This window comes from Silene latifolia, chromosome 2, assembly GCF_048544455.1.
Source record: "Silene latifolia isolate original U9 population chromosome 2, ASM4854445v1, whole genome shotgun sequence".
NCBI lineage: Eukaryota > Viridiplantae > Streptophyta > Magnoliopsida > Caryophyllales > Caryophyllaceae > Silene > Silene latifolia.
Window position 1 is genome coordinate 130899041 of NC_133527.1, and position 72089 is coordinate 130971129.

Sequence of the window (72089 nt, forward strand, 5' to 3'; positions counted from 1 at the left end):
ACACCAAGCCAAACGTTGAATGCCAATGTTTCCACCACGACGAACATTGACATCCAACATCTCTCTCTCTCAGTGCAACGCCAGAATTCAACATCTCAACCAAAATAAACGTTGAACTTAAACGTCTCTAGCCCCGTGCAACGTTGAAATTCAATGTTTCCCTCCCTCCTCATCAAACGTTGAACTCCGACGTTATAAGCCCAATGCAACCTTCCCCCAACGAACAACAACAATAAACCCTAACATCAACGATCAATGAGCAACAACAACAATAAAAACGAATTCGACAACAATATTAATTAAAATTATTCAATTGAATTTATACAAACTTTTTTCTAAACTAATTCAAATAACAAAAATAATAAACAAAACAAATGTATGTGTATTACTTTCTTATGAATGAAATTGAGAGAGGGGATAGATTTGTGGTGGTTCTACGGTGGTCGATGGTGGTGTTGCGGTATTATTCGTTGGTGGTGCTGCGTGGTGGTGATGTTGTGGGGTGGTGGTTGTTGGTTGAAGAGAAAGTGAGAGAGAGTAGAGTGAGTGAAAGAGAGGGTAAGAGGGAAAGAGAAGCGTAGTTAGCGGATGTGGCGGTGTGGTGCGATGGTCAGCGGCGGCAATGCTGTAGTTGTGGCAATGTTGGTGGGGTTGAACGTTGAAGGGGGAGAGTGAAAGAGAGATTAGAGTGAAAGAGAGAGTTCAAGGGAAGTAACGTCTTTTTTATGAAAAACGTCGACGATTCGTTATAAAACGCCGACGATGTTTCACAAGTCGATTATTTTAACATCACTATGTTTACAGTAGAGCACGGATCGGATATCTATATCCAAACCAAATATTTCGGATATCCAAAATAATCGGATCAAATGTGTATATCCATATTTGGAATTACTTTAAAGTTAAGTTTGAAACATGATCATATTCATCGTCTTACATGATGATTTTCTTAAGGGTGTGTTTGGATTGAGGGATTTTGAGGAAAAGAGAGGGGGGGAACTCGAAGGATGAGAAATCATTTATTTGGTTAGCAAAATGAAAGTAGAAGGATTTGGAGGGGAAGGAAATTGGATCCATCCATTTCCCTCTTATAAGACAAATTATTTCCTCACCAACAAATTATTCACGAATTAAATAAGGTAAAGTATTGTAATTGTGTTAGGTGATTGGAGAGAGGGAAGGTATTGTGGGGTATTATTGTGGGTGAGGTGATTAAAATAAGTATTGTTGTGTGGTAATGTGATTAAAATAAGTATTATTGTAGGGTGAGGTGGGGTATTGTTGTGTGGTGAGGCCGTGAGTTGATTAAAATCTCTATATATATATAAAAGAGAGTTTTTTCGAGCGATTTGAGAGCGTCCACATCATCAAAAATAAATTTAGGAAAGTATAATTTTTGATGTAAAAATAAAGTGGAGAATCTTTTAATTATTATAATATGTATATTTCCTAAATAATATTCAAGTGATATTTCCAATTCTTTTACATTTCATTTGTCAAAAAAATATCGTTAAAAAAATTATGAAAATAATATAATTAGCTTTGTGGTAAAAAAAGCTATCATTAGAGTATAAATTTCATATTATTTGGACATATTAAAGATGGTGTAGCTCTTAATATGTAAAATTGTGTACTTTTTAGTATGTTTTGTCCCACATTGGAAAATAAGTAGGTGTGGTGAATATACTACATATAAATAGTAGAATTGTCCCACATCGAAAGATTAGTATAAGGTGAATTATTCTATAATTATAAATAGGAGGCATACTTGGAACTTAGGCATCAACCCAAAATCTTTTGATTCTCTTAAGTATTGTCTTGGAGAGCTCTTAAAAGTTTATATCATTATATTTTCTACCTATAGATTTTATATGTCCCACATTGAAAAATAATGTAGGTGTGGTAAATATACTACGTTTAAATAATATAATTAGAATTGTGTTAAACAAAATTCTATCATTAGAGTATAGGTTAATATCATTTGCACATATTTTAATTATGATAAAAAAAAATAAAAAACAAACGTATGAATATTAATAGATAATATAGTATTTGCTTATTATTACATCGGGTTCGATGTCGAATTAGGTTCAAAAAATATGGTGTACTTTTAAATATGTTATTCGTCTCACATTGAAAAATAATGTAGATGTGATAAATATACACTATGTATAAATAGTTGAATTGTCCCACATCATAAGATTATCATAAGGTGGGGTGATCCCATGATTATAAATAAGATTTATCCTTGGAACTTAGGTATCACCCCAAATATATTGAATCTCTCAAAGTATACTTATTATATAAAAGACTTTAAACATAATCTTGAATTAAATGTTAAATTTTTAAAGTTGTAACATTTTTTTGTGGGGTAATATCCGTATAAGACCCTCTAAATTTAGGACTATAACGTAAATTTAACATGCGATTATCGTCATAAAACATAAATATAATAGAGAAACGATAAAGGTAAAGAATTAACCACGGGTCCTTTATAGTGCGGCGTAAAGAACAGAAATCAAACGAGATTCCCTCCTAATTGTTGCACCCAAGACTTGTCCGAGATATGCCCTTGTGCTAGATGGTGTTCTCCGATTGCCTTGCAATATTGGGAGAACTTGTTGTGAGGTTATCGAGATGTGAGATCTAGGTTTCAGAGAAAAAATGTCTCCAAAACCCTAGTTTTCTGTAAAATGAATTGTCTCGGTCAAAAGGAGAGGGAGTCTCTCCTTTTGTTAACCTCGGCCAGCCGTGGGTTTGCATGGGGAAGTGGGCTTCCACTTCCTCTTAATTTTACCTCGTGGACCGGCTCATAAATTGCTAAATGTATATGACGCGGTTTATTATAAATCGTCATCGGTTATCGGCTATTAAAACATCAACTAATAACACGGGTTAGTTGAAGTATTAATACATGTCCGACAAAGACGATATTGTATAATTAATTCAATATACATTAATTAAATATAAAACGCTTATATTTAATTTTACGAATTAACTGGTTAATTCGCCTTAGCCCATGATATCTAATCCGTATTAAATATAATATCTCAACATCACATTTTGACTAATTACTAGTCAAATAACTCGACTAACCGGTTAGTCGATTTGGCATCTACATGACTGTATTTTCATACCGTCACGTCTCTCAAACGTATCCTATAGGTGTGACTTTTAGGGACCAGTTGATCACCGCCATCTGTATGACAATAACGTCAAACTTATCTAGCAAGCCAACCGTTATTGATAAACGTGGATCAACTGATAATAATACCAAAAGTATGCCCTTTGATCCTTTTAGAGGTTTATAAGTCCTTGCACTAACTGTTAAGGACACCAACCCCAACAAGCTCCCACTTGTCCGTACAAGTGCATGTGCAATGACGTTATCCGCACTAACTGGAGGACACAAGCTCCAACAAACTCCCACTTGTCCGTACAAGTGTATGTGCGATAACCGATTCTCATATTCATTTAAAATTTCTCCCACTCAATGTAAAACAATTTGCAGATCCGGATCCACAAAGGTCGTATTTTACAATCGATCTGTATCTAGAGTGGTTTCCCCGACTAGAGAGTAACTCAACTGATAAAACGAATCCGTATCCGAGCATGGCCATGCATTTCGATTCTGACTCCTCGAGTGGCCCTGAGAAATATCGAGTACCTGATAAAGGCTGAATATTTCCTTCAACTCGACTCCTTCCGATCTAAGCACAGCATGAAATGACCCAGAAAAAATCTACTTGGCCCCCTGTTACGGATGACCGTGAGAAAGAAACCAAAGTCACCCAAAATCTGCCGTAGTCTCAAGAGACAGTCGATAGTCAAAAGAATCGACTCTTAGGATCACCATGGAGGTCCTATCCACGACCGGGCAACGAATGTTATAAAACATTTAGGACTCCACGTCGATGTCACAATAGTGTCCTACGAAATATCCGTATAAATCGCCTCTGTGATTGGTCAGTCAACCGGTTGACTTATGGCTCGTTGAACCCACCATCAACCAACGTCACAAAATAATTGCCAGAGTTATTAGCTCATGTGGGCAATTAAGGACTAAAAAGATATAATGTTCGTTCAGTTCACTTTGTGGTGTTCAAAATTTGTCGTACAAATCCACATGACAAACAAAATATATATATAAAATATCAAAACGATGATGTCGTATAGAGTACAAGAGAGAATGAATCTGATCCATAAAAGAGTACTACAACTTAGGAACACGTTTAATTCCCATGGAATTAACATGCCCTTCATGCTTATCTTGTCGTAATGCTTTAGTGAGAGGATCTGCTATGTTATCATCTGTAGCAATCTTTTCTATCACTACTTCCTTTTGCTCCACGTAATCCCGGATTAGATGAGCTTTCCGTTGTACATGTCTAGACTTGTTGCTAGACTTTGGCTCCTTAGCTTGGAAGATGGCACCACTATTGTCGCAATAGATGGTGATCGGGTCATTCGAACTAGGCACTACAGAGAGCCCATGTAAGAATTGACGCATCCATATCGCTTCCTTTGTAGCTTCGTAGCGCGGCATAGTACTCGGACTCGGTCGTAGAATCTGCTGTAACAGTTTGTTTCGAACTCTTCCAGTGACTACAAGCGCCATTAAGAGTAAAAACGAATCCAGACCGAGATTTCGAGTCATCTCGATCCGTTTGGAAGCTAGCATCTGCAGAATCCGGTTGCGATAGCTTTTGATCGCCTCCATAAGTCAATGCCCAATCTTTAGTCCTCCGGAGGTACTTAAGAATGTTCTTGACAACTAACCAATGTGATTCACCTGGATGTTGTTGGAATCGACTTGTCATACTCAATGCATATGCCACGTCCGGACGTGTGCATATCATGGCATACATGATTGATCCTATAGCCGAAGCATAAGGAATCCGTGTCATGCGCTCTTTCTCTTCCGGTGTCTCTGGTGCCCGAGACTTGCTCAAATGCACCCCTGGAGCCATAGGAAGGAACCCCTTCTTGGAGTTAGTCATGCTTTGAATCTCTCTAGGACTTTGTCTATGTAAGACTCTGACGAGAGATAACATCCGTCGTGATCTATCTCGATAGATACGGATGCCTAGAATTCTTTGTGCCTCTCCCAGATCTTTCATCTGGAAATGGTTTTTCAACCATACTTTCACCGAAGTTAAGAGAGGTATGTCATTCCCAATCAGGAGTATGTCGTCGACATACAATATTAGGAAGACAATCTTGCTCCCACTCGACTTGATATATAGACATGGTTCTTCGACAGATCGAGTAAATCCATTTTCTTTAATCACTTGGTCGAAGCGATGATTCCAACTCCGAGATGCTTGCTTAAGTCCATAAATGGAACGCTTAAGTTTGCATACTTTCTTAGGATGTTGTGGATCGATGAAACCTTCGGGTTGTACCATGTACAACTCTTCCTCCAAAAAGCCGTTTAAGAAGGCGGTTTTAACATCCATTTGCCAAATTTCATAGTCATGAAAAGCGGCGATCGCTAAGATAATCCGAATGGAACGCAAAGATGACTACGGGTGCAAAAATTTCATCGTAGTGCAAACCTGGCACTTGGGTGAAACCTTTAGCAACTAGTCGTGCTTTATAGATATCTTGTTGACCTTCCACAGAATGCTTTATCTTGTAAAGCCATTTGCATTGAAGGGGACGAACCTTAGCAGGTAAGTCAACAAGATCCCACACGTTGTTCTCATACATGGAGTCCATCTCGGATTGCATGGCCTCAAGCCATAGCTTTGAGTCAGAACTAGTCATGGCACCTTTATAGGTTGCGGGTTCACTACTCGTTAAGAGTAGAACGTCATCTATGTCATGTTCCTCGACCATACCAATGTATCTGTCTGGAGGAATAGAGACTCTTCCCGACCTCCTAGGTTCCTCAGGAATATTCACCGCAGCCGGGATTGAAGGAACAGGTTCCTCCAATGGTTGCTCGGTGTTTGGTTCTGGAATCTCCGACAGGTCGAAGGTTCTATCACTCTTTGCATTCTCGAGAAATTCCTTCTCTAAGAATGTCGCACTAGCCGCAACAAAAACACGTTGTTCGGTTGGCGAATAGAAGTAATGACCAGGTGTTCCTTTAGGATAACCTATAAAGTATGTCTTGACCGATCGCGGGCCGAGCTTATCCTCGTGTCTCCACTTGACATAAGCCTCGCAGCCCCAAACCCGTATAAAGGACAAGTTAGGACCGTTCCCTTCCATAGTTCATATGGAGTCTTGTCAACACTTTAGACGGACTTGGTTAAGTATTAGAGCAAATGACATAAGAGCATAACCCCATAACGAGTCAGGTAACACGGTGTGACTCATCATGGATCGAACCATATCAAGTAGTGTTCGATTTCTCCGTTCGGACACACCATTCAACCGAGGTGTTCCAGTGGAGTTAACGTAGGGCAATCCCACGATCCTTTAGGTGCTTGATCAAACTCGTGAGAAAGATACTCGCCACCACGATCCGAACGCAATGTTTTAATCTTCCTACCTAATAGGTTCTGCCCTATTCTCGGTATTCCTTGAATTTCTCAAAGGATTCACTTTTGTGCTTCATTAAGTAGACATAGCCATATCTACTTAAATCGTCCGTGAAAGTGATGAAATACCTATAGCCTTCTCGTGCGGTGATTGACATAGGACCACATACATCCGTGTGTATGAGCCCTAATAGGTCGCGGCGCGCATTCCAACACCTTTGAAGGAAATCCGAGTCATCTTACCGATGAGACATGATTCACACGTGCCAAATGATTGAAAATCAAAGGCCGAGATAGCTCCATGTTTGATGAGTGTTTTACGCGTTTCTCATTAATGTGTCCCATACGGCGATTACCATAGATACGTTTGATCTTTGTCACCAACCTTTAACTTTTTATTCATTACGTGTAATATTTCCGTGGTCCGATCTAAAACATAAATTCCGTTCATGGAGACGCCTTGTAGAATCATATCGTGTAATGAGAAAATGCAAGTATTATTTTCTATTACAAATGAAAAACCAAGTTTATCAAGTGCGGCTGAAATAATGTTTTTCGAAAGACTGGGTACATAATAGCAATCATATAATGATAACTCAAATCCGCTAGGAAGCTGGATCACATATGTCCCCTTTGAGATGGCAGCCACTCTTGCTCCATTCCCAACACGCAGGTCAACCTCACCCTTTACGAGAGGCTCGAGATTTCGGAGGCCCTGCACATGATTACACAGATGAGAACCACAACCAGTATCAAGTACCCAAGTTCCGTAACTTGCGTGGTTAATCTCAATCATATGAATAAAAGTAGAAGGAGAAGACATACCAACAGGTTTAACGCGACCTGCTTTTATGTCCTCATGATAAACAGGACATGTACGCCTCCAATGCCCAGTCTTGTGGCAATGATGGCATTCCATGTTTTCGGTCTTGCTCTTTGTCGCGCCTGATGAGTTACTTGCCTCACCAGGCCCACTCTTACCCGATCCCGACTTCTTAAACTTCGGTTTGCCTCTCTTTGCTAGGCCTGGCTGAACTTTGCCCTTACCCTTGCCCTTGTTTGACACAACGAGAACATCCTGTTTCATGCTCCCACCGAACTTCATGTCCTTCTCGGTGCGTACGAGGAGGGAGTGCCGTTCATGGGGAGTTTTCTTCAAATCATTCATATAGTAATTCGCTCTAAATTGCGAATAACCATCGTGGAGTGAGTGAAGTATGCGGTCAATAACAATGTTCTCGCCGATCTTACAATCAAAGGTCTCCGACTTCTCGACATTCTCAATCATGCGGAGAATGTGTGGGCTAACTGGTTGGCCCTTCTGGAGTCTCGCATCAAAGAAGCGAGTGGTAAGCTCATAGGTCACGATTCTCGGTGCTTTTGAGAATTCCCTAGTGAGTGTAGTGAAAATCTTGTTTGCACTTTGAGCTATGAAGCGTTTATGCAAATTGGATTCCATTGCAAAAATAAGTACGTTCTTTACCGCACCCGCTTCCATGGCGAAATCGTTATACTTGTCGATTTCGTTAATTTCACCCGTGGGGCCTGGGTTTGGTGGGATGGGCTCAATCGGATATTTGAGCTTCCCATCGGCAATGGCGGCATTCCGTAATGCCGCCTCCCGATCCGTGAAGTTTGATCCATCATTCTTCGATCGAGTAGATCGATTCATCCGATCCATGAAGATCCGAAGCCAGGACTCACGGTCCAATGTGACACTTGGCATTGGGTCGTCCTCACGGCCAGCCATTATGTTATTAGCAGTTTAAATGTTCGTGTTCTACACTGAAAAAGGAAGAAAAACAAAACGAAATAAGCAACTCATCGAGGTGATTTAAGTCTATTTAAAATTCATTTTAAACATGTAGACTCTCGCACTTGCATAATTGATCTCCCTCAAGAATGATACAAGTGATCCCAAGACTCAATTTCTGTAAATTGATAAGCCAACTGTTTAGCTAATTCTTCCGTAAGAACTCTTGGTCGATAGATTTCCGTAAATCCTATCTATAGTCCACCACAGTCACAGGATCGTACGAGTGACCATAGTGTTGAGATAAAATAGGTCAATCGGTTCCAACTTACCCGACGTAGAAGGGGTCATATTATGCCTACCGACGAAGAAGGGACTCATTGGAGTTTGACCTATAAAGACCGTTCTCAATTTTTGTTTATACGAGGAAGATCCCATCAACCTAATTATAATTCATTTTAAGTGAACGAATAACTAGCGTCTGCGTGAATGAATCAATTTGGGTGATGGCTTTAAAAACGTGTGACATGAGAATGTCAATGAAAACTAACTCGTGACCTCTATATGTGTCAGTTTTCATGCAATAATTAGGTGGTTTGGTTTTTAGGCGGAATATGATGCAATCTATCGTTACATGAAAATAAATAAATGAATGCAATACGTAAATAAAATTTCCTAGTGTGGCCTATCCTAATAAAAAGAACAAAATACAACTTTGGAATCCACCGTTGGACCCAAGAAGCTTGTCTTGTTGTTCCATCTTGATCCAGTTAGCGGGAGTGAGCATCTGGTCTCCGTCTTTGGTCTTCTCAAAAATTACAATTAAAATTACAAAATATAAACCTAATTACATTCTAATTAAAAACTGTAATTACAAGTGAAAAATCCAAAACGGAGATACGAGATCTCAAAATACAACCAAGACCGTGTTCCATCATTACGGTAACACGTTCTACTAAGGCCACACTAAGTTACAACTGATTGCAAAATAAATAAATACGTAATAAAAGGCATTCAAGGCATTCAACAAAACGATAAATAAAATGCATCAACTAAAAACAAATTCATTCGTGACATAATTCCGTAATTATGTGAAATTTATCCAAACCACCTTTTAATGATTAAAATTCATGTGATAAAACCGCTTCTATCAATTTAATTTTAATCTAATATAGTCCGTTACTTTAAATACGCTTTAAAATAACTTAATGGTACGTGGTGAACCGTTTCACAATCATAGCGAGTGTACAATATCCGTATAATGTACATATTAAAGGCCAAACGAAAATTTAAAACAAAAGAATAAATTTTCAAAGCCGCCAGAACAAAAATCCCTCGATCCAGGGACATAAGTGCTCGATCGAGGAACAAAAGGGCTCGATCGACTGAACTGCAAGTCGATCGAGAGGGTTGCCAAACAGAAAGTGCTCGATCGACTAAACTGGTGGTCGATCGAGTACCTTTATCAGCAAATCTGCTCGATCGAGTACGAGGACTTCTCGATCGAGCAGTAGGGTTTTAAACAGAGGTCGATCGAGTACTGCAAGGACTCGATCGAGTAAAACATGACAGAAAAACCACTCGATCGAGTAAAAACTTGCTCGATCGAGTACAAAATTTCTGGAAAACCTAAACCCTCGTGAAAACAGTTTGTCGAGACAAAATCAATTGCAATTTTGATCAAAACGCATCAAAACAAATTTAACAATTGACAAAACTTGACATATTGTTATAATCTCTGTATAAAACAACAATATGTAAAAGAACAAATCGAAAAACACACAAAACAACCGTGTAAAATCATGTCACGGTTTCAAAAAAAAATCAGCCGTGTATACATGGCACGGAATTCGAGACAAAACAAAACCGTTTCAAAATCGTCTTATGAAAAACACATAGAAAAATTTACGTGGCCTCGCTCTGATACCACTTGTGGGGTAATATCCGTATAAGACCCTCTAAATTTAGGACTATAACGTAAATTTAACATGCGATTATCGTCATAAAACATAAATATAATAGAGAAACGATAAAGGTAAAGAATTAACCACGGGTCCTTTATAGTGCGGCGTAAAGAACAGAAATCAAACGAGATTCCCTCCTAATTGTTGCACCCAAGACTTGTCCGAGATATGCCCTTGTGCTAGATGGTGTTCTCCGATTGCCTTGCAATATTGGGAGAACTTGTTGTGAGGTTATCGAGATGTGAGATCTAGGTTTCAGAGAAAAAATGTCTCCAAAACCCTAGTTTTACGTAAAATGAATTGTCTCGGTCAAAAGGAGAGGAGTCTCTCCTTTTGTTAACCTCGACCAGTGGGTTTGCATGGGGAAGTGGGCTTCCACTTCCTCTTAATTTTACCTCGTGGACCGGCTCATAAATTGCTAAATGTATATGACGCGGTTTATTATAAATCGTCATCGGTTATCGGCTATTAAAACATCAACTAATAACACGGGTTAGTTGAAGTATTAATACATGTCCGACAAAGACGATATTGTATAATTAATTCAATATACATTAATTAAATATAAAACGCTTATATTTAATTTTACGAATTAATCGTTAATTAGCCTTAGCCATGATATCTAATCCGTATTAAATATAATATCTCAACATCACATTTTGACTAATTACTAGTCAAATAACTCGGACTAACCGGTTAGTCGATTTGGCATCTACATGACTGTATTTTCATACCGTCACGTCTCTCAAACGTATCCTATAGGTGTGACTTTTAGGGACCAGTTGATCACCGCCATCTGTATGACAATAACGTCAAACTTATCTAGCAAGCCAACCGTTATTGATAAACGTGGATCAACTGATAATAATACCAAAAGTATGCCCTTTGATCCTTTTAGAGGTTTATAAGTCCTTGCACTAACTGTTAAGGACACCAACCCCAACAAGCTCCCCAGTTAGTCCGAGTTATTTGACTAGTAATTAGTCAAAATGTGATGTTGAGATATTATATTTAATACGGATTAGATATCATGGGCTAAGGCGAATTAACCAGTTAATTCGTAAAATTAAATATAAGCGTTTTATATTTAATTAATGTATATTGAATTAATTATACAATATCGTCTTTGTCGGACATGTATTAATACTTCAACTAACCCGTGTTATTAGTTGATGTTTTAATAGCCGATAACCGATGACGATTTATAATAAACCGCGTCATATACATTTAGCAATTTATGAGCCGGTCCACGAGGTAAAATTAAGAGGAAGTGGAAGCCCACTTCCCCATGCAAACCCACGGCTGGCCGAGGTTAACAAAAGGAGAGACTCCCTCTCCTTTTGACCGAGACAATTCATTTTACAGAAAACTAGGGTTTTGGAGACATTTTTTCTCTGAAACCTAGATCTCACATCTCGATAACCTCACAACAAGTTCTCCCAATATTGCAAGGCAATCGGAGAACACCATCTAGCACAAGGGCATATCTCGGACAAGTCTTGGGTGCAACAATTAGGAGGGAATCTCGTTTGATTTCTGTTCTTTACGCCGCACTATAAAGGACCCGTGGTTAATTCTTTACCTTTATCGTTTCTCTATTATATTTATGTTTTATGACGATAATCGCATGTTAAATTTACGTTATAGTCCTAAATTTAGAGGGTCTTATACGGATATTACCCCACAAGCTCCCACTTGTCCGTACAAGTGCATGTGCAATGACGTTATCCGCACTAACTGGAGGACACAAGCTCCAACATTTTTTAGGTGTGAGAAAGATCGATAAAATGGTCAATATTATAACGAAAATTTTTCATGGTACCCTCGAATTTTGTTAGATTACACATAATACCCCTAATTTTATGTTTGTACATATAATACCCTTGTGTTCACTTTTTTCATAACGTTGTTACTCCTATGAGTAATTGAGCATGTCATGCTATTTGTGTTTTTTTATTTATGTATTAAATGTTAGTTTATTAAATAAAATATGGATTTAAGAATTAGATGATGAAGTGTTTGTGTAATAGATAACAAAAGAAAAAGGCGTCAAAAGTCATAGGAGTAATGACGTTATGACGGAAGTTGTCAAATGGTATTCTGGGAAAGAAAAAGGTGAACACATGGGTAATATTTGTAGAAACTTAAAATTAGGGGTACCATGTGTAATCTATCAAAGTTCAAGGTTACCATGAGAAATTTCTAATATTATAATGATATTGTTAATTAAATTTTCATTTAGAAGAGAGAGATATCGGTACCAATAAAACAATAAAGGGGGTATTATTTTTTAATTGTTATTTTATTGTCACGCCATCAAACTTAGCATCCATTTAACAGCCTTTACATTAGGGGGTATCATGGGCAAAAAAATGGAACCTCAAGGATACCATAGGCAAATTCTTAAAAGTAGGGGTAACATGGAAACTCTGACAAAATTAAGGGGTACTAAGAGAAATTTCCGTATCTCAACTATGATAAAAAAAATGAAGAAAAACAACGACAAATATTAATGGAGAGTACTTGATCATATTATTAAATTTAGATATAACTATTAGATATAATGAGTAGCAATTGTCCGTATTCGGTATTCGGGATCTGGTTGAATGTCGAACTAAGTGCAAAAAAGATGGTGTAATTCTGTGTATGTTATTTGTCCCACATTGAAAAACAAAGCAGGTTTGATGATATACTACGTATAAATAGTAGAATTGTCCCACATCAGAAAAATAACCCAAGTTTGGTGAATATATTACTTATAAATAGTAGAATTGTCCCACATCGAAAGATTAGTATAAGGTGGGCTGATTATATGATTAGAAATAAGAGTTAACCCACGTATATATTAAATCTTGGATTTTTTTTTAAAATATATTTTAATAATATGTAAACAAATCATTAGACATAGAATGTAAACATTAAACCCTTATAACATTTTTTTTTGCATTATAAATAAGTTAATTACCCCGTTGCAACGCACGAGCATTCAAACTAGTAAGTATAAAACTTTACTAAATAAGCGAAGGGAGAAGGTACTGTGAATGGATAAAAAAAAGGAAAGGAGGAAGGTTATTTAGAATATGGGAGTATTTTCTCGAAAATTATACAAGAAAACAATAGTTTTAAATCGGATCAGATATCCAAATGTTTTAATTCTAATATTCATATCCAAATCAAAACCAACGATTTCGTATCGGATATCCGATCCAAATTTAACTTTTTGATCTGATATCCAAATATTCGAATCAGATTTGAATCGGATACTAGATCGGATTGAATAATCGGATTTTTTTCTCAACCCTAACTCTGATTTTTTTTTATGTCAAATGAGTCACAAAAGTATACAAAGTGGCGGGAATTCAAATGTCATCTTTGATAACACTAGTACGTTGGCATCAAGTCTCATTTCAAACAAGTGATATTCGTTTAATTTAAAATAGATAAACTATGACCATTTTATAATAAAATGTGAACACAGTTTATTTTTTGTAATTAAAAAACAGTTTATTAATAAAATGTTATATGACACTTATAAAGGATATGTATTGTTGGGTTCCTTATGGTTGATGATGACATACCCATTTGATTTGTGCTATCTTAGTTTACCTTTTCAGGATTAATGATTAAATCAAGCATGGATTAAGAAGTGTTGAAGTTGTTAATCATCCCATTGTATTGAGTCTTAGTGTCATCTAATGTACAAGCGAGAAAGTAGAGTATCTTAGAGTAATAGAAACAGTCAAGTCGACTGTTGCTTTCATTAGTAAACAGCTGCTTGGATTGTTGCCACAATTCGTAAAACTTGAAGCCCTTTTTATCTTTCAAAAATCTTTCACGTGACTCTTATTTTTCAAAGATAAACTTCAGATTTTTATTAGGAGTTGGCCTTCAATAAAGAGTGGTTTGAATTATTATTAATTTCAAAATATTTCCTCTTTATGCAAATTCAACCCTTTGGTCTTTTAGAAAACAAGAAATGCTTTTTGCCATATTTGTGTTAACTTGTCATCATGTGACTTGTCTCACATCCTTTGTTTTCTGAATTTGCATGAGCTTTTAAGGATATCTTTCAAACACTTTTTCTCTATTCTTGCCTTTGCAAAAGAGCCCTCTTTGGTGCAAGTTTTGGGTGGTTGCAAATGCCCTTCACATGTGTGGTCTTTGACCCTTCAAAACCCTAGCAACCTCCTCACCCATTTCCTCTATAAAAGGCGAGCCATCCTCCTTATAAAATCCCAAGACTTTTCTGAAATAATTTTCCAACTTTGCAAATTGTTTTTAAAGCTTAAAAAATCGAGTGTCTTTGCAAAAACCTTTAAAAGTCTTCAAGTTGTTACAGTCGTGGCTACTGTTACTTTATAATACTAAACTTTCTTGCTTATGAATTGTTGATCTTGTAAAAGTTGTCCATCTCTATTCTTTGCTAAGAATATGTTAGTGGAAACTTGATCCTATAACATTCTAAGTGTGTTAGTAGAGTTTAGGACGGAGTAGTCTTTAACTCTTGGCAACCGGAGTAGGTTGCGAGTTAGCTTGTCATAAGAACGGAGTAGTTCTTGTACTAGCTTTACAACCGGAGTAGGTTGGTGTCTTTTATTGTAAGGGTCTTTTAGTTGTCGGAGTAGATCACTAAAAGAAAGCAATAAAAAAGGTAGATTGGACGTAGGCACTTGAGTTTCTTGCCGAACCAATTCAAAAATCTCGTGTTCAATTGTTTTACTTTATTTCCGCTGCTCTTTTATTATTGTTTGTCGTGCTTTGCTTAAACCTTCGAAGTAACAGTTCATCATACTGTCACATTTGGTCTGCAGTCCGTATTCCACAAACTGAGACAAATAGCTACAGTCAGAACGATTGTTACTTTCATACTTCAGCAAACATTCATCGTGATACTCGTTTAGTCTTTCAATATTATTCAAAGTATCTTCTCATCTCTTTTGTCCTCGTAACTCACTTTAATTCAATAAAGTTGAAGTTATAAATTTTTAAATAGTACATAATTCACCCCCTCCCCCTCTTAGGTACTTGAATCCATAAACTCAACAATTGGTATCAGAGCCTCGTGCTCTTGATCGAGGCTAATCGCCTTAGAGTTTGATTCGTGGGTAATGGATTCCGAGAAACACTCTAAGATCCCGGTCTTTACCGGTTCGAATTTTGGATGGTGGAAACTCAAAATGGAACATTACATCAAAAGTATTGATTATCAATGTTGGAACATCATCCAAAATGGACCTCTTGCCATTGAGGAAACCGATATCTTAAACGGTTTCACCAAGACAAAAGAGGAAAGAAATTACAATGAGAACGACTTCAAACTTGCCGAAAAGAATTCCAAAGCAATGTCGATTCTTCAACGTTGTGTTAGTGAGGAGGAAGTTAGTCGTATTTCTGGATGTCCTACGGCAAAATCTATTTGGGATTCCCTTGTACTTGCCTATGAAGGGACGTCCCAAGTAAGAAAACACCGTATTGACCTTCTCATGCAACAATATGAGATGTTTAGAATGTCAAAAGACGAGTCCTTAAATAGTTTCTCTTCACATTTTTCTTGTATTATTAATGAGCTTAAAAGTCTAGGAAGGAATTTCGAGTCCGAGGACATCATTCGAAAAATCCTTCGTAGTCTAACCCCTAAATGGCAACCTAAAGTCACCGCCATAGAGGAAGCTAAAGACTTGTCAACCCTATCTCTTCATGAACTAATGGGATCACTAATGGCTCACGAGTTTAACCTCGATAAGCATTCTAGTGAGTCCTCAAAGGGAAAGAGTCTCGCCCTCACATCCTCTCCAAGTGATGGAGAAGATGAGGAGGAAGACGAGTTTGCTATGTTCACAAGGAATCTAGCCGGGTTAGTCAATGGACAAGGAAACAAAAGGTTCACTAATAATTACTCGAAAAAACGCTTTCCTAAGAAACGACCTAACTCCACCGTGGGATGCTTTAAATGTGGTGATAAAACTCACCAAATCAAAGAATGTCCCAAGTGGGAAGAAATCAAATCAAAGGAAAGAAGAGAAAAGGTTAAAAAGGACTATAAACATAGAGTCATGAGTGCTATTTGGGGAATGTCCGACTCCGAGGAAGATGAGGAACTCATCGAGGAGGAACTTGAGGCTAAAATGTGTCTTACAAATCATGGTAAAGAAAAAGTCTCAAAAACCTCAAAACTTGAACACTTGAGATGCCTCATGGCTAACCCCGACGATTCCGACTCCGATTCCGACAACGAGGTAAATCATCTAAAGGCCAAGGCTAGAACTTACTCCAAAGAGAAAGTATGTAAGCTTCTTGACCAACTTTTTGATAAGTGTCGGTTTCAAAATGATAAGCTTGAGGTAATGCAAAATGAGATTGAGGAAATTGCTCAAGAGAACTTTAATCTTAAAAATGAACTGAAAGCAACAGACAGCATCACTGTCACCTCTGAGGCCTATGATGAAGTTAAAAGAGTCCACAAGTTAAACAAACATTTGACTAAAGAACTTGAGCGTCTTAGATTGACCCCCACGGATGTCTCTGAACTTGAAAATGTCAACACTACCTTGGTGATGCAAGTTTCCTCACTAACCAAGGAACGTGATGATCTTTTGAAGGACAAAGATGCTCTTGAGAATGAGATCTATGACTTTGTAGTTGAAGTTGTAGACTTAAGAGAAACAGTGTCTAAGACTGTTGCTTCTGACAAGGATTTAGACAAGTCTAAAGAAAAGATTGAATGTTTGGAAAATGAAAACACGTATCTTAAGGGTGAGGTTGTTTGTCTCAAGAATGAAATAGAAGTCCTCCATGATAGGCTTACTTTCTTTCAAAAAGGTATGCCCGAATGTAGCACTTCTAGGTCTTCTCCTCATCATAGATCCGATGAAATCGTTGATCTAAACAAAAGACTTGACGAGATGACATCTAAATATGAAGAGTCCAAAGAAAGAATCATATATCTCGTGTCTAAACTCAACAACCACACCCATGACTTCATTATTGAGAAAAGATTGTCCATAGAAAGTGTTAACAATGATGAACTCAAGAGAGAAAAAGAAAAGAATTTGCATCTCCTCTCTAGGATTAAAGACTTAACCAATGAACTTATTAATGCTAAAAACATCACTGAAAAATGGGAAGGAAGTCAAACCGTGTTAAACTTCCTCACGAATCAAACCGAGAAATGTGACAAAGCTGCTGGTTTGGGCTTCAAATGGAACAGTCGGTGATCGATGTTGCATCCAAGCCTAAAACCGATTTTAGAGGAAGGAAATAAGTGGGTCTTCCCGAATACATCATTTGCAATTATTGTGGTGACAATGGTCATGTTTTCAATGGATGTATAAAACGGTTTGATGACATTGACAAGAATACCAAAACAGTAAAGCAAATGAGCATTAAGAAAGACACCACAAGTTATGTTGATCACAAAAAGGGACCCAAATTCATTTGGGTTCCTAAACTCAAAAACTAATTTTGTGTAGGGCTTGGTGAGAGGCGGCCGCAATTGATACTTGGATAGTGGATGCTCTCATCACATGACGGGTGATAGAAGCCAATTCCTCTCACTTAAAGCATATGATGGTGGCACGGTAAGATTTGGTGACAACAAGAAAGGTGAAGTAATTGGCATTGGAAAAGTTGGTACAAAACATGGATGATGATGATGAGGATGAGGATGATGAGTTTGAGATTGGTCTTGTTCGAAAGGACTTCGTGTTCGAGGATGAAGAAACTCCCAACGCTGGATTGCAACAGACACACGGACTGTCACCTTCAAAGGAGATCAAAGAACTCGGGGGAACACGTAGCACCTCTCGCTCTTTTTTCTTTCTTCTCTGAAGCAACAGACCAACGATCGTTTCCTCCACCTCCGAATCAAGCAATCCAAAACAAAGTGAGGATGAAGATCCTTCCAGGCCAAAAGAAACAAACATCACGTGGATCGATCTTTGTTGAGGAGGAACAAGAAACCATTGTTCCAAAGAAGTGGAAACATCAAAGCTCTCATCCACTCACTAATCTCACAAGTGATCTCAACTCGGGAATTCGAACAAGATCATCCCTCAACAATCTCGCTCATCTCAATGAGTATTGTGCCCACAATGCCTTCCTTTCTCAAATTGAACCTTCAAATGTAACGTCGCCTTGACGATGCAGATCAAGTTGCTTGCTATGCAAGAAGAGCTCAATCAATTCAAAAGAAACGAGGTATGGCACTTAGTCCCTAGACCGCCTAATCGTACCGTCATTGGTACTAGGTGGGTCTTTCGCAACAAGCTTGATGACTCGGGAGAAATTGTAAGGAACAAGGCTAGACTAGTGGTGCAAGGTTATAACCAACAAGAGGGTATTGATTACGATGAAACCTATGCACCGGTAGCTAGACTTGAGGCCATACGATTGCTTATAGCTTTTGCGGCTCACAAAGGCATTAAACTCTTCCAAATGGATGTCAAAACCGCTTTCTTAAATGGATATTTGGAAGAAGATGTCTTTGTAGAGCAACCGCCGGGTTTTGAGAACAATGACTTGCCTAACCATGTTTTCAAATTAGACAAAGCTATGGTTTAAAACAAGCACCAAGATGTTGGTATGATAGATTATCTAAGTTTCTTATTGAAAATGGTTTTAAAAGAGGCTCCGTTGACAAAACATTGTTCTTAAAGTCACAGTCAGACGAACTGTTGGTTGTACAAGTATATGTTGATGACATTATATTTGGTGCAACAAATGAACTCCTTTACTCATATTTTTCGGAACTAATGAAATCGGAGCTTGAAATGAGCATGATGGGTGAGCTAGGATTCTTCCTTGGGCTCCAAATTAAGCAATCAAAGGATGGAATCATGATCCATCAACAAAAGTATATTAAGGAAATGCTTAAGAAATTTGAGATGACTAATGGTAAGCCTCATGATACACCTATGGTAGCCGGGTCCAAATTGGACAAAGATGAACTCGGTAAGAATGTTAGTGATAAGGTGTATAGAGGTATGATAGGCTCACTTCTCTACTTGACCGCAAGTCGTCCCGACATTCTCTTTAGTGTTTGTTTATGTGCCAGGTTCCAAGCAAATCCGAAAGAATCGCATTTTAAAGCCGTTAAACGAATTCTTCGGTATTTGATTGGAACACAAAATCTTTACTTATGGTACCCTTTACATTGTCTTTTTGTCTCATAGGCTTTTCGGATGCGGACTATGCGGGGTGCACGGTGGATAGAAAGAGTACCTCCGGAATTGCAACGTTCTTGGGTCCTTGCTTGACTTCTTGGGGCTCAAAGAAACAAAACACGGTAGCTCTTTCTACGGCCGAAAGTGAGTATGTTAGTGCGGCACATTGTTGTTCTCAACTCCTTTGGGTAAAACAACAACTCTTGGATTTTGGTATTATTTTTGACTCCATTCCCTTAATGTGTGATAATACGAGTGCAATAAATATTTCCAAAAATCCTATTCAACACTCTAAAACCAAACATATTGATATTCGTCATCACTTTATTCGTGATCATGTGGAAAAAGAACATATTAAACTTATCTTTTGCAAAACCGAAAATCAAATTGCCGATATTTTCACTAAGCCACTTGCAAGAGAACATTTTGAGAAATTTAGACTAGAAATTGGGTTAATTAATTGCTTGTGATTTTTAGTGTGGGTTTTACAAATTTCCTTAATTGATTAAATTAAAATTGGATATATGTTATTAAGTATTCTAAGTGCATTGACATCATGTTTAGACCAAAAATTGACACCATATTTGTGAGTCGGTAATCACTCAACCTCATATCTAAATTTACGTTTATTATATGCTACCTTGCGTTTTTATTTCGAGTGATTAAATATGTTTAGTTGGGCCAACTACCTCACCTCCCTCATTTATTGGGCCATTTACTCCATTCAACCCATCATCCTATCCCTAACCTACCGCCCAAACCTTCTAACCCATCTTCTCTTCATCTCCCAAATCTTACCATCTCACCTACCCACTAACCTACCCTAACCCACCATGGTAAAAACATCCTTTAACACAACCATACCCATCAAACCCACAAGAATGACCTCACCACCCGTCACATCTGACCCACCAACATCAACAACTCAAACCATGCCTTCACCCAAAATCTCCCATGCCTTTCCCCCACAAACCTCAAACACGATTCCTTCACCTAACCCAGATCCACCAAACCCACATCCATCACCGCTCTCCACTGTTCCATCATCACCAGACGACATCCCTATCTCCACCATGGTAGGACGTCGCACTCGAGGAGGTCGGAAGAAGAGCACTGATGTCCCAAGCTCTTCCTCTGAACCGGTTACGGTGGATGTCGAGGATTTTGAAGAGACTGAGTTTGACTTGAATGAAAATCCAACCAAGTCCGCCGAGTCTGATCAGATTCCGGCGAAGAAAAACAACAAAAGGAAAGAAAAGGCCTCTTCATCCCAATTACCCCCCATTTCTGAAAGTGTCGAGCAAAGCAACATTGAAAACCCTAATGTTAACCCTCCTGTTGAAACACCCAGTGAACCTCCTTTGAAAAAAATCGAAACCCTTAAAGAAGAAACTTGTGTACCTTTCTCCCTCAGATCCGGTTTCCCTAACCTCTAAATGGGATTTGGCTCTTGTTTGGGATCACCTTGAAAGCATAGATCTCCCTACCTCCATCTACAAAAATTGTGAGAGGCTGATGAATCCCAAGGCCATCCATTCTCCTCGGGTTTACAACCAAACTTGGTTCGAGCCTCCCGCCTTTCACACTGTCCGTGACATGATATTGGCTCAAGGTTGGGAAAAATTACTGGAAATGCGTGAACCGGTCTTTGTGAGTGAGGTGATTCAATTCTTTGCAACCGTTCGTGTTGACAAATCGGGTGAATTTCTCACGGCTAAGGTGAATGGTAAGCCTCTGAAACTGACTCAATCTGATTTTGCTACCGCCCTTGATATTCCCACCGGAGGTTATGACAAACTCCCCTCTGAAACTTGGGTTGCTTTACCTTACGCCTCACCCCTTAGTGTCGCTCAAGTTGTGTGTCCCAAAGCTGTTACTTGTGGTCCAGTGAGTAATACCCAAATACCCCCTCCTCTTCGATCATCGTTAACATGCTTTGTCGGTCAATTTATCCCTCGGGTGATCGGGGAAAACTCACCATAGCCCAACAATACCTTATTTATCACATTGCAACTCATAAGAAGGTGAATTTAATTGGGTTAATGTTTAAGCGTTTTCATCTTATTTCGACCAAACTCCGTAGACCCTCTTCTAGCATGATACACTTACCTTATGGAATGTGGTTGTCGGTTGTGCTCAAGGCACATGGGGTACTAGTGAGTACTAGCTTGGGGTCATTAGACATGTGTGACATTATGAGTGATGGTCAAATGGGGAAAATGTTTATCAAAGTTGAAAATGATGAATTAATCTCGGTGAAAATTAAGAAGGATCCGGAGGGTGGGTCATCTAGTCAAGTGAATACGGGTAGTATGCGGGAAGTTCTTCAAGCCGTGGCTGAGTTAAGTGCTTGGCTTAAGCAAGATGCTCATCAAAAGGATTTGGCTATCTCGGCCCTTGCTTCCACCGTGGACCTCATCCGTGGTGAGGTGGATATCATCTCCACTCTCGTGTCAACAAAGGAAATTGGTGATGATGCTCATGTGGATGATGATCCTTTGGGTAGTGGCTCAGATGGTGAACAAGCTTCCTCCCCTTAGCCTATCCCTTCCTTCTCGGCCCCCTTGACTTTGCCCGTGCCCTTTTTCATTTTGCCCCACCATGATTGTGCCCTTCTAAGACTATTTTCTTTACTTGTTATTTTAATGCTTGGTGGTGTAGTTTAAACTTTATTTAGCCGTGGTGAACTATGGTTAACTTGTTTAATCCGTATGTTTATGTTGACTTTGTTACCTTGTCACAGTTATATGTGTCTTTTTGTGTTTTTTTGTGGATTATTTGCACTCTAATGCTTTTGACACCCCTATCCGTTTGATGATGTCAAGAGGGGGAAAAGGTAAACTCATGCTCTTAATCTCATTGCATTTTGATTAACTAATGTCTAGGCCTAACCTTCTTAGCCTTGAATCTTGTTTTGGGGCAATGTAAAATTGTCATGGTAGTTTGATTCTAGCTCTTGCCTTAGGTAAGGTAATAGTGTCTCTTCTCTCATTTGATCTTGCTTGTTTAAAATCTTGAATTAAGGTGTTTACATTGCTTATACATTCGTTTGGGGCTTGTCATCATCAAAGGGGGAATTTGTTGGGTTCCTTATGGTTGATGATGACATGCCCATTTGATTTGTGCTATCTTAGTTTACCTTTTCAGGATTAATGATTAAATCAAGTATGGATTAAGAAGTGTTGAAGTTGTTAATCATCTCATTGTATTGAGTCTTAGTGTCATCTAATGTACAAGCGAGAAAGTAGAGTATCTTAGAGTAATAGAAACAGTCAAGTCGACTGTTGCTTTCATTAGTAAACAGCTGCTTGGATTGTTGCCACAATTCGTAAAACTTGAAGCCCTTTTTATCTTTCAAAAATCTTTCACGTGACTCTTATTTTTCAAAGATAAACTTCAGATTTTTATTAGGAGTTGGCCTTCAATAAAGAGTGGTTTGAATTATTATTAATTTCAAAATATTTCCTCTTTATGCAAATTCAACCCTTTGGTCTTTTAGAAAACAAGAAATGCTTTTTGCCATATTTGTGTTAACTTGTCATCATGTGACTTGTCTCACATCCTTTGTTTTCTGAATTTGCATGAGCTTTTAAGGATATCTTTCAAACACTCTTTCTCTATTCTTGCCTTTGCAAAAGAGCCCTCTTTGGTGCAAGTTTTGGGTGGTTGCAAATGCCCTTCACATGTGTGGTCTTTGACCCTTCAAAACCCTAGCAACCTCCTCACCCATTTCCTCTATAAAAGGCGAGCCATCCTCCTTATAAAATCCCAAGACTTTTCTGAAATAATTTTCCAACTTTGCAAATTGTTTTTAAAGCTTAAAAAATCGAGTGTCTTTGCAAAAACCTTTAAAAGTCTTAAAGTTGTTACAGTCGTGGCTACTGTTACTTTATAATACTAAACTCTCTTGCTTATGAATTGTTGATCTTGTAAAAGTTGTCCATCTCTATTCTTTGCTAAGAATACGTTAGTGGAAACTTGATCCTATAACATTCTAAGTGTGTTAGTAGAGTTTAGGACGGAGTAGTCTTTAACTCTTGGCAACCGGAGTAGGTTGCGAGTTAGCTTGTCATAAGAACGGAGTAGTTCTTGTACTAGCTTTACAACCGGTGTAGGTTGGTGTCTTTTATTGTAAGGGTCTTTTAGTTGTCGGAGTAGATCACTAAAAGAAAGCAATAAAAAAGGTAGATTGGACGTAGGCACTTGAGTTTCTTGCCGAACCAATTCAAAAATCTCGTGTTCAATTGTTTTACTTTATTTCCGCTGCTCTTTTATTATTGTTTGTCGTGCTTTGCTTAAACCTTCGAAGTAACCGTTCATCATACTGTCACATTTGGTCTGCAGTCCGTATTCCACAAACTGAGACAAATAGCTACAGTCAGAACGATTGTTACTTTCATACTTCAGCAAACATTCATCGTGATACTCGTTTAGTCTTTCAATATTATTCAAAGTATCTTCTCATCTCTTTTGTCTTCGTAACTCACTTTAATTCAATAAAGTTGAAGTTATAAATTTTTAAATAGTACATAATTCACCCCCTCCCCCCCTTAGGTACTTGAATCCATAAACTCAACATGTATAATCGAGAGCCAATTTAATGGAAAACAAAGAAAAATAACTTTTTTTATAAATTAGGGATCTCAAAACATGATTTGACAATTCGGCTCGTCATATTATCACTATCTTGACTATATACTGATAAGATTAAATTTACGAATGAATGAAAAACTCTGAAATAAGGGACGGAAAGACGATTCTCACCTGGTGACTTTTATTGAATAAAAGATAGATATGCATACTATTGATTGAAATTTGAAATAATTTTGGGGCTTACCATTGAACGATTGATAATTAATTAGATTGCCGTGCATAATTGACGGAAGTTAGGGTTTTTAGAAAGGGTTTGCCAAAGGAGATTTGTGAGTACATTGTGGATGTGGCGACTGGCGATACTGTTGCCTGTTGGTATATACGGAGTACTTTCTTAATGGAAAACTTTACTCTCTGTGTCTGCTCCTCGTACCCTTTATTTCCTCAGCATCCATTTCCAATTATATCAACTTCACTATGACATGTTTATCATTCTTCTCTCTCCCACAATCCTTGGCTAATTACCACTTCCATTTTCAATTATTACAATTATTATAATAATAATTCACCTCAACAAAAATAAAAATAAAAATAAAAATGAAGAATCTGAAAACACCAATGTTTTGTCTTTTGCCTTTGATTCCTTTAATCTACTCTTAATCAAATTTCCAGAAACTGGTATGTCAATCTCTTAGATTGAAAAGTTGGAATATTTCTTGTGTTTTCATTTAATATGTTTTTTTTTTTTTTTTAATTTTAATTGATGGGTTTCAGTGATTTTGTAACTATGATGTGTCATGTGTGTTGTGTGTATGTCTTCCCATCCCATGTATGCTTGGATTCATTAGTCAAAGTATTTATTTTGCTTCAAAACCTGAGATACGGTAGGAGTATATATTTATTATTTTCTTCAATTTGTTGACCTAAGTTTTTGTTATTTTAATTTACTGTCTACTAGTCAGGATGTGAGTTTTATTTTATTCATCATTTGGTAGGTTTATTAATTTCGTTTTGTTAAATAATATTGCGTGACTGTTACGTGAAAATAAAAATACTTTATAAGTATGACTTATGAGTCATATAATGTTTTTATGTTTTTATGTTTTCACATAAATATCATTTAATGCAATTGTCGATGCAATTTTGATTGGGGTTGAATTAGGTAAAGGACAAGACTTTGTATATCTGACCCCTTACCCGTCAACCCGCCATAGTTGGGGTTGGGGACCTTGGGGTCATGGGAGTCGTTGTGGCACTAGGGCGTTCTAGTAAATTCAAGAAAGTAAAGCTATTAGATTGGAAGTCGTTGGTTGGATGTAATCATATAATTCCCTGTGTCTTTATTTTTATTTGGAGGTGGATCATTTGATGTTAAAATATGCACATCTCAAAGCCTGAGAGTATATGTATTTTCTCAACTTTCGCTTCAACTGTTGTAGCACGTAAAATATGTTAACACTCTCTATGTCAACTGCAATGTGAGCTACCTGCTCTGATACTAAGCATCGTATTTCTGTAACAATTCCAGGAACATGGCGATTAATGTGCATTTTAAACTTTTCTACTTTCATTATGATACTGTCAATGGAAGATACAAGGCTGTAATAATAAAGACCCAAATAACTTATTATATTATTTTAACTTTACTCTAGGCAAAATTTGTTACTCAGGTTTCACGCAGTTGAGCTTTATTGCATTACCTAACCAATTACTTTGATAAATTTCCAAAGAGACTAACTTTTTTTTTTTTTTTTTTTTTTTTTTTTGTCGACAGGTCAAATGGAGGTTTTACTGTGGTTGTTGTGGCTGTTCTACTTTTAGCAACCGGAAATGGTTTAGTGCTTTCCCATCAATGAAGTGATGTTGGGGAGAAAAGCCGCCGTTACTGTCTTGAATTCTTGTTTCTATAAGAGCGACAAGCATATTTCCCCATATATAGTAGTGTAGATGTGGCTCCATTTGGGCCAGTATAGCTATGGTTTTTAACCAGAACAGGGATTTCTTCACTCATTGGCTATACAAATATAAATCTTTGGAAATTTAGCTGTACTGGGAAAATCTCCTTCATTTTTCATACGCATAGATTACGTGGATTTGTAGCTAGTGTAGGGTATATCTGCTTCAGCACAGTAGTAGATAATTACATTTGCGTAACTCTTGGTTTCTACTTTTCTTGCTCTCCTATCCTGACTAAAGGGCGGATCTCCTTTGGCATTCTATCCTTCTTTATTTTCATCTGTGTTCAAATCTAGTGTGGCAGTGTAGTACTCTTTAGTTGTTTCGTAGGTGCTGGCTGTTGGGTGGAACTAGTTCCCACTTTCTTATTTTTCTTCTGGTTCAAACAAAGTCAGTTTATTTCTGAAGAAGAACAAACAGATTATAGTCCTTCGGGCAAATCTCCTTTGGCATTTTTCGGTCCGAAGCTCCTTTCGGCAATATCCGTCCAATTTGTTGGGCAAATCTCCTTTGGCAATACCTAGTCCAATTTGTTGGGCAAATCTCCTTTGGCAATATCCAGTCCAAATTTTTGGGCAAATCTCCTTTGGCAATACTCAGTCCATTTTGTTGGGCAAATCTCCTTTGGCAATAATCAGTCCACTTTGTTGGGCAAATCTCCTTTGGCAATACTAGTGTCTTAGTCCATTTGTTGGGCATATCTCCTTTGGCAATAGACAGTCCATTTTGTTGGGCAAATTCCTTTGGCATTTCATCTGTACTAGGATACCTATCATATCTTTTCATAGTGGAACCAAGTCTGCAAGGAACAAACTATCAGCAGGTCACTTCTATTGAATCTTATCATCTGAGCTCCTTCTTTTAGTCCCTTCAAAGAAAACATTTGCTCTAGCAGACCCATTAACATTCCGCTGCCTGGAGTATTCATTTCAGAACACAAGGTATGTCTGTCACTACTTTCTTTGATCCAAGTTCAATGCAATTTTTATTTCGCTTATGCAAATCGACAGTGTTAACCCTACCCCATTATTTTGTAATTAAGGCTATGTTGTTGTTTGCTTATGTCTTAAATGTAATTGATTGTGTTACTGCTGTAGGAATCATGACAATGGAAATGTTTGGTGACTCTGATGTCGAGACTTTCAGTGAGACAAGCAGTGATGATCAAGATGATATCTTTTCCATATACAGTGGGCATGCTCAAAGTATTTTGTCCTGCCTTGAGGATAGCATTGGAAAGATAGACGATTTTCTCTCCTTTGAGAGAGCATTCATGCATGGTGACATTGTATGTGCTGCAGGGAATCCAATTGGCCAGATGGGTAAAATATTAAAAGTTGATATGTATGTTGACCTGGACAATGTTTTTGGGCAAGTCGTAAAAGATGTCAATTCTGGAAAACTTTTAAGGATGCGTTCCATTCTGGTCGGGGATTATGTGATCCATGGTCCATGGGTTGGGAGAGTCGAGAAAGTGGTCGACAATGTTGGTATAGTATTTGATGATGGAACTAAGAGCGAAATCATGGCAACTGATCAAGCTAGATTGTTGCCACTTTCTCCTAATCTGCTTGACGACTCTCTCTATCCCTATCACCCTGGCCAAAGAGTAAGACTTGATCAACCTAGTGGGTCCAAACCAGCCAGATGGTTATGTGGCACATCGAAAAGAAATCAGAATGAAGGAACTGTCTTTTCAGTTGATGTTGGGATTGTATATGTTGAGTGGATTTCTTCCATTTTTGTCGGTGTTAGCACCACCATTCCTCCTCCACCCTATCAGCAAGATCCCAAAGACTTAACTTTGTTGTCATGCTTTTCACATGCAAGCTGGCACCTTGGTGACTGGTGTATCCTGCCAGCTGATGCTTCACATGTTAATAACTTAGAATCTGGTATGCTTAGGAATCTTGACGAAACATTCTCCATCATGAAGAAAAAGATCAAAGTAGATGTTATGTGGCAAGATGGTACATGCACATTGGGATTGGACCCACAAGCCCTGCTTCCAGTGAGTGTTGTGAATGCTCATGACTTTTTCCCTGGACAATTTGTTATTGAGAAGACTAATTCTGACGAGTTGATTGCGTCTAATGATCGAAAATGGGGAATCGTAAAATCTGTCGATGCAAATGAACGAACTGTTCAGGTAAAATGGGAAAATATGGATGAGAATGCAAGTTCTTTGAATGAGGGGACATTTGAGACTGTGAGCGCTTATGAATTAGTTGAACACCCTGATTTCTCCTATAACATTGGTGACATTGTGTTGAAGTCAAATAAGAACAATCGCATTGACCAGCTTGGGAGAAAGAGCATGTCGAATCTAACGTCCTTGGCAAATGAGGACTATGAAGCGCATTTGAGTGTAACTGACAAGAAATATTTCTTGTCCTGTATAGGCACTATTATTGGTGTCAATAGTGGAGAAATTGAGGTACATTGGGCTAACGGGGTCATGACACAGGTATGAGTTTCCTAGAATTTTTTAATGCTTAAAACTGTTTCCTACTTGTAATTTGAGAAGTGATAGGATCATCTTGAAAACTAGCCAGAGTGTACTAATGTAAGTAGAAGTAGGTCCAACAACAAAGTTACCCATGTGGGATTTGTGGGCCCTATGCCGCAATGGAACAGCCAAACAGGTGGGTTAAGGGGGTTGAATGAATGAAGCCTTACTCTTGTGATTTTAAACATGTAGAGGCTGTGTTTCTGAGTGGACCCTAATGAGAATTGTGTCGTGAAATGCACGGGACACTCCTGTTCTTCACGGTACAGGAAGCGCACACAGTGTAGTGAGTTTAGTCTGCTTTATTATATCATATAAATTCCATTATGAAACGGATCTTTGGCCACATTGGAAATAGAAACTTCCCTTTGCCAGTTGCACAATACAACATTATCCAACTGCCTCAAGGATTCTGCCAAATTCCTAAATAGTTAGAAAATATAAGTTATTCCAGCAACATCAGTGCACAATATACAACACAGTCAAGTGTTCATTCAGCCAAAATACAACACACGCCTTTCCTTTGTAGCTCTTCTGAAGTAACCCATTTTTTAAAATATAACTTTCAGATTTTTAAGGGTATGTCTGTCCGTCTTGGAAAAAAAAAGCCTTGTGTTTTGTTGTATTTTTATACTTCCTAAAGTTCCTATATCAGTATGTCGGATCAACTCGGATGGGCGATTTTTTTTACCAGTTATCCTTGAGACGTTTTTTACATACTAATCTGATAATTCAGCCTAAAAACTGGTGTTGTGATTTGTGAAAGTCTAATAAAGCCAAGGAAATTGTTGCATAGCGCATGTAAAGTCTAATAATAGTAATAAATGCAGGCATCTGATCATGTGTTAATTTTGACGAACTTTTTTCACTAGCTGCATGTAATTTTTTGTTGTAGACCCTATTACTGGCTGTACAAGTTTTCTACTTGCCTTTATAATATGCACATTAATTAAGCTGGTGAGTGAAAATATCAAAAGAGGTTTCACCTATTGACAGGGAAGCATAGAAGATTTCACTCAAAACAGTAGCAAAAAAGTGTGGCAAGTATTGAGTAATGAAATTGGCTGTCCAATTTACGCTCTTCTTTTAAGAAAAGAAAAAAAATCCGTTGTGTTCACTTATTTATAGCTGACTGGTATAATTATCCGTCTCTTGCTATTAATTGCATAAACTCTCAAACACCTACACTTGTAATCTTTGTAATACTGGGGGAGTGGATATAACTGATTGTCCTTGCTGCTATTTTCTGAGTGGCATACTTCTGTTACTGAAGCAATTGTTTTGTAAATTTGGTGTTTATAGGTTGCTCCTTTTATGATTCTTCACATGGAAAAAGATGATGGGTCAGTTGCAATTCATAGTCATGAAGGAGACAATGTTACTGAATTTAGCAATGAAGTGGCCGACTATGAGAGGCAATCTGTGAACCATCAGGTGATTGTCTTCCCCACCAGCATAGAAATAGAAAGATACTACTTATATAATTTTTTTGTGGGATTAGTTATACTTTTTGCATCGAAACAAAAACTAATTCGCCCAAAAACATTTGTATAATGTCCAGGATGTATCAGACACCAGTGGTGCCACTGTTGTGAGTTGCCAAAGTAGCCACACATCTCGGCTTTCCAGCCTTTCACAAGCTGCTATGGGGTTCTTTACTAGCATTGCTGCAAATATCTTCAGTTTGAATGGCACAATGTCTCTGCCTCAACCATCATCATGTTACCACACAATTGATGAAAGGAAAATTGGTCATTTTGACGGGCAAGACATGCTCAAATCTTGTGATAACACAGAAGTTGATGTCTATGAGACCATGACTTACGATCAGAAAACGAAAGAGAGAATAGATAATACAGGACCAATGCAGGCATCAGAAGATAGAGGCTCGGGCGAGTTTAGACAGTTTGATGTTTTGGTTGATTGCTCTGATCATCACTTTGTTGATGGTGACTCTAAGGAAGCAACATTATCTCAGGCAAGACCATTGCTTTTGTAAGGAGTTCATTCAACTCGTTAAGCTGCTGAATTTTATCCTTAACCTCTCAAATTTGTGTTTCTAGGTGAGAAGAGGTTGGCTGAAGAAGGTTCAGCAAGAATGGAGTATTCTAGAGAAAGATCTTCCGGGTAAGAGCATACATATTGGCGTTTAGATTAGCACTTGTTCTTTGGGACACAAATAACAATATAGTTTAGACCCGAAAACTACCTCACTCGTAACCACTGACCTAGAAAGTGCCCCGACTCCAAACTCCAAGGTGCCAGAAATGACCCAAATACCGCACTTCCTATATAACCTGATTTGAACCTCGTATGGTAACGGTTTGCGAGGTTTGCATTAGTTTCTTGTCTTGCAAATAAGGCATATAGCTAAGTTAATGATTAGCACATTCTCGTTTTCTGGATCTGCTGCTTACAAGATTTTTTGACTGATGCAGAATCAATCTATGTTCGGATTTATGAGGAAAGGATGGATCTTATTCGTGCAGCCATTGTTGGTGCATCTGGAACCCCATACCACGATGGCCTTTTCTTCTTTGATATATTCCTTCCTCCTGATTATCCTCAAGTACCACCTGTAAGTGATAGTACTTGTATTTGTTTTCCAGCTTGTATAAGATCATCTTACTTATAGATAAATCAAATCATGTCGGTTTGGAGGATTTGTGTTTGAAAACTCGACTTTAAACAAAATCTCAAAAGCTCACATTAGTCTGGAGGTTGGGCATCACATAAACTAAACAGTAATAAAAGTGTATCCAACATTTTGTTAATCAGACACTATCGATATGTGGTGTTTCCTCTATCCATGAACAAACTTCCGAGTTGGTTTTGCACAAAAATTATGAAACGCGGTAAAAGGTGGATAGAAATACAAGTTTATCAAATATGTGGGATAAACCACGATGACCACAAATGACGTAGAAAATAGAATGATATAAAGTACGTGTCTATTCATGGACTCCCCAAAATGGAGACCACTGAAAGTTTATACAGGGACAGTTGGCAAACTTTATTCCCCGAATGATGTCATTTCTACTCTTTTGCGTTCTTCTCTATGATATAGACCTGATGGCTGAACGAACACCTTCCGTAAATTGAGAATATGAGGCGAAGTTATGATGGAAGTATTTTTTACTCCTATATAATTTGATGCAGCGTGTGCATTACCACTCTGGTGGTTTGCGACTCAATCCAAACCTCTATGAGTCAGGAAAGGTGTGTCTCAGCCTCCTCAATACATGGAATGGAACAGGCACTGAAGTATGGAATCCTGGGAGTTCCACTGTTCTTCAAGTTCTTCTCTCTCTTCAGGCGCTTGTTCTTAATGAGAAGCCTTATTTTAATGAGGCAGGCTATGACGACCAGAAAGGAAGAGCCGAGGGAGAGAAGAACTCGATGAGCTACAATGAAAATGCTTACCTGGGTACCTGCAAATCTATGTTATATCAATTGCGGAAGCCACCCAAGGTATGATTATCTTCCAGCTTCTATTATAAAGCATTTTCATGCCTTTCAGTTAGTTTTTAGTTGACGAGGCTTTTAAGAGATGGTTACCATTTTTCACTAAAGAAAATGTTAAAAAGAAGACGACTGTTGCTTGCGTACTTGTAGACCCACCCAACCGAAATTGACTTCAACCCTAATTGAACCTAAAAAGAACACTCTGGAGTAGACCCAAACCGAATCAACCTGATCCTAGTGACTAATTTGAACAATAATGGTTCGAAACCAACCTGAATAACTCGTTTTTAGTGACCAAGTTATATCTTTCTGGAACTCAAATGACTGAATAATTTCTTCACGAGGGTGATGATATTCTTGGTGTCGAAAACCCCAAAACGAGTGACTCAGATTCACTTACTGTTTTTATTTTATTATTTTATTTTATTTATTATTTTTTATGTCGGGCAGCATTTTGAAGGATTGGTAAAAGAGCACTATGAAAGACGCTCTCAGTATATTCTATCAGCTTGCAAGGGATATATGGAGGGTACTTCTTTTGGGTTCGGCACCAAAACCGAACATGTAAAGGGAAATTCAACCGGCTTCAAAATAATGCTAGCTAAGCTCTATCCAAAGCTTGTGGAAGCATTTTCCGAAAATAGGATTGATTGCAGTGAGTATACACAAATTGCGAGAAATGAATCGAGCTAACAAGTTCTCCATTGCAGCGAAAAAATCATCCATCTGTACCATATGTAAAATACTGTTGATAGTCCGGGTTGTGAAAACGACTACTAGTGGTTTACTGAAACCTCAAAAAAAAAAAAAAAAAAAAAAAGACAAGTTGCTTTTCTTTTTCAATCTATTATTGTGAAATGCTTGCATAAGTTATCACAAATGTACAATATATAGTGTGTGTGTGTATATATAAGAATTATTCGTGTATTGTATTTTGTGGTTGTATAATATGCTACAATGTAATTTGGTGATGTGAAACACTGCTTGTAGTGAAATAATAAGTATAAATTGTATATTGAAGGCTTGAAGCATACTTTTGCTCTGTAGATCATTGATTTTTCTGGTCTCTTCCCATTTTGTATACACAAGATCGGCTGTTGAGGTCAGTGAGTATGAGTTGGCACAGGGCATTGCGGTTTGAGGGGCTTGGCAATGGTAAAATGACGATTGATGCAAGTTAATGATCGATGTAGGTCCAGATTTTAATATTAACAACGGTGACGATGGATGAAATTACGAAACTCTGGAAATTTAAGATTTAACTTAAAAACTTTTGAGTCTTGACCCTATTTTCGGAGTATATCCAAAAATGTAACGTTAGAAAACCAACAAAAAAACCATAAATATTCCTTGTCCTTGAGTGTTAATTAAAAGTTAAAAAAAACATAAACAAGTAGACAAGTGTTGATAAGAAAACAAAAGACACACGCAGACGCAGACGCAGACGCAGCAGCCATTATTTTAATATTTTAAACAACACAAAACAAAAAAGTAACTCCCTTCCTTCTCTCTCCCATAACTCCACTTTCTCCTCCTCCTCCTCCTCAGTCTTCCTTCCCTACTACTTTCAACTTCCCCTTCTCACCTTTCATTACTCAAAATGAACAACCTCCGACAACGTGCCACTCCCTCGCGCTTCTCACCACACCCTCACGCGCCACCACCACAACAACCAACCCACCAACCCTTCAACATAATCCCCATTCATGACCTCCTAATAGACCACCCTTCCACGCGCTACCCCGAAGTACGCGCCGCTGCGTCAGCCCTACGCGCCGTCGACGACCTCCGTAAACCCCCCTTCCACACCTGGCACGACACGTACGACCTGCTTGACTGGCTTGGCCTCTTCTTCGGGTTCCAGCGCGATAACGTCCGCAACACGCGCGAACACCTGGTACTCCACCTCGCTAACGCCCAAATGCGTCTCTACCCGCCTCCTCAGAATCCCTCCGTCTTGGACTTCACCCTCCTCCGCAAATTCCGGAAGAAACTCTTATCCAATTACACCTCTTGGTGCTCTTTCTTAGGCAAGCGCCACGCTGTCAAGTCCCACCTCACCCGCCGCAACACCGACGAGTTACGCCGCGAAATGCTGTACGTTTCGTTGTATTTGTTGGTTTGGGGGGAGGCCGCCAACTTGAGGTTTATGCCCGAGTGTATTTGTTATATATTTCACCACTTGTGCTACGAATTAAACTATGTTATTGAGGATCACCCTGATAGGGAGACTGGTAGGCCGTATGTGCCGACTACGATTGGGGAGAATTCGTTTCTTAATACTGTTGTTAGGCCCTTGTATGATGTTGTTAAGGACGAGGTTGGTGTGAGTAAGGGTGGGAGTAAACCGCATTCGGCTTGGCGGAATTATGATGATTTGAATGAGTATTTTTGGACTAGGAGGTGTTTTAAGTCCTTAAAGTGGCCTTTGGATTTGACTAGTGCTTATTTTACCACTGGTAGGAAGAGGGGTCGGGTTGGGAAGACGGGTTTTGTGGAGCAAAGGTCTTTTTGGAATGTCTTTAGGAGTTTTGATAGGGTTTGGATTTTGTTGATTTTGATGTTGCAGGCAATGGTCATTGTCGCCGCCGAGGGGACCAGGGATCCATGGAAACCATGGCAAGCTGTGGAGAAGAGGGATGTTCAGGTTAAGCTGCTCACTGTCTTTATTACGTGGGCTGGCTTGAGATTGGTTCAGTCCATTCTTGATGCCGGAATGCAGTATAGTTTGGTGGGGAGGGAGACGTGGTGGCTTGCTGTCAGGATGGTCTTAAAGTCTATGGTGGCAATTGCTTGGATTGTCGTGTTTTCCGTCTTTTATGCCAGGATTTGGATTCATAAGGATAGGCATGATCGTGGGAGGTGGTTGACAGATGCTAATGATCAGATTCTGGTGTTTTTGAAAGCGGTTTTTGTGTTTGTTATACCTGAGTTGTTGTCCATTGTTCTCTTCATCATTCCTTGGGTAAGGAATTTTATTGAGGAGGCTAATTTCCCGTTGATTTACTGGCTTACGTGGTGGTTTCATACCAGGATTTTCGTTGGCCGCTCTGTCAGGGAAGGTTTGATTAATAATGTCAAGTATTCTTTCTTCTGGATATTGGTTTTAGTTTCTAAATTTGCGTTTAGCTACTTCCTTCAGATTAAGCCCTTGATAGAGCCGACTAGGGCGCTTATGAAACTCAAGAATGTGAGTTATAATTGGCATGAGTTTTTCAATAACACCAATAGAATTGCCGTCGTTTTGCTGTGGCTTCCTGTGATTGTTATTTATCTGGTAGATCTGCAGATATGGTATTCTGTGTATTCCTCAGTTGTGGGTGCTTATGTGGGGTTGTTTTCACATTTGGGTGAAATTCGGAGTATTTGGCAGTTGAGGCTTCGGTTTCAGTTCTTTGCTAGTGCCATGCAGTTCAATCTCATGCCTGAGGAACAGCTCCCCACGGTGCCAGTGATGACCTTAGTCAACAAACTAAGAGATGCCGTGCAGAGGATTAGGCTGCGGTATGGGCTTGGGAAAGCTTATAACAAGATTGAGTCTAGCCAGGTGGAGGCAACCCGATTTGCCTTGTTGTGGAATGAGATAATGGTTAGTATGAGGGAAGAAGATCTTCTTAGTGACCGAGAAGTTGAGCTCCTCGAGCTCCCCCCAAATTGCTGGGAAATTAGGGTCGTTCGTTGGCCGTGTGTTCTTCTTTGTAATGAGTTACTTCTCTCTGTCAGTCAGGCAGGAGAGACGGATACTGCCTCCGACAGGTGGCTTTTGTCAAAGATTAGCAAGAGTGAGTATAGGCGATGTGCAATCATTGAGGCTTATGATAGTGTCAAATATTTGTTGTTGCATCATGTTATAAAGTATGGTTCCGAGGAGCATTCAATTGTGACTAGACTGTTCCTTGAGATGGATCATTATATGTCCACCGGGGAGTTCACTGCAAACTACAAGCTGAAATCGTTGCCACAGATTCACGCGAAATTGGTGGCTCTTGCTGAGCTGCTGCTGAGTGCTGAGAAGGATACTGATGGGGTGATCAATGTGTTGCAGGCTCTATACGAGCTTCGTGTTCGTGAACTCCCGAGTAAAAAGAAAACCGTAGCGACGTTGAGAGAGGAAGGTTTGGCTCTTCAAAACCCTGGTAAAGATTCAGGGTTCCTATTTGAGAATGCTGTTGAATTTCCTGCTGAAGAGGATGTCTTCTTTTACAGGCAGTTACGGCGTTTGTACACAATTCTTACTTCACGCGACTCTATGCATAGTGTGCCTACAAATATAGAGGCGAGAAGGCGCATTGCTTTTTTCAGCAACTCTTTGTTCATGAACATGCCACGTGCTCCTCAGGTTGAAAAGATGATGGCCTTCACTGTGTTGACCCCTTACTATGACGAAGATGTAATCTACGGCAGTAGCAAGCTTCAGTCACCTAATGAGGATGGAATCTCCATATTGTTCTATTTGCAAAAGATATACGAAGACGAGTGGAAAAACTTCATGGAGAGGATGAGAAGGGAAGGTTTGGAGGATGAGAGAGAAATTTGGACGATAAAAGCGAGAGACTTACGCCTTTGGGCGTCCTATCGTGGACAGACTTTGTCGCGTACCGTTAGGGGGATGATGTATTATTATAGGGCATTGAAGATGCTCTCCTTTTTGGATTCAGCCTCTGAAATGGACATAAGGGCTGGCTGTCAACAAATTGCTTCGTATGGCTCCTTGACTCAGAGTAACAATTGGGAGAGTTTAGGGTCAATGAGAGCCACATCTTCCCGTAATCTCTCAAGGGCTGTGAGTGGGGTGAGCCTTCTGTACAAAGGGCATGAGTTTGGGAATGCCATGATGAAATTCACTTATGTTGTAGCCTGTCAGGTGTACGGGATCCACAAGATAGCAGGAGACTCGCGTGCCGAGGAAATCTTGTATCTCATGAAAAACAACGAGGCTCTTCGAGTTGCTTATGTGGATGAGGTACACCGTGGGAGGGAGGAGGTAGAGTACTATTCTGTTCTTGTCAAGTATGATCAGCAGTTGCAGAGGGAAGTGGAGATATACAGGGTGCAATTGCCGGGACCCATTAAGCTTGGTGAAGGAAAACCGGAGAACCAGAATCATGCTCTCATTTTTACTCGAGGTGATGCCTTACAAACAATTGATATGAATCAAGACAATTACTTTGAGGAAGCTCTCAAAATAAGGAATCTCTTGGATGAATTCAACAAGTACTACGGTATCAGGAGGCCCACCATTCTTGGAGTTAGAGAAAACATCTTCACAGGTTCTGTATCCTCCCTTGCTTGGTTTATGTCTGCTCAGGAGACAAGTTTTGTAACCCTCGGACAGCGTGTTCTGGCAAACCCTCTCAAAGTGCGGATGCACTATGGTCACCCTGATGTATTTGACAGGTTCTGGTTCTTGGCTCGTGGTGGGATCAGCAAGGCTTCTAAACTGATTAACTTGAGTGAGGATATTTTTGCAGGGTTTAACTGCACACTTCGAGGTGGCAATGTAACTCACCATGAGTACATACAGGTGGGTAAGGGTAGGGATGTAGGGCTCAATCAGATTGCCATGTTTGAAGCCAAAGTTGCTAGTGGCAATGGTGAGCAACTTTTGAGCAGGGATGTGTACAGGTTGGGCCACAGGCTGGATTTCTTTCGGATGCTTTCGGTCTTTTACACCACTGTCGGGTTTTACTTCAATACCATGATGGTGGTGCTGTCTGTTTATACATTTTTGTGGGGCCGCCTCTATCTTGCTTTAAGTGGTGTCGAGAAGGCTGCCATGAAAAATAGCAGCAATAATGCAGCTTTAGGTGCTATTGTGAACCAGCAGTTTGTCATCCAAATAGGTATGTTCACTGCTTTACCAATGATTGTTGAGAACTCTCTTGAACATGGTTTTCTTCCAGCTGTCTGGGATTTCCTGAAAATGCAGCTTCAGCTTGCATCATTGTTTTACACCTTCTCCTTGGGAACCCGATGCCATTATTTCGGCCGAACAATCCTTCATGGGGGGGCTAAATACCGAGCCACTGGACGTGGGTTTGTTGTCGAACATAAGAAATTCGCGGAGAACTACAGGCTTTATTCCCGGAGCCACTTCGTGAAGGCCATAGAGCTTGGGGTCATTTTAGTCGTTTATGCTTCTCACAGTCCACTGGCCAAGGGTACCTTTGTATACATAGCCATGTCAATCTCCAGTTGGTTCCTCGTAGTTTCATGGATAATGGCGCCATTTGTTTTCAATCCTTCTGGGTTTGATTGGTTGAAAGCTGTCTATGATTTTGAGGATTTCATAACGTGGATTTGGTATGGTAGTGGAGTTTCCACTAAGGCAGACCGTAGTTGGGAGACGTGGTGGTATGAAGAGCAGGAACACCTCAAAACTACCGGTTTATGGGGGAAGTTACTTGAGATAATACTTGATTTGCGGTTCTTCTTTTTCCAGTATGGTATTGTGTACCACTTAAAGATTGCTTCAGGGAGGAAGAGTATTGCCGTATATTTACTCTCTTGGGTCTCCTTCTTCGTGCTTGTCGGGATTTATGTAATCATAGCATATGCACGGGATAGATATGCTGCTGCCAAACATATATACTACAGGGTAATTCAGTTCTCTGTCATATCAGTAACTGTATTGGTGACCATCATTATGTTGAAATTCACCGACCTTGTGGTTCTTGACCTCTTGACTAGTCTACTCGCGTTTATCCCCACGGGGTGGGGCATTATATTGATTGCTCAAGTGCTCCGTCCCTTTCTGCAAACTACATTGTTGTGGGAGACTGTGGTTTCCCTGGCTCGGATCTATGATTTGCTTTTCGGCATCATAGTAATGACGCCGATGGCATTATTGTCATGGATGCCTGGATTCCAGTCAATGCAGACTCGGATCCTTTTCAATGACGCTTTCAGCCGGGGCCTTGAAATTTCTCAGCTCCTTACTGCCAAGTGATCTCCTTTCGAGTGTGTATAGAGGTAATTCTTTTCCTAGTACTCGACGATGCCTCTTTTGTTGCAAGGGCACAATTTGGTGGATTTTTAGGCTGTCCTGTTTTTCTATTCACTTATTAGTGCCTTGTCTGATGTTCTTCCAATCCCAAAAAAAAAAAGATAAAATGACGCACTTCTAGATACGGTGATGTTTTTACTATTATAATATTACCCACTTCTCGCCAAAAAAAAAAAAAGCAAAAGAACTCAGCAAGTCAAAAAGTTGTAGTAACCTCATAAAACATTTAATCGATTTTGTGGAACTTTTTAATCTAACCCTAGGTGGATTTTATTAGTGGCTCAGCCTGCTATTCAATGGAATTCTCGACACAGTTTCACACATGTCATCGGGCATTCAGAAACTATATATCTTTGCTGTTAACAATGTAGGTAGGCTGTGTACATCTGACCCTCCGCCCACCATCTACAAGAGCCCTGAGGCTCTAGGGTAATGTTGTTACCATACGGAGTACTTCTTAGTGCCTCTAGTTCTATGAATTTCAGAGTTTCTTAGGCGAATTAATTTATGTGATTACCATTTTAATCGGTTTGCCTTTTCCGTACGCATTTTGCTGCAGTAATTCCATGGTTTTTGTGTTTCTTTTCAGACTGAGCCATTGGCCGATAGACTTGCACTATTTCTCTCATGAAGAACGCTCCATTGTGTATGACGTGACTTGCGCAGCAGTGCTTAGTTGCATGTAAGGGGGATATTTCCAACGAAGATAATAGGCTTCTAATTTCTTAATTAGTCAAGTTATCTCATCTCTAATTTGAACATAGGTAATTCTCTTTCATGAGCTCCACCTGAATTACAATACCCCGTTTCCTACAAGCACATTCAGTGATTGACATTATATTATTGTTTTTTTCCTTGTTTACTTTTCGTTGCATCTAGCTATGAATTTGATTTTTTTAATTCTTTTGGCAGCCTTTCAGCCATCAAAGACCAGCAAATTTCCAACGAAGTTTCATGTGAGGGGGATATTTCCAGTGAACATAGTAGGCTTCTAATTTCTGAATTAGTCAAGTTATCTCATCTCTAGTTTGAACATAGGTAATTCGCGTTCATGAGCTCCACCTGAATGATAATACCTCGTTTCCTGCAAGTGCATTCAGTGATTGACATCGATGAATTTGATTTTTGTTTCGCAGCCTTTCAGCCATCCGAGAGCAGCAACTTTTTTATCTTCATAGATTTGCAGTATATCCCTTAGATCAAGTGCTGTTATCTTCCTGCGCAGTAACATACTGTATGATTTTTTGGCCCGTCATTTTCGCTCCTCCCTTTTAGATCGGTATTATTTTCTATGGTATTTAGTGTGTAGTCGTTCAGGGAGAATTTTGCGCTGCTCAATATGTCATTCTGTAGTCTTGGGAGCTTCTCCTTTTGTAGATTTTTGTCCATATTTTCATGTCCACGAGCCTAATGAGTTAACCAATGTTAGGTATGGAAATTCAGGTAAATCTATAAATGGGTCGATGAAATTTAGCTCATCTAGCTATCACAATTACATCGACTCTTGACAAGTGCTGAAAAGCAAACTAATAAGGTACCTTATATATTTGCTTACTTGCTTTTCTGTTGCAGTGTTGTTTCTTTTTCTCTATTTTGTGATCATGCTCCATTTTCGAGGCCTAATTTGAGCTATTGATTTAATTACTCACTCTGAATCTTTGAAAGTTTCCGATGTACTCTCTCCTCCATAACTCTGTTTTAGAAAATCCGAAGGGTAGCTTACATTTGTTGTGAATGTCGTTTAGAACAATTTTAGGGCGTGTTAGTTTCATGGTTTTGCTGCATAATTTACATTTTGATCCTAATGATGGCGTTTCCGAGAGGTCTGGTTTTGATTATTTTGAGATGAACTCATAAAAAAGAATGGTTACTTATTTAGTAGTAAGAGTGCAATTATTTTGAGACAGCTTCCTCGAAAAGAATTAGATTGTTTAAAAGAAGAAAATGGTTTTTACTTATAGTCCCTTTGAACTTTGATGGTACAATGCTGAACTGGGGTTTTATTGATGAAAACAACTAATCTCATCTTATCTTTCAGAAACAGTTGCAAAGTTGCAACTATTTTATCTAGTACGAAAACAACAATCAAACTCGATTACAAAATCGAAAAGGGTAATATAAATAGGATAGAAGGGCAAGTACAAAAACCTATTCGACTAAGGGGTTACTGCTGTTGTATGCCTTTTTTTTCCGTGAGTTGTACCCTACAACAGCAGTCTTCTTAGTCGATCATCTACGGATCACTTTTGCATAGTGCAGTGGTCGGTTAAAAAGACGTATATCAACCTAAGTCGAGTTCATGAGCGAACTCCATTCCAATACTGACGGTTCGGTTTCAGAATAAACATGAACCATACTTAGTGGGGACAAATCATTCAGGATAATGCCTGTATATTCAGTTTACAGGTTCATTTCGTTTACGGCACCGGAAAAAAAAAAAGTTTGATAGAAGTTGCATCCTTGATCTAACTGCTAGATTTTTGTTTTGATTTTGAATAACCTGTCCATCACAAATCGTAGATATAACTGATTCAAAGGTATCATCAAGATGTGCTTCATTTGACTATCTTCCAGTTCTGTGTAAATCAAGATTCAATATGCATCAGTTTCTATTTAATGATTGTTGTTTGACATTCTTCTTTTCCGTCTTCTTCACTTGAAACTTGTAATCTTGTATACACAAATGTACGTACATGCCAATCTGTCCGGAGATCCTAACGAAATAATCCCTCATAACTCCGCATCTATTTTATCTACTTGTTTTGTTACATGTTCTATACAATGTGTTTGGCCAAAGATCAAAAGTTGCTTTGTATTCCCTCCATTCTTTAATATAAGTCGTTTTAGAAAACTTTGTTTATTTTCCTCTTATTCGTCGTCGTACAATTTCCATGTATTAATAGCTCGAGTTTTCCACAAGAATTGAACTCTTGTGCTATTTTCATTGCAAAATACATGGAATGACGCAACTACTATTCCACTTACATTTTCAAGTGTACTATTTGAGGTAATTAGAAAGGGGAATTAAATTCTTAAGAGTACTGGAGAAATTGTGAAAGAAAAAATCATACTCCCTTTGTCCCGATATTTGTTGTCCTATTATATTTTGGGATGCGTCAGTTAATTGTTGTCCTTTCTATTTTGAGAATGAACTTGATGAGCAATTTGATAATTCAAACTTAATTTGTTCCACTTGTCATTTAGTAATTGGTTCCTTCCTCTTTTCATGGTCTTTGTGTCAAGACCAAAGGACAACAATTGACCGGTAGGGCTGTTCACTCAGTGGTCCGGACCAAAGACCGGACCATTTGGTCCGGACCAAATTTTATTTGGTCTAGTCCACGGTCCACCTATTTACTCTACTTTGGTCTTCAGTACGGTCCTGGACCAACCCGAATGGACCGCAGACCGGACCATGGACCAAACTTATATAAGAAAAGAATCTTTAAAATTGGAATTTTATTGATTTTATTTTCTAACTTTGTTTACACGTATTATAAGATGTGTAATTATGTACTTAAATCTAGTAAAAATGTTGCTTATTTTGATCGTTGGTTACGAACATTTAAAGTTCTAATTTTATATGCTAGGCATGTACATGACAATCATATTTGGTCCGGTCCACGCGTTTTTCTGGTCCAAACCGGACCGGACCAATATTAATATGGTTCGGTCCACCTTTTAACCCTTATTTAGTCTTCGGTCCAAAGAATTTGGTCCGGTCCGGTCCAGTCCGGTCCCGGACCAATGAACACCCCTATTGACCGTCCCGGGGAGTATAGCTTTTTTATATTTTTCGAGAATATTTAGCTAATTAATATTCTTTCCATTCGTTAACACGGTTCTTAATTCTTGTGCATAAAGTTAATCGACCGGGTGCTGATTTACGCAGTATACATTTTACTCATCATAGTACAATTTTGACCATACTATCCCTCTCATTTTTATTTTTTATTTTTATAAGGTAAAGAAACTAGATTGATCGAAAATCAACATATACCATCCTTTCAGATGGGAACGATAAAAGAAAGTCAAGATTTTGAAATTACCAGGTAGCAAGCATAAATGAAAGGGCACCAATAGAAAACTCTCGTTAAACAAGAATATCACTTTAAAGCCCGAAAAAGAATTAAAGAATAATATATAACATAAAAAGTTTCGTCTTAAAAAAGGACTAACCGTAAAGGGCAGCTACCCCTCTCATTTTTTCTCTCTTAATTTCATGTCTCTCGAATTTTTCTGATAATTGTACTGCATTGATGAATTTTTCATACAAAAAAATTAGTGAACTGCACAAACAACCTCATCACTTTTCCTCCTCCACCCTTCTGCCACCGTGGCCCACCATCCCCGTACCAAAACCCTTCCTCCTCTTAACCCTTTCAACTGCGACACCGATCCCCGCCCTTCCCTGTGCCGCCCTCCACCTGCGTCATTTTTCACCCATGCCATCATCTCGTCACCACACAACAGCCATTGCATAGAACAATAATTTATGGTTAACAAAAAACCCTAAATAAAACAAAAGTTCTAGAAATATGATGAAAAGAACCTTAATTTGATCCATAATTATAGTATTAACGAACTGTTCTAAAATCAAATTTTGTTTTTTACAATTAGAAATTGAATAATTTAAGATGGTGTGGTAGTGTTAGTAATTGAGAGAATAATTTGGAGGTTCTTTTTCATGAAGGGTAAGCAAATCAATCAATCAGAAAAATTTAATAAAGCAGAAACTTTTGAAACGATATTAGAGAGTCCAACTTTTTTAGAAATCCTATAATTTAAAGAAAAATTTAATAAATTGTCCTAACAAGAGCAGATTTCTAAAATAAATTAATAAAATTAACCTAATAAGAGTAGATTTTTAAAAACAAGTAAATTTTATTTAATTTTATATCCTAATATAAGTAGATTAAAATTATTAAATTACACACATGTATATAGAGTGTAGTGAGTATAAATTTCCAAGTAATTGTAAGTTTAACTTCTCATTCTATCTACTTCTCATTCTATCTTAAGTTGAAAATGAACTAAAATGTTATTAAATGTATCCTACCAATAGTAGATTTCTAAAAAAAATGCGATATTAGAAAGTCCAACGTTTTTAGAAATCCTATAATTTAAAGAAAAATTTAATAAATTATCCTAACAAGAGCAAATTTCTAAAAAAAAATTAATAAAATTAACCTAATAAGAGTAGATTTTTAAAAACAAGTAAATTTTATTTAATTTTATATCCTAATAAAAGTAGATTAAAATTATTAAATTACACACACACACACACACACACACACACACATATATATATATATATATATATATATATATATATAGAGAAATAGGATCATATGAGTTGGGTCAATCTTTGTGAGTTACCCCTCTAAATCTGGACCACTCATCTAAATTAAAAAGAATGGCTGAGATTTAATCTTACATCTTGTATATAAAAGATGTAAGATTTGCGGTTTCCTTTTTTTTTTTTCTTTTTTCAGTATTTCTCTCCCTTTTCACTGTTTCCCTCTCTAATTCTTCTTCTACTGCGATTTCAATTCGTTCGTCCTTGTTTCTTCGATTTTCTCCGTCATTCTTGTTTTTCGTGCTCACTAACTCTACTCATCTTCAATTTCGTCTCATAAGGTAATGAATCTCTTCTTTTGTACTATTTTTACATTGAATTCCAGCAATTTCGCTTTTTTCAATTTCTTGTTTTGGGCATGAATTTCTTGTTTTTTTGTGTTTACTCTTCAATTTATTCAGTCATTTTCATTACGTAGTTCAATTTGTTGTGTTTTTCTTGTTAAATTACATTTCCTATTGTTTTCGCATAATTTCTAGGGTTTCGTAATTTTATTTTTGCGTTTTTGAATTTTGTTGTTTTTGTTTTATTGTGATTTCGTTGTGCATTCTAATGAAGATATAATGTGTTTGTTGTTTGAATAATTCTGTTATTGTAATATATTGACGTAGTTATTGTATTACCTTAACCTAGTTATTCTATTATGAAAAATCAGTTATTGTATCTGGTAGTGACCTATTGGGTGTTGTGTACCTTAGTTGAATGGAAATGACTAGTTAAGAATTTGATTGGACTCATTATTACTGAAGTTTGATATTCATAACTCTTTACAAAAGCAAGTCACTGCTAATTTGGGAATTAACAAGAACGTGTTGGAGTTTCTTTGATGTTTGTATGTAAGTCACTGCTAATTTTGTAGTTATTCCTTGTTTATTGTATTAATCTGTTAAAAACAGTTATTGTATTACTTTAACCGAGTTATTGTATTATTCAAACTCAGTTATTGTATTTTGTAGTTATTTCTTGTTTGCTATGTTAAAAATATATTCTATTAATAATAGTTATTCTATTAATCCCGTCATTCTCTGATTACAATTTTCAAGTCTCAATTTTCTTGTCTTTTACTCTCATTTGCCTGATACTCACCAAATGGAACTTGTGTGAGAGGGGAGTGATGTTTAATTATTGTTGAGAATTTGCATTGTTTTGCACGAGTTCATAATATTGCTGCTTTACTTGTACAACATTAGGAGTTCCTCTGTTACTTTTATGTGCAAAAATAAGGAGGCGAAATTCAGTGTTGCATAAATAATCACTAAAGAGACACTAGTGGTATAACTGTCAATTACGGAAAATCAGCGTCTATTAGCTCAAAAGGTAGAGCATTGTGCCATTGCACAAGATGTGGGTTCAAGTCCTACATAGACGAGTAAATGTGATTATGTTAATGTCGCAATGTGATTTGCAGCTACACATTAAAAGCAAACAGCCGCTAGGATACTAGTTATTACATACTGCAGCCGAAGCTAAGGGATAGGAGTCCCTTATATTCTCATCAATAGGAATGTTTGAAAGATTACTCAAGTGTTCTTCACTTTTGGATGCTATTTAGGGGCAAAAGGGAATATGTCCTTGTAGCGTTCGACAAGTAGTTTGCAAAGCAGGTCATTTTCCAATTATCATATCTCCTTGTATACTTAAGCACATCCTATGGTTCTTATATCATTAGAAAACTTAATGTGTTAGCTAAATATAGAAGTTGGAATCATGGTCATAGCTTATGTATAACTCCAGAAACAACCACTGTAAGGGACTGTGCACGGAATGCCCTACAGGTCAGTTTTGACCTGTCATCAAAGAAGTGGCAATATCTCACAATCTAGGAATCATGGTCATAGTGCAGGGATCTTATTGTTTTTTACCATGGACCCATGCTTGTCAAATTGATGTTCAATGTTCCCATGTTGATCCTCAAAAACCATGAAAAGTGAAATTAATTACCTACAACTAACACATGCCGTGCTTTAGTATTCACAATACGATTAAGAAAATCCTCACAAAAACAGACACAATCTCTTTGTTTTTCCATCTGTTTTATTGCTGAACGTTTTCCGTTTTATTGTTCATCTATTTATTTTAAAATACTCAAAAATAGTCATAGTCACAAATTAAATGCTGCACATACTCTCAATTTTTTACAGCCATCTTCAAAGGATGTGAATAAACAAAGTTACATCTCAGACTTAAGTCTTTTTTTATACGAGGAGCAACAACTACAGCAGAGTCTAGAATGCAATCCACCCTACTCTTGTTCCTTTGAATCCAAATCCGATATATATACAGGAAACGACAACGACTGTCACATATATCCTCTGCAATTTTGATCTCTTGATTTTCTTAATCCAATTCAGTATATTAGCCCTGTCAAGCTTAATCTTTAACCAACTCTCGATAATGTCTAGCACAGTCTTACTGTACTGACATTTAAAGAACAAATGGAGTATTTTTCAGTAGCATCTTCACAAATGCAACAATTAGCATTATCGTTCAATCAACCATGTAATTCGATGTGCGAAAGCGCCTTATTGTAAACACATGAGTATGCAATTCTAATCTTTGTTGATAATAATAAGCCCATGTAGGAATTGAACCTACATCCTTTGCGCAATTGCACAAATGCTCTACCATTTGAGCTAATGAGCTAGTGTAGTAGAAATTCAATATCTTAGATTCTATACAAAACAAAACAATACAATCTCTGCAGCAGCAGTTATTTTAATGTTATAATGCAGTTATTGTATTATACAAATCCAATTATTCTATCAGAGAGGGGAGCTTTTTAGTGAGATTGGTAGCCTAGTCTACCACAATGCACACACAGTTATTTTAATGTAATAGTAAAATTATTTCATTATTAAATAGTAATTATTGTAAGGATATTTTTGTCAGGTCATATAAAATAATCTTTATTATGAAAAAAACAATCTCTGCTGCAGTAGTTATTTTAATGTTATAATGAAGTTATTGTATTATACAAATCCAGTTATTCTATCAGAGAGAGGAGCTTTTTACTGAGATTGGTAGCCTAGTCCACCACAATGCACACACGTTTATTCTAATCTAAAATAGTACAGTTATTTCATTATTAACTAGTTGTTTATTGTAAGGATATTTTTGTCAGATTCTATAAAACAGCCATTATGATGGAGAAAAACAATCTCTCCTGCAACAGTTATTTTAATGTTATAATGAAGTTATTGTATTATACGAATCCAGTTATTCTATTAGAAAAAGGATGTTTTTTTACTGAAATTGGTAGTCAAGACCAGCACAATGCATCACAGTTATTCTAATGTAATAGTACAGTTATTTCATTATTAACTAGCTAGTTGTTTATTGTAAGGATATTTTTGTCAGATTCTATAAAACAGCCATTATGATGGAGAAAAACATTCTCTCCTGCAACAGTTATTTTAATGTTATAATGAAGTTATTGTATTATACGAATCCAGTTATTCTATTAGAAAAAGGATGTTTTTTTACTAAAATTGGTAGTAAAGACCAGCACAATGCATCACAGTTATTCTAATGTAATAGTACAGTTATTTCATTATTAACTAGTTGTTTATTGTAAGGATATTTTTGTTAGATTCTATAAAACAGCCATTATGATGGAGAAAAACAATCTCTCCTGCAACAGTTATTTTAATGTTATAATGAAGTTATTGTATTATACGAATCCAGTTATTCTATTAGAAAAAGGATGTTTTTTTACTGAAATTGGTAGTCAAGACCAGCACAATGCATCACAGTTATTCCAATGTAATAGTACAGTTATTTCATTATTAACTAGTTGTTTATTTTAAAGATATTTTTGCCAGATCCTATAAAACAGTCATTATGATGGAAAAAACAATCTCTCCTGCAACAGTTATTTTAATGTTATAATGCAGTTATTGTATTATACGAAACCAGTTATTCTATTAGAAAAAGGAGGTTTTTCAAATTGATAGTCAAGGCCAGCACAATGCATCACAATTATTTTAATGCAATAGTACAGTTATTTTAATACTGTAATTCAGTTATTGTATTATACTAATCAGTTATTCAAATACTAGATATTGAATGAAATCTACATGCAATTATTGTGATATTATGTGGTAGTTATTCTAACGACTTTCTAAACAACAAAATGAGTAACAGTACGAAAATAATCAATATAATGAACAAAAGTTTCACAAAACTTATCAACCTAATAACAACATTTATTATATCAACATTATTTCACAAATTTATACCTGAATTCATCGATGTTTGATTATCAGCAATATTATAAAGCAGAGTAAGAGTTTGATCATCTGAATTCATCATCGTTGAAGTTGAAAATTACGGTAAAAAAACACCTAAATCATGTCAGAATTTGTTATTTAATTCAAATACTGAAGTTATTCGATTATTAAATCAGAAATCAGAAGAATAGTAATACCTTCGTTTGGATTTGAAGAATTAGGGTTTCCGGATGATGAATTTGATAAAATTTGATGAACAGATTGATAGTTTCAAGTGATTTAATCGAAATAGTTAATGAATTTGTGCTAAAATTGTGGATCGAAAAAAAAAGTGAAGAATCAGATGAATTGATGATCAAAATTTTGAAGAACAGTGTTTGATGATAAAAAAGTAGAGAGAGAAAGATAGAGAAATGAATGATCGTGTGTTTGTTTGTAAAATAATTGCTAATTTGGTTTTGTTAGGTCATTTGCTTATATAGGCGGGGGAAACTCACGAAAAGTGGCAAACTCACCGGATCTTGCCTCTATATATATATATATATATATATATATATATATATATATATATATATATATATATATATATATATATATATAGAGAGAGAGAGAGAGAGAGAGAGAGAGAGAGAGAGAGAGAGAGTGTAGTGAGTATAAATTTCCAAGTAATTGTAAGTTTAACTTCTCATTCTATCTTAAGTTGAAAATGAACTAAAATGTTATTAAATGTATCCTAACAATAGTAGATTTCTAAAAAAAATTAAAAAATTATCCTAATAAAAGTAGATTTCTTAAGAACAAAACAAATTTTACTTAATTTTATCGTAATATAAGTAGATTAAATTTATTAAATCACATGCATATGTATTTTAGTGAGTATAAATTTATAAGTAATGGTAACTTTAATTTCTCATTCTATCTTAAGTTGAAAATGAACTAAAATGTTAAAGATATTTCATAACAAATGGGAGGCAGTTTAGTACTTTATATTCCAGTTGAAAATGAACTAAAATGTTAAAGATGTCTCATAACAAATGGGAATGGGAGGCAGTTTAGTACTTTATATTCCATGACTATTTGTGATATTGACATAGTGTTTTCCGAGTGAATTTCTTTTGTAGGAAACAACGATATATGGGGAGGATTTGTATGAATAATAATATTGACAACACCTTTAAATTTTGCGTTTTTAGAACGTTTGTTTGACTAATACTACCACTTCACCAAATTTATGTAAGCTAATGGCTACTTCATGATCTTGAATTAGGTTATAGATCTTCAATGACAATTATCTAGGTATGACAATCTGATTAAGATTTTTATGATTCACATCATACCATCCTAGAAGCATATATGTTAAATGTATGAAGTGGAATTTCTTAGTGTTTAAGGCATAAGTCGATACAACAGGCCATAAATCATCAATACCAATAATCAAATATTAATATTACTATTATAGAATATACTATTAGGAATCAACTCAAATACAATAACAACAATATTTTTAAGATAATGTCTAATTATACCCACCCAACATTTGTAAAACATAGAACACTGCAAAAATTCATGTTATGTTATTCATGATTGAATTTTATCCCACCATTTTTAAAACATTGTAATTTAATTGAATAATATTTCCTCCCTTCCACTTTAGTGTCCTACTTTCTATTTTGGGAAAGTTTAAGAGATAAATGTAAAACTACTACTCTACCCCTTTATTTGGGAAGAATGGGTACAATGTCATTTTGATGGAACGACAAATAGTTAAAAGACTAGGGGAATAATGGTAATCCATTATTTTAGCTTATCAAATTAATTTAGAAAAGGAATAATTAATTTGGAATAAATTTTACAAAAAGGAGTACAATAAAAGTTGAATGGAGGAAGTATGTAGCAAGAAAGACGAAAGACTTAGCGAGTTGATGATGAAACAACTTAATTATGCGATTGCACAAGAAAGAAGACCAACCTGAATGGTAAGTAGTTCGCTCCAAAGGAGTACATGGAGTACACTTGAAAGTTCATCCTTCTAACCACTGCCTTAAATGATCACAAGCAACCTAACCAATACCCACCAAAATAGAAGTAGCGCAAAAGGAGGCGTCTACAATGATCTTGTGCCACGGAGAATTAGGAGGGCCTTAAAAAATTCGATTAACAGGTGTCTAAGGGCGGATTTCAAGAGTGTTGGTAAGAGATCATGAAGAGCAATGAAAATGAGTAATAAAGCATTAAACCCACTACGGGTCAAAGGGGTCTAACACTAAGCTAACCAAAGCCACCAAATGAATAAGGAGAAGATATGAAAGTAAATTAAGACGCGTTGGAGTGATTGAAGTGTTGATGAAAAAGTCTAAGTTAAGAGTCAAATTAAAGGAGTAGATGAAGATAAACGAGAGCTCACAAGAACCCTACACAATGTGAAGCGAAGGAAAGTCTCACATTATGTGGATGGTGGTCTTATAGTGATGGTGACACATGCCGCAAGAAGGTGAAATAGGCAAACCCCCAGAGGAGAAGGTAACATTATGTAGGAGTACAGCTAGACTACCAAGAAAGACACAAGAAAAGAGAAATATGGTGTTGGTACGAATAGAACACTAGCATTTAAGGCTGGCAATAAAAGAAGAGTAAGGTGAGTAGACTAACAAACAGGCCATGTTCGTGTTGTTCGGGTTTGGCGGAATTCGGGTTGGACTAGGTCGAGTCGGGTCATTTCGCGTTTAAGTTATTTTCGGGTATATTGTTTATTTTCAAATTAATTATTTAGAGATAATGATCAATTTGTGATAATAAACATTCGGGTCAGGTTAAATAAGCAAGCCAATTTAGGTTTTGATCATATTTGGGTCCTCAATTCGGGTTCAGGTCAAGTTTGTTTGGGGTCGATTTAGTTTTGCTATGTCATAATGAGGGTAAGAGACTAAGAGAACTCTTTGGAATAAGAGAGACCTAATGAGAAACTTTTGAAGGAGAACAAGTTAAAACTCATTGTCATAAACGTTCTAAGAGTCATTGACTATAATGGAGGACGTCAAACACGTTTTTAAGTTGGCGGAGGAGAAGTCCAAAAAGAAGGGATTTAAGAAGTCAAAGGGTATACAATGTACCACATATATATTAGTCACTATCATACTTTAGTTAAAAAGATGCAAAGAGAGAAGACGCGTACTATGTAAATATTGTATGTAAAACACGCAATGTTAAATTAATTAAAACACAAATGAATTGTCATTTTTGTTTTGTTTTATCAATAAAACCTCAAAACTACTATGTAAAGGAAAAAAATGTGTTATCGAAATGTCAATTAGTTTACCTTATAAAATCATATGTTCAATCAATAATGAACGTTAAGCAAATTATAAAGCGCGAAGTGGCCATTGAGCCCCATTACTTTGGCTAATCGTGAGATTGAGCGCTAATTGTGAGATTGCGCCCCTTAGGTTTAGATTGTAGCAATTAAACCCTATAAATTACGCAAAAGATGAAATTAAGCTCTTACCCAAAATCTCATGAAAAATTCATTTTCTCATACCAGAAAAACTAAGTATAGGTTTTGTTTAAAGAAAAGTGCAAAATTCTTAGGATGTTCAACATTTATATTGTTGAAAATGATCCTAATAAAAGTCCCGTGCATCGCACGGGCTTTCCAACTAGTAGTATTATAAAGATGTAAAATTAGACCTTCATTTTTTCGATGAAGTGATAATTAAACATTGCTTTCGTGAAGCCAACAAAGTTGCTGACTTCATGACTACTATTGGACATTCATGTCCAACTCTTTCGAGGTGGTTTGATAGCCGGTGGCTTTAACTTACCTCCCTCATTTCGAAAGGATGAAATAGGTTGGTCCTACCCTATAAAATCAACCTAGTTTTCTTACCTAATTAAAAAAAAAAAAAAAAAAAAAAAAGTAATGGACAAAAAGGTTAAAGTAAAATTCGTTGCGAAAATAAATTACGTAAAGTAAACTATATGGGAGTATGTTGTGATCTTTGTTATTTCAAGCACAACACATGCTGGGATGTGTAGCAAATGTCTGAACATCATTAGGTGTATAATCCCACTGACCCAAAAAATGATCCCTTTACTAAATCTGTGTTCCTAGTATTCATACGTTTGCTTTCAGATAATTCCTTGATTACTAGTACTAGTAAGTCGCAACACAGTGATACTCAAAAATAGTCCTTGGACTACAAGCACCCGCGTCAATATTTCTAAATCTGAGTAAACATAGGTTACAACCCTATAGGGACCATTTCATATGCAACATTCGTGTTAAATCTTTTTGGAACAAACCAACGTCCACCAAATCGCTGTTGCAGGTAAATTAGGACCACAAAAACCAGACCAAGGCATGATATAAGAATATCCCAGGTTGTTGAATACAAGTTCATTCCAGGGTCTGCGTATATGTACCATGGATCATAACTCCACGACGAACTATGAGCCCTGAATAGATCGTACCCATGAGGCAGCAACCGAACTATTGTTGTCCCCATATAGTATGGAACCGAGAGTGGCGCCCTCTTGGAGTCTGAGAATACATTGAACATTATTTGTGGGACCAGAAAGGCGTCAAGAATGAAACCGGCGTATGACTTGACATCTCCCCAGAAGGTCCAACTGGAGTTCGAGCTGATTTTGAGAGGCCGGAAGGACCTCTTTGGTTGGCCCCTCAATTGCTGTACTAGCCAAGCAGTAAGGGCTACGACTGCGTACAGAGGGAGTGTGTAACGGATAACCTTCTTGTCTGATTCTTGTAACGCTGTTTTCTGGGTACTGTCATCCCCTCTTGCAGACCATGTTAGTTGCAGGAGACGAAACTCAAGAAGAAAGGCGACCATGGTAATAACTCTGACTAAAACTTCATTCACTTCAAGCCATCCTCCAGTCCCGAAAAGCACAGTTTTCTTGGTATGGGTTGATAAGAAAAAGGCTTCCATGTTCAATAGCAAGGGAATCATATGACCCAAGGTGATTACAATGAGCATTACTATCGAAATGAATGGAAGCACATCCGGGTGCTTTTTCACATGAAAGAGCTGCAGCCCAATAAAAATGCAGGCTAGTGTGTTCGAAATTAAGATCATGGTAATCTCCAAATCCATCCTCCAAAACACTTCCTTTACTTGACTCCTAGTGAGAGAAGTTCCCGAGAGATCAAGACTCTCAAAGTAGAGAGGATCCGAGGTTTTATCACGTTTGCTTTCAATAGTCCCTTTGACAGCTAAATTATTGTTGTTATCACGAGGAGGAAACTGAATGTCGACAAATATATCACAATCCGCTCTACTAGTATTCAGAGATACATTGTCATCGGTTTCACGATTCCAACAGCCCACCATACAAAGGTGTCCGACTTTAGCATCATATAAGCCTTCAGCAGAGATTATTATCTTTTCATCACTTGTAAATGATTTACTGCCAACCTTAAACTCATCTCTAGGTGAGATGATGATTCGGTAGGCAACATTTAGCCGCGATGTGTTGTATTGTGTGCTATTTACTGAACCAACCACATTCGGAGTTGGTAAGACCGTAGAACGGAAGTATGGATACATATTCTGCACAAAGCGATCACCAACAAACACAGGGTTAGCCTTACCCCAAGCTGTATTTCCCTTGCTATTTTTCACATCCATGTCAAATTTCAGATCTTGGGAATAAGGGTCCGGAAAAATCTTCCCCTTGTGCTTAATTCCTTTCTTCTCTGCACAAAACTTGCCCGCCCTTCCAGTTTCAGTGTATTCATACTTCATATCAGGAAGCGCAGCTCTCCTAGTCCCGGAAGCATGAATCTCAATTCTATCAAAGTAACCCGGTTCATCAACACCCTTGTCACTCCACATATGACCGGAAACAACACTCCAATTCCTAAGTGACAATCTATCAGGAAGCTCAAAATTCACCCTTATAGAACAATCACCTATAGAAGCATTCAACGGATCCTCAGTGAAATTGACAATCCTACACACGACGAAATCAATCATAGTCTTCCCCTCATTCCAAGCTCCCTCAGCCACCAATGTCCTACCAGGATCCAATGGCTGTCTAACACCATTCCGTACATCACTAACATTCGACACGACAAATGCAACCCTAACCAACCTCTGGCCGGTACAATCAATCTCATTCATCGACATAAACCTTGGCAAAAACCCGAGTAACCCATCAATCAAACTACAATTCCTACCCCCACCACCACCACCACAATCTTTCCCATGATCAAGCTCAAAATAACTAGCCAAACTACTAATCTGATGACAATTCCTAAACAACCTACCAGCATTCGACAACAAAGAACTATTACTATTACTATTACTATTACTATTACTATTACTAGTACTAATAGCTTGATTATCGTTAATCAAAGAATAATGATACTCCATCCTACTAAAACCCATAATCGAAACGGGCTTAAAAAAGCTCACTCTACCATCAAAATCCAAACTTTGTAAAGACCCAAAAACCAAACTAGAATTAACAAGAGAGGTATTAGGATAAACAGATTTAAAAACAACATCAAGTTCCAAATCTGCTTTATTACCCAACCCAACCATACACAATTCCCCAGAAGCCGAATCCCAATACCCAGATAGCCGAAAGCGGATCACTCTGGGACCGCGTTGGATCCGAGGTCCACCATGAGATGTAAGCAAATATCGGCCGCGACGACGATACGATTGAATGGTTAAGGTGGAATCGAGTTTGAAGAGGGAGGGATTGGTGGTGGGGGAGAAGGTGAGGGGGATGAGGGTGGCGGTGGTGGTTGAGGTGGTGATGGTGGGGTCCAGTAGGGCGGTGGCGGAAGGGGTGGTGTATGCGGCGAGGAAAGTGGGGATATGAGGAGTGAAGTGTGGGGATTGAGTGGAGGAAGGTGGAGAAGGAGGGAGATGAGGACAGTGTTGTGTGTATGAGATTCTAGATGGGATTGGTTGTGGTGTGATTAGTGAAGGAAGATTGAGGAGGAGGAGGAGGAGGACGATGATGATGGAGAAGAGAGGGTGATGATTTCTGTTCATTGTTGTTGACTTTGTGTTATGGAGGATGACAAGATTAATGGTTGGTTTTCTGTGTTTTATTCACTTCGTTTAGGATGAGTAACTAAAGTAGGGTAAGTGTTGATGAAGATGGATAATATTGACCGTTTGGGTGAAGTTTAGTGGTTAAATTTTGGTAAATTTCAGTAGAGTCTCCTCAAGAGCAAAATTTTGTGGAGTATTCTTTGTTTGAGTTTATGTCTTATAGACCTCGAGCCTGTCCCGAGTCCATGTCTTATAAACTTCGAGCATGTCACCCTCGGATGGCTTACCTGTTATACGTGGTTTGCACGTAGGGTTTACTCGGTGTGCATCGAAGGTAGCGGCTGTGGGTATAATGGGTAATATTTCGTCACAAGTAAGTTGAATACGAGTTAAAATGTAACTCATAGATAAAAAGTTACCCAAAATATTTCTAAGCTATAACAATTTGATATTAAAATGGTGGAATTTTCTCGTTAAAATGACAACATTTGGCCCGTTTTCAGCTTGTGACAAAAAGTATCCGCCTCCAATGAGAATTGGTGGAATCGAAATGCCAAGGATAACAAATTAACAAGGTGATATTTAAGTAATCTTATACTATTCAGTCATGTAGATGGGAGCTAGTTTAGCCTGTAAAGGCATAAGGTTAGTTAGTACTAGTGACTTAGACACTTATAATTTGGAGTCAAGCTTGTCAGGATCGTATTCGTGAGTAAGTCTCCTTTGTGACGGGTATGTCCGTTACAAATCTATAACGGGTTAAATATCACCTACGTGAGTGTTTAAGACAAAAATCATAATACCTAGAAAGTAACAAATGACTTATCTTTATCTACTAATGTGGGTGATACTTGACCACTTGTGACGGATATGTTCGTCACAAACAAGAAATTGTGCACATTCACCTTTGTGACTCTCTTTAAACGGAAAAATAAATAAAAAGTATTTGATTATATTGCCCCATATCATATGTTATCAACGACAGAACCAGGATTTGAACTTAGAGGGGCGAATGAGTAATTATACAAGGTAAACTTGAAAAAAAATCGGAAAATTTAAATAAAACCTACGAAAATCTTGTCCGTCGGGCGAAGGGGAGGATGCGGTTTTGTCCTACCTAGACGAGTTAGTCTCTGCCCAATTGTTCTACTCGGTCCCTTTGTAGAGTTCAGTAGCCCAACGAATACTCTAGACTCTAGAGGGGGTGAATAGAGTATGTACCCTTTTTGAAAAATTTACACTACTTGGTATACACTTTTATATTCATGACTTATAAATTAAGTTTGAATATACAAAGTGTGTTGATGAACTTGAGCGAAAACGTGAAACACAATAAAGTTACGAAATTTATAAAGAACACACGAGATTTTTGGCCCAATTGAAAACCTACGTCCACCCCCTTTTTATTAATTGTTTATCACGAGCGCTTAATGTGGTTTAGCGTACAACAAACAACTAAACCCCACGACTAACCTTAATCGTGCTATTGAAGGATGTTAAGCCTTCGTTGTGTGAGAGATGTTAAGCTCTCGGTGGTTAAAGACGTTAAGCTTTCGTGGTGTAGGATGTTAAGCCTACGGTGTGTGAGATGTTAAGCTTACAAGAGTTTGTAATCACGATTACAATCAATTCCAAACTAATCAAAATACAATTCAATTGTCTAGAAAAAATTGTAAAACTATGCATTTTAAAAGATGAACTTTGACACGAAAAGTACACGTTTTAAAGTAATAGACTTTCGAAAATATTTTTTGCAAAAATAAAACGTTAAGAGCAAGCAAGAATGCAGCGGATGTGTTTTGCAAAAATCGATTTAAATCAAATGGAAAGTCGTATCTAATTATGAAATGTGCATGAGTATATATAGATACAATTAGGTCAAGTATATTGGATCATACGATCCAACTCTTGCACGACTAGAGACATCTTGCCACACAAGTCATAACTAGGGCTTCATAAAATAATATAGGATAATCATTTCTAAAATATCTTGGCCAAAAATAAGTTAGAAGAGATAAAAATTCATTTGATATTTTATGAAAATAGAAAACCGAAAAGATATGACTTACTTTTAAATATTTCGGTTGAAAAGATAAGGAAACTAAGATAGTTTTCAAGATTTGTAAAAGATAAATATTTTAAAAGATAAGAGATCTTGATTGAGAAAGGAAATTAATCTTGTCTATCTTATTAATGAAAAATTTATTCATATCTTGTAAAACAAGATACAAGAAAATCATTTTCCAAAAGATATGAAAGTTTAGACTCCCAATCTAAATTAAAATCCCATATTATAAAACAAGATATAAAAGTTTTTCAAGATATCATTCAATTAATAAACGAAAACTAGAAGATTTTAGAAAGCATGGAAAAGTTTTGAAATACTACAGACTGAACATTCTCCTCAACCAAAGTTACCGTTACCTCATAATATAACAGAGTTCATATTGCCTGAGGTAATGTTCCCCTCAACCAAGGTGATTGTTACCTCAACTGTTGTTTCATTTTTTGCATGGTTCTAAAATCACGTTTTACAAATTATGTCCATAATTTTGTTCTTGGACTTTGTGACAACTTTATTAGTCTTTTTTTTTTTTTTACTTTGATCATCATCTTTATGCTTCCTTTTGAATCCGAGCTTTAATACTTAAACAGTATACTCCCTCCTATTCACTATTTTCTTCCTTATTTCCTTAAACGGATTATTCAGATTTTCTTCCCCTTTCTTATTTTGGAAACTTTTACTCTTATTTTATTCATTCCTCTCTCCTATCATCAAACCCCACCTAACTCTTTTACTCATATTTTATTATTTTCCTTAATTTTTTGGCCCCATAATTCCTTATTTAACTCATAATTATTCATCCCTCTCTCCTATCACCAAACACCACACAACCTTTTTACTCTTATTTTATTTTTTTCCTTAATCCTTGTACCCTTAGCAAAAAAGAACAATATGGAGAATAGGAGCGAGTATAATTCAAAACATATCAAGCTCATAAAAGTATAAATAAAATAATTTAGAAATAAAACGATATTGACATGCTTCAAAATCTAATAAGACCTAAGGTCAACACCCTTTTTCCGAGTGGATATCCGATAACGCATGTAAGATTTCTCCATCTAATACCAAGGATTGATCATTAAAATTCACTATAACAAGTTAGTGGATTTGGTGTTGAGAAATAATATAGGGTTCACCGAAGTGAAGACAATTCGATTCGATTTATATACCACCAATTCCAAGTCTCCATGTATTCAACAAAATCTCCCTTTTTACACCCAATACCGGTCCTACTTATAAAGAAATTTAATCAATCAAGGTGGCTTCTGCCTCCTCATGGTTATGTCTTACTTTAATACCAAGGGTGCCTCCTATGGAAACCCGGGTCCTTCTGGATGTGGTGGAATATTTAGAAACGATATGGGTAATTTTAACAATGCCTTATATTTTCATGTGGTGTGTGTACGTCTATGAAAGCCGAGCTTTTAGCTCTCGTCGCTATCCTTGAAAGAGTTAAAAGATCTTCGTCTCAACAAGCTCATAATCCACATGAATATTGCACCTTGTGTTGAGCTAATTCAAGAAGATCAACTTGTTAGCAACAATCTTTGTCCATTGGTAATTCGTTGTAAATATCTTATTCATAATGGGGATTAATCAAAGTAGAACATACATATATAGAAGCTAATTGGGCTAACATCCGACTCCTTAATCAAGAGTAAGCTCTTCGGTCGATATCATCATTTTGAACGCTTCTCCACCAGATCTTAAAACCATTACTCCGTATAAGGGAAGATATCCCAAGGGTTGTTACTCTTCGTGTTATTGCTACTCTTCGTGTTATTGCTACTTAGGGGGCATTTGGTATGGTAAAGGGAAAGAGAATGGAATCAAGAAAGAGAGATAAAGGCAAAGGAAAGGTAAAGAAATAGATCCCCTTTGATTTACTTTCATATTTGGTTAAAATACAAGGAAATTAATTAAAAAAAAGTTCAGAAAAAAGAAGAACCATAAACACCCACAAACCACCACCCACCAACATCACCCAACACCAACCATCACCAAATTGACCCACGCCGGCAAGAATAAGGTCGTCGGCCGCCGGTGAGCCGTACCTGCCACTAGAAAGACAACCCTCCCTCACGCAGCACTACTTCTTCTCCTTTGTGTACCATACAAAATCTCCATTCACCACCATAAGCACCCCTTAAAACACCATCAAAGGAGTCCCAAAACACAAAAACTCCTCCCCCACCCATCAAACACCAGATCTGGTGGTTTTAGGGTGGGTTCGTGGGACTAGGGCGGGTCACCGGAGAGGGACAATAGGGTGGGGTATGCGGGTGGGTTCGTGGTGACGAAGGTTTTAGGGTGGGTTCATGGTGACGACGGTTGTGGTGGCGGTGGTGGGGTATACGTCGTGGCAGTGGTGGGGCATGTGTGGTGGTTGAGGTGGCAGTTTAGTGAGGTAGAGACTGAAATCCCATACTTTGGGGGGTTGGGGTGAATGGAATTAAAAGGTTCTGGGTTATGGAAGGGAATTGAGGGGGGTAAAAAAAAGGAAAAAATGATGAAACAAACACCATCAAAGGGAATGAGGGATTTTGATTCCCTTTTCCTTTCCTGAATACCCCTAACCAAACGGCCCTTTAGTTCTTTTCTTTCATGGCTAGCCCCTCTATGGTACAAAAAAATTTAAAATAATAATCAATTATCACGTCACATTAGAAGATTAAATTTACTTGTTATATTTAGTTATTATTTAATAAACTCAGTTAATTGAGTTCAAATTCTATAATCTATACAATGTTATTAAAATGGGAACTTAAAATGTCACGTACACATCGACTAAATTGCCACCTAGCATTAACAAAAAGTCACGTCACTTACTACACATGACATGACAAATTTTAAGATAAAACGGGTACATTGTACAATTGAGTAGGTCTCCTGAGAGACGGTCTCTTAATAAGCTTTATTGAGCAACCATTGTACAATTTTAAGAAAAAGTGGTACTAAAGGTAATAAAATAGGTACAAATCATGATTAATGATAAAATGGGTACATTTATTATGTAAATAGGTACGAAATTACTATGTTACGATCAACAACAAAAGGAGCACGAAATACAAATAAAAGGGTACGAAAGATTGATCTCTCAATAACTTAGTGAGAGACCGTCTCTCCCAAGTTTTAGTGCAAATTTTAATGTGACATGGTGAGTTAATGTGACATGAATTATCAACTTATTATTACATGACAATAATTAAAATATATTATTTTCCAAAATTTATATAACTCTTACAAATTTACATCAAAGTTTTGTAATTTACAATTAAAATTGACATTTAAATTGAAATTTCTGTAATAAAACATGTTAATAAATTAATTAAAACTCTTCATATTACTTAACTTCCATCATTTTTATTTTTATTTTCCTATTTAATTATTTTTTGTAATAAAACATATTAATAAATCGATTAAAACTCTTCATAATACTTAACACACCAAATTAATTAATATTTTTCCTATTTAATTAATTTTTATAATAAAGAATGTTAATAAATTGATTAAAACTCTTCATATTACTTAACCCTCACCATTTTCATTAAAAACATTTCTTATTTAATTAACCTCTTGAGTTCCTCAGCATTCAGTTATCTTATTCAATAATATCACAAAATAAATTAAAAATAAAGTTTATATTAGAATATGGTTGTGTAATGGCTATAAAAGTTACAATAATACCTAAAATAGTTTATACTAGTTGCAATGTCCGTGCTTCGCACGGGACAGTTTGTAATTTTTTTTAATTTCTCATCTATACTTATTGTATCTTCCATAAAACATGTAATGTCATTTCAAAATTGGTAGGCAGCTACATCAACGTTTTTAACTCTTAATTATCAAATGGTTACATAGTATCTTCCAGTGTTAAAGAAACCATCTTTACCAAAAGGTGAAGCTGATGGTTTGAATTCCAAGATCGGCTATATACTCTAATACCCCCTCCTTAAACGAATGTCTTTTGGGTTTGAAGTGTAAATGCAACTACAAACCTCCTCATACCTGGGATTTGAACTTGGGACCTTTTTGGTCTTACTGGATAACAACTTACGAAACCATCTCAACCAAAAACTTAAATTGATAGCGCATCCCTACTTTCACCTCGTGCCAGGCTAGTGCTCAAATTTCTTTAGCACGGTCGGATAGTGATCAATTTTCTTTATCCCGGTCCGATTCAATCACTAAGAAAAGCCCAGGCGTACACGGCTTAGCCTGCTACTCAGTGGGTGTAGATACCTCATTTCTGCACCTCTCGCAAACCACCCGGTGATGATTGGGCCGCATGTTTGGTACGCGGAACGATTTGTGATAATTCATAAGTTTATCGTCAAGTGATTGCTCAAATATTAATGTCTACCTCTTAGTTGTTATCTACGTGCCGATACGGTCGTTTTGACAGTAAATAGAGTACATTTGGAGTCCGAGCCTAAAACCGTCTCCATTTTCTGATAAGCGTTCAATCCCGAGTCGGAATGTTCTGGAATGTTCCGGATATTTCTATTCCATATTTCATAAATATTTCACAATCTTACTCTTTTGGCAAACAATTTCCCGTAATATTCATATAAAGTATTAAGGAAAACCAAATTATTCCGTCCTTCCATAACTCAAACACGGAAATCTTTCTTCCGCAGGAGGAAACCACTTGGGAACAGACGCAGCAGGTGCTGCGCCTCTTCCAAGAGACGCAGTGCTTGCTGCGCCTCTTCCCAGGTCCTTTTCTGCATAATTTTCGTATCTTTTTCATATCTTTCCGAGATTCACTTCCAAAGAGTCTCCGAAACCCTATTTCCTCCACGTGATTAGTATAAATAGGAGCCTTCGCTCCTCATATTTCTCACTCGAGTGTCCGCCCTTCTCTTCTCCCTTTGCATTCTAGACTTTTATTCTTACTTTTTGGCGTCTACGTGCTTGATCTTTCAACCACGTAAGCTCGGATCCTTCTGAGTACCAGCCTCGTTTGTATGACCGATCAATTTGACCAACTACACATCAATCAACTTAATTAATCTAATCGCTTTCCTCTTACGAGGGCACTTTCTTTGCATTCGCGTCGAGCATCACTAATCGATATCTTAGTCCTTCTCGTTTCGTCAACATGTAAGTCTGAGGGTGTAAATCTCTCTTTTATTTATTGTATTTTAATTATTGTATCACAATTGTAAGGTTTATGTCGAAAATACCTCTTAAAACCGATTTCTAAACCGTGCTTTAAAACCTCTTTTTATGGATTTCCAGAAGACTAACCGTCGAGAAAGGACGCAAAGAATCGTTGCGCCTCTTCGAAGGAGCGCATACTGCCGCGCTCTTCGTGAGGGCCGCAGCAGCCTCGCTTCCTTTCTTCTTCCTTCGTCCTCTGTAAATTCGTTCGTTGTTTGCTTTTTGTTTGTTTGTTCTTTAATTCTTCGTCATAATAGTCTGATATTTCACATGTATATTAATTATCGTTCGTTCACATGTTTAATTCATCGTTTAAATCCGACTTAAATCCCTTGTAATCTCATATTTGCGGGTTTTCGTCATTAAACTCAATTCGGGTTTTAGAGATTCAATTCATCAATATTGAGTTTCCGGAATTCATCATTGACATATTTACATCTGTTATTTGTCATATCTATCATATATTCGTCATTAATCCGTTGTATTTAACCTGATTAATTAGTTTAGTTTGTAAATTAATATCATTAATCTTGTAATTAATCCGTCTTATTTCCGTCTCATCCATGTTTTGTTTTATGACCTTTAATCACATGTAAATAGCCTACTAATCACTTCCGTCCGAGTAAATAATTTAATCAATCATTAAATTTACCAATGAGTATTAACAATACGCAATTCCGGCTTCACAGCCAGAATTCAGGTCAGGAACAGACGCAGCGTCTGCTGCGCCTGTTCCAGGTTGGGTTCTGTCTCTGAACTCCGTTGTTGCTTGACCTAGTTTAATTAGCTTACGTATAATTAACTATTAATCGTATTATCACCTTCTGATCTGTTCGTAATTTTATTCTTTATTCTTTTTCTCAAATTATCCGTTTTAAAGGTATTTTCGACATAAATCGCTAAACCCATTGTAATTATTGTAATTTTCATTATTGTAATTTTCTTTATTGTATTTATCATTATTTCTTATGCCATTTGTATGTTTTCACATGTAATTGAGCATTAAATCCTACTTCGACCTTAATTGTTTGCTAATTACGTGTTTCACCGACTTAGTTAATCTTCACATGCTAGTATTAAAACTTGGATGTTGCATTGCATGCATACAATCGACGATATATCGAGTACGAATAACTTCCCTAATCATTAGTAGAGGCCGCTATCGAGGCGGGCGGGATTAGGTGTTCGATCAAAAGAGCTTCCTAATACGTACCCTCACCCCTTACTCCAGATCTCCGTGAACACCCGTGTTCATTGGCATCCACGAGAGTCATTCTAGACATAGAATGCTAACGGTAACGATTGCTTAGTGTTCATGTCACTACTTTGTGTCTTGACATGACGCGAGGTATTCGAACGGTTCCAATTTCCCATAAAAATTGGTGGCGACTCCAACAAAAATGCAAACGCTTGTTTCTCTTCTCTCCCAAGCGCCCCCGTGGGCCCCCCCGTTGTCCACAGTTTGGCGAGTCCGCTGGGGATAATACACTTATGTGTAGCTAAGGGTGAAACTTGAACAAGGTTAGGGAATAGTTTGTACAAGACAATTGTCGGTTCTCATAACTCGGTCTTCCTAGACCGTTTCATTCGGCCTTCCTAGGCCCAACCCAACCCATTCGACCAATCGTCCCGTCTAAACGGTCCTGATTCCTATTTGGGCCTAAGGATGGATAGCGATTGACGTCATCCATACCATGATGCTTACTCTTGTTTGTGTCAAGGGCCTTCACTACTTGAGGAAATGGACTAGGAATCGGCCTTACTCTTGTTTGGTACGAGCCTCTCCACAAACTTCGGGTTTGATGGTTCTGTATGGCAACCCACCCTTTAAACCAAAACCCTCTTAAATGCACTCAACATCCCGTTATAATGCTTGTACAAATGCTTGTACATTACATGATCACCATTTCCTAAACAAAACCATGACGATTTTTCAAAAATCAAAACCCCTTTTCTTAATCAAAATTTCGAAATAGGCCATTTGATTAGCGCAAAATCCAGTCGAAACTCTGTCCGTTTGTCAAGTCAAAATTCGGGCCACAAGCCCATTTCAAAACCTCACTTCAAGTCCACTCCTACAACTACACTATAGTTGACTAGGATACACATTTTCAAAATCTTTGCCTTCCTTCAAAACTCACTCAACACAAGTGGCACACACCCACTTCACGAGTCAAAACATTTCTTCTTTTAGCAAGTGTGTTAGAGTGGTCGATCGTGTTTTGATTCGTCATCGATCTCTTATCCAGTTTTCAAGATGCCTGGATCCAGTGAAACAAACCTCAACCAACTTCAAGATGGTAATGATCGAATCCTAGCCGCGCTAGCCCGTATCCAAGATACCCAAGACCAAGTCCATGATCGCCTTGAGATCATCGAGTGCCGGATCTATGCCGTAGAGGGAAGATTACCTCCCCACGAAAGTGAAGTAATAGGTGACTCCGAGAATGAATCCAGGGATGAAAATCCTCTCATGGGGATGACTGTAGCTGAGAAAAGACTCCAATACTTAGAGGAGCAATTGATGTACCTTAAGGGGGATGACATTTACAGAGAGAATAACCGCAAGTATGAGGCCGTCGATGCCAAATTACCAACCAGCTTCAATATGACGGATATCCCTAAATTCAAGGGTCATGAGAACCCTTTGAACCACATCCGTGCTTTCAAGGATTACATGTCTATCAAAGGCATCAAACCCGAGATGTTCTTAAGGATCTTTCCTTAATCTCTCGAGACTATCCCAAAGCAATGGTTCTACTCTCTAGATCATAAGAAGGTCGCTACTTGGGAAGATGCTGCAATCGGGTTTTCTAAACAATATGCGGATAATGCCGAGATCCAAGTTAACATGCGCACTCTAGAGGTTCTTACCCAAAATGACAAAGAAGGATTCACCGACTTCCTAAGTAGGTGGAGGAAGACTAGTACCCAACTAGTTGAACGCCCGGATGAGGCTACCCTTGTGAAGAAGTTCATGGATAATCTCAAACCCATTTATGCCAACCATTTGAGATACCAAAACATCAAAAGTTTCAAGGACTTAACCGTACTAGGGACAAGGATAGAAGATGACATCCGTAAAGGACTCTTGTCCAAAACAGTAGGTCGAGGATATCAAGGCTCAACAAGCCGTTCATACGGCTCTACTAGCAAGACAGATGAAGTTAACCTTCTCGAGCCATCCAAGAAAACTACCCCACCAAGGAAATTCACAAATCTTGGGGACACTTACTCCAACGCTCTAAAAAGGTTAATGAAGCAAGGTAAACTCCAACCCATTGGGCCTACTCCCGAACCTGAAAGGAAATCCAAATTCTGGGACGAGAACTCGTACTGTGAATACCATAGGGGCAAGGGGCATGACACAGAAAAATGCTACAAGTTGAAAAATGTGCTCCAGTACATGATTGAAGATGGTCGATTGCCAATACCACCGGGAGGTAAACCCAACAACACTCAGAATCCTCTTGGAGTTCTAGTGATCACAAGTGATGAATCTACCATAGATTGTTCACACCTCATTTCTCCAATCGAAAATGAAATCTATGCAATCGAAAATGAAGGTTTCTACTCTACCATCTCCCCTACTATTTCCGACTTCATCACATGGGCAAGGAGTGTGGATAAGCAAGTCTGGGAATTAGAAAATGTGGTGACAACTGCTCGTGATCCCAACATGACACCTAAAGAGCATGTGCCACTAGTCTTCTCTCAAAATGCTACTATGCAAGAAATAGTCGCTGTGGTAGATAAATTAGTCGACCAAATCATACGACTAAAAAAATGAAATCATGAGAATGAGAAGACTAGCTACAATCAATGGAGTTTGGGCCGACGATGACGAGGACGAGTATCTCATTGAAAACTCCCTAGTCAAAGAAATAGTCCAAAATGGCGAAGATCAAGATGTGGATCACCTAACTCGTTCGGGTCGTCCATATCAAAGCATTACTCAAAATGGTCCAACCAACGCTGTCACACCAAATGATAACGAAGATGACTCCACTGATCATTTGCTCAAGCAATTACAGAAGACAAAGGCTGGTCTTTCAGTCTGGCAATTAGTAGCAAGCTCGTTCCCACATCGCCAAGCTTTACTGCAAGCCTTGGCCAAGCTAAATGTAGCACATAACTCGACACCCGAAGATGTAGTTAACTTGGTCTTCCAAGAATCACCAAAGCTAAGTAATCCTATTACTTTCTCAGACGAAGATCTACCGCCTTTCGGCGCCAGTCACAACTTGGCTCTCTACATCACTGTCATTTGTCTAAAGAAAAATGTGCCAATGACCTTGGTAGATGATGGCTCTGCGGTCAACGTCATACCCCTCAAAACGGCATACAAACTAGGCATGAAAGAGTCGGATTGGACCCCTACCAATCAAGGTGTTCGCGCATATGATGGTACATGACGAAAGGTTGAAGGACTCATTAACCTAACCATAGCCACATGACCAATTGAGCGAAAGGTTAACTTCCAAATAGTGGACATCGAAGCTTCCTTCAACATACTTCTAGGAAGACCTTGGATTCACGCTTCCAAAGCAGTGACATCCACCCTTCATCAAAAGATCAAGATTCCACTAAATGGCAAAGTAGTGACGATCACTTCGTCACCCATCAAAGCAATAATCGAAAAGAAGTCAAATAATCAAGTCCTCGCAGATCCAGTATATGAGCTTGGGGGCTTCCAAAGCATAAGCGTCATAGAAAGTGAACTGGCACCCTTGTACTACGACCCCTACTCGAACTTGGTGGTCAACCACATACTCAAAACCCAGGGATACTTTCCTGGAATGCCTTTGAACCCTATCCGAAGAAATACCTTCGCACCATATAAGGAAGGCAACTAAAAAAGAATACCACTTGGCCTAGGGTACAAACCCACTAAAGAGGAGGTTCTCAAGATGCTTGCTCAAGTTCAGAACCGTAAGTACACAGGAGTCCAAATGCGACCCTATCGCCCCACATTAAATGGGTACTTTGTTAAGGAGGGAAGCCTGGAACTCTTTCACGGATTTCCCGAACCTTGGCATTATCTCGAGAGGAAGCTAGCCGGAATCGAGATCTTTCACGATTGCTACTTCATTCCTCCATAAACGGTTCTACCGTCAAAACCCGTCAAGCACCTTGCTTAGACGAACAAGCTGTTAGCTTGTTGTTCGGAGAAGATCGATTTGTTAGAGCCGCGCAGGATGAGATCATTACCATGATACTTCAAGACGACCACTTCAACCCTACCGCGTTAATCACAGAAACAAGCACAAATCAGCAGAAAGGATGGAGAAAATCGATCAAGTGGACCAACAATCAAGGAAGACTCTTCAAGCTCACCACTGGAGAAGGAGAGATGTTCAAAGGAGAACCAGAAGACGATGAGTTCGAGTCGGAGTCGGAGTCAGAGTCGGAGTCTAGAGAAGTCACTAGGAAATCTCCTCCTGTCGTCATCCCCGTCCCCTTCGTTTCTCCTAGCTTAGCCTCGAGTAGTCACGGTAGTTCGGAAATGCCCCAACCATCGTCCCTTTGCCGCCACCGACCATGGATCAGTTGGCTTCTTTGTTTCAACTTTACTCAAACTTTAATATGAATAAATCGGGTTACGCTTACTCTTTGTGTTATCTTGAGTGCAATTCTGTTTACGATGATACTGAGGATGACCAAGACCCAGACTCGATCGAAATACCTCCCTACGTAGCCAAAAAAATACTACAGAAAGGGGAAGGGGGACCAGTAATAGAGGACACCGAACCCATCAATGTAGGAACCGAACTAGAACCCCAAGAACTTAGGATAGGGACTACCTTGAGCTCTACCGAAAGGGCCGATTTCATAGAACTCCTAAACGAGTTCAAAGATGTTTTCGCTTGGTCCTACAAAGACATGCCAGGAATCGACAGGGATATCGCCGAGCATAGGATTCCGATAAAGCCAGGTTTCAAACCTGTGAAACAGAAGCTTCGCCGAATGAGAACAGAATGGGCTCTCAAGATTAAGGAAGAAGTTGATAAACAATTCAAGGCCGGGTTCATCAAAGTTTTCGAGTATTCTGACTGGTTAGCCAACATAGTACCTGTACCCAAAAAGGATGGGAGAATCCGTGTTTGTGTTGATTTTAGGGATCTAAACAAAGCAAGTCCTAAAGATGATTTCCCTCTACCACACATCGACATAATGGTGGACAATACTGCAGACCACGCATTACTGTCCTTCATGGATGGATATGCGGGTTATAATCAAATCAAAATGGCCATGGAAGATATGTATAAGACTGCCTTTGTCACTCAATGGGGAACCTACTGCTATACAGTGATGCCGTTTGGATTGATCAACGCCGGAGCTACATATCAACGCACCGCAACTACACTCTTACATGATATGATGCACAAAGAAGTTGAGGTATACGTAGACGACATGATCGTCAAGTCCAAGGATAGAGAGGGGCATATTGCGAACCTTCGCAAATTTTTCGCAAGACTACGAAAGTACAACATGAGGCTCAATCCTCAGAAGTGCACATTCGGGGTAACGTCTGGCAAACTCCTGGGATACGACGTTAGTCAAAGAGGTATAGAAATAGACCCTTCCAAGATCAAGGCTTTGATCGAAATGCCGCAACCACAAACAGAAAAAGAAGTCAGAGGATTCCTGGGAAAAGTGTAATATATAAGTCGATTCATATCGAAACTTACAATGATTTTTGAGCCTATCTTCAAGAAGCTCAAGAAGACAGACCACACCATGTGGGATGATGATTGTCAAAGGCATTTGACAAAATAAAGGAGATATTGGCCAAACCGCCAGTGCCCATGCCACCTCAACAAGATCAACCTCTTGGTTTATATCTCACAGTAACCGAAACCACCATGGGTGCCATGCTAGCTCAAACTGTAGGAAATGAAGAAATGGCTATCTACTACCTTAGTAAGAAGTTCTTGGCGTACGAGTGTAAATATTCACAACTCGAAAAGACATGCCTCGCTCTTGTGTGGGCAACGAAGAAGCTACGCCATTACATGCTTAGCTACTCCGTCAAAATATACTCCAAAATGGATCCAATCAAATACCTTTTCGAAAAACCCGTCCTCAACGGACGCCTAGCAAGATGGACTTTGATGCTCTCAGAATTCGATCTCAAATACGTGCCCCTGAAAGTAATAAAAGGTCGCGCCGTTGCCGAATTCTTTGCAGAGAATCCCATCGACGATGCACAAACAATAGATACTTGGTCATTTCCAGACGAGGACATACTCCAAACTAATGTAGACTCCTGGGACCTTTACTTTGATGGAGCGTCAAACTTAAGAGGATTTGGAATAGGAGTGTTGCTCATTTCTCCTGAAGGCGAGCATATACCAATCTCTGTCAAACTCGACTTCGAGGTGACAAATAACGCCGCAGAATACGAAGCTTGTCTCATTGGACTACAAGAGGCAGTGAGCTTAGGCATTAAAAATCTTCGCGTGCATGGGGATTCATCCCTAATCATCAACCAAATTACAGGATCTTGGAAAATCCGAAGCGAAAGCCTCGCACCTTATCAGGCTAGAATAGACCAAGTTGATCAATTCTTTGATCACGTAACCTATCTACACCTACCTCGAGAGGAAAATCAATTTGCAGATGCTCTTGCAAAATTCGCATCTTTGATTAATATGCCAGATAACATGATGGAAATGCCTTTATGCATCTCACGACGGTCGGAGCCGGCTTATGTGCATCAAATCACCGATGAAGAGGAGATCGCGCAGGAACCCTGGTTCCAAGCAATCCTGAATTTCAAACTCAATGGTACCTATCCACAGGATATGGACACGAGGGGACAACGCGCCATATGCCTACTCGCTTCCCAATACGTTCTCATGCAAGGAGAATTATACAAAAGGACACCTCTTGGTGTAATCTTACGTTGCCTTAATCATTCACAAACGCGAAAGGTGATAGAAGAAGTCCACGACGGAGAATGCGGCCCTCACATGAGTGGGCCCATGATGGCAAAGAAAATCACACGTTTGGGATATTATTGGACCACAATGGAATCCGATTGCATCAAATATGTAAGACATTGCCACAATTGCCAAATCTTCGGGAATGTACAACATGTCCCTCCTTCATTGCTCTATACGATGACATCTCCTTGGCCATTTTCTGCCTGGGAAATTGACATAATCGGGAAGATAACTCCAGCCGGAACAGGAGGTCACTGTTTCATCTTAGTGGCAATTGACTATTTTACCAAGTGGGTAGAAGCGGCTTCCTACACCAGTCTCACGGCCAAAAATGTGGCAAAGTTCATACAATACAACATCATCTGTCGATACGGTTGTCCGCATGAGATCATTAGTGATAACGGATCCCATTTCCAAGCTGAGACTGAACAATTGCTATCCAAGTACAAAATTAGGCATCACCACTCTTCGCCCTATAGACCACAGACTAATGGTGCGGTAGAGGCAGCAAATAAGAACGTTGTCACAATTCTCAAGAAAATGATTGACAACTATCGAGACTGGCCAAGCAAGATACCCTTTGCTCTGTGGGGATATCGCACATCTGTTAGGACACCCACTGGGGCTACTCCTTTTTATTTGACCTACGGCATGGAGGTTGTACAACCAGTTGAGCTAGAGATACCATCCTTGCGTATCTTACTCGAGGGTCAAATCCCAGAAGCTGATTGGAAAAGGGATAGATATGAAGAACTCATCCTCCTGGATGAACGCAGGCTATGCGCCTTACATAATGTCCAAACATACCAAGCCCGTATCAAACGAGCTTTCAACAAAAGGGTTAAGCCCAGAAACATCAAGGAAGGAGACTTAGTGCTCAAATCGGTTAGAGCTCTTTTACCTGTCGATCCATGGGGAAAATTCAAACCTAATTGGGCCGGACCTTTTCTAGTCAAATCCATACTTCCGGGGGGTGCAGTTAGAATCACATACCTAGATGGGAATGAGTTCTCCAACCCGACAAACCTTGACCAATTGAAACGGTACTATGCCTAGAATAGGAACAAAAACGCGCCTCGCGTAACCCCACGTGTCGCTCTTGTGGCACTAAGTAAACCGGCCCCTGGCCAAGCTGAAATAAGCTAAATGTCACTGTGCTCTTGCATCTTGACAAATTTGTCATCCTCACGTCATCAAATAAACTAAATTTTCACCTTCAGAGTAAGCAAAAGCTCATGCTAATTTTCTAAGTTCATTACAAGCTCTTGCTTAGAACAATTATTCTTTTACATTTGCTCGAACTACGCGCAAGGGTTTGATTTCATTTTCTAAGTGAATACGTAGGCAATCCTTCACAGGATACAACCCGTCATTTTCAAAAATGTAAATAGAAGG

General features: G+C 38.1%; 3 protein-coding genes and 1 non-coding gene across 4 annotated transcripts; 3 read left to right on the forward strand and 1 right to left on the reverse strand.

Annotated features, from left to right (window-relative positions):
- The first annotated feature begins 24280 nt into the window (after positions 1–24280).
- On the forward strand, positions 24281–32936 carry LOC141642981 (putative ubiquitin-conjugating enzyme E2 24). Its single transcript, XM_074451990.1, has 9 exons — positions 24281–24640; positions 25737–26859; positions 27016–28385; positions 29730–29861; positions 29989–30405; positions 30491–30554; positions 30866–31005; positions 31587–31898; positions 32343–32936. Exons 3-9 carry the CDS (start codon positions 27021–27023, stop codon positions 32583–32585), a joined length of 2673 nt encoding a protein of 890 aa, XP_074308091.1. The 5' UTR covers positions 24281–24640; positions 25737–26859; positions 27016–27020; the 3' UTR covers positions 32586–32936.
- Positions 32937–33330: 394 nt separating this feature from the next.
- LOC141642982 (callose synthase 11) lies at positions 33331–40469 on the forward strand. Its single transcript, XM_074451991.1, has 4 exons — positions 33331–38864; positions 39488–39662; positions 39811–39936; positions 40035–40469. The coding sequence occupies exon 1, from the start codon at positions 33493–33495 to the stop codon at positions 38839–38841; it is 5349 nt and encodes a 1782-aa protein (XP_074308092.1). The 5' UTR covers positions 33331–33492; the 3' UTR covers positions 38842–38864; positions 39488–39662; positions 39811–39936; positions 40035–40469.
- Positions 36491–36571, forward strand: LOC141645271 (small nucleolar RNA J33). Its single transcript, XR_012544854.1, has one exon. It is a non-coding gene; the product is annotated as a small nucleolar RNA J33 (small nucleolar RNA).
- A 12084-nt stretch (positions 40470–52553) lies between the features above and the next one.
- LOC141642983 (uncharacterized) lies at positions 52554–55623 on the reverse strand. The gene has a single exon (XM_074451992.1). The coding sequence runs from the start codon at positions 55509–55511 to the stop codon at positions 52725–52727; it is 2787 nt and encodes a 928-aa protein (XP_074308093.1). The 5' UTR covers positions 55512–55623; the 3' UTR covers positions 52554–52724.
- Between the last annotated feature and the right edge of the window lie 16466 nt (positions 55624–72089).

What these genes read in the sequence shown, in the direction of transcription:
- LOC141642981 (XM_074451990.1), top strand. Translation starts at nt 27,021, where the DNA reads ATGACAATGGAAATGTTTGGTGACTCTGATGTCGAGACTTTCAGTGAG. An exon ending in TCTAGAGAAAGATCTTCCGG is followed by an intron (nt 30,555 to 30,865) that starts GTAAGAGCATAC and finishes TGACTGATGCAG; the next exon opens with AATCAATCTATGTTCGGATT. An exon ending in ATTATCCTCAAGTACCACCT is followed by an intron (nt 31,006 to 31,586) that starts GTAAGTGATAGT and finishes AATTTGATGCAG; the next exon opens with CGTGTGCATTACCACTCTGG.
- LOC141642982 (XM_074451991.1), top strand. Translation starts at nt 33,493, where the DNA reads ATGAACAACCTCCGACAACGTGCCACTCCCTCGCGCTTCTCACCACAC.
- LOC141642983 (XM_074451992.1), bottom strand. Translation starts at nt 55,511, where the DNA reads ATGAACAGAAATCATCACCCTCTCTTCTCCATCATCATCGTCCTCCTC.